The 54,725-nt window shown below is 41.5% G+C and overlaps 2 protein-coding genes across 2 annotated transcripts; one reads left to right on the top strand and one right to left on the bottom strand.

Moving 5' to 3' along the window:
* The first annotated feature begins 647 nt into the window (after positions 1 to 647).
* tmem70 (transmembrane protein 70) lies at positions 648 to 4,556 on the top strand. The gene is made up of 3 exons (XM_084058312.1): positions 648 to 926; positions 2,732 to 2,855; positions 4,003 to 4,556. Exons 1-3 carry the CDS (start codon positions 714 to 716, stop codon positions 4,446 to 4,448), a joined length of 783 nt encoding a protein of 260 aa, XP_083914438.1. The 5' UTR covers positions 648 to 713; the 3' UTR covers positions 4,449 to 4,556.
* Positions 4,557 to 22,976: 18,420 nt separating this feature from the next.
* On the bottom strand, positions 22,977 to 50,226 carry LOC311046151 (junctophilin-1-like). The gene is made up of 7 exons (XM_084058305.1): positions 49,572 to 50,226; positions 40,322 to 41,081; positions 34,982 to 35,100; positions 31,868 to 32,113; positions 31,192 to 31,646; positions 30,397 to 30,493; positions 22,977 to 29,746 (listed from the first exon to the last, which is right to left on the bottom strand). The coding sequence occupies exons 1-6, from the start codon at positions 49,948 to 49,950 to the stop codon at positions 30,413 to 30,415; spliced, it is 2,040 nt and encodes a 679-aa protein (XP_083914431.1). The 5' UTR covers positions 49,951 to 50,226; the 3' UTR covers positions 22,977 to 29,746; positions 30,397 to 30,412.
* Positions 50,227 to 54,725: the final 4,499 nt, after the last annotated feature.

Below are 54,725 nucleotides of genomic sequence, written 5' to 3'. Positions count from 1 at the left end.
GTATAAAATAGGGTTAAAGTGGTTAAACTGATTTTGATACTAAATTAAATGATTTTGCTGGGGACCCACTGGAACCCCCTCAAGGACCCCTGGAGCCTGGAGGGGGTCCCCGGGCGGACCCCACTTTGAGAACCATTGTGTGACTGTGAGCACTACATCTGCCATCCGCTGGAGGGCAGCATAACCGTGGACATGCATCTACTGTGAGAGAAGAACAGGAGGAGGAAGCACAAGATTGAATCGATTCATTTCTCAGCAGTGTTGCCATGTCCGCTTATTATTTTCCCTGTAAAGTTGCTTGAAAATATTACTTTGCACAACGGTTTATTTTTTTCTGAAGTGTAGTTGCTTATTTGGGCTTGTTTACTAATGTTGTTTAAACCTGTGGTTCTCAAACATTTTCATGCCAAGTCCCCCATCTGGAAAAAATATTGTGCCAGGGACCCCCTCCCCCATACAAGATTTATGTTGTTAAAATGTTTTTGTTTTTTTTAATCGAAATTACTAGATTTTTTCTTTTCCTTTGGTTGGAAAATAGCAGGTTCTACAAGCTCACAGAGCTTAGATCGGCTGCTTCTTTTGGGCTTGTTTTCATATACCTGGTTGGTTGCTTAAATTCCTCGCAAAATCTGGCAACACTGGCTACCTACCATCATGTTAGCTATAGTTGCTAACTCTGATGCACTGGTCAGGGTCGTGTTGTTCACTCCATAATGTTTGCGCTCAGCATAGTTGTACGAGGACTGCGTCCAGCTGTTTCTCAGACGCTTTTTAGCCATGTCGTCAATATCAGAGCCGCAAATAATACTAATGTTAGATCCTATGTTGTTGCGTGTTGCAGAGGACTGTCAGAGACACACCAGAGACACTTGTTCTGTCATGCTGCAGCTGTCAGAAGAAGGTCGATCCTCAACGTGACCAACAAGGCATTGTGATTTTATTACTCTTATTGAATTAGCTGCCTGAAGGTTTTCATGAGAGGACTGTGTTCTTATTCTGTATAGGCCACCACTTGGATCAAGACTATCATATATATATTTTATCGATTTTTATATCTGATAGTCTTGGGCTGCACCCCCCAGAGCGTCTTGGACTTTCACCAGTAAATCCCGTATTTATCCGAACATGTACAAATACAAATTATAAGGTGCTTAACCGGTTGCCCCAAATGTTAACTGGGCATTCGGGATCTTCGTGCACTGTATTAGTCCGTATTTTTCATTAGATATGTGTTTTAATTCCTTCTGTGTCTGAACGCCATTTCCCCCTCGTTTACTTCCGGTTTACATTGAGTGTAATACCGGCTTTCGCCAGATGCGCCCCGTCACTGCCGCCCATTGAGGAATACAGGGAACCGAATGCCGACAGAATCCGACACAGACGTGATTAAAACATATCTATTGAACAATACGGGCTAATACAGTGCACACGGGTTCCCAATGTCGAGTTAACATGTGGCGCTACAGGGTCAGAACTTTATATGATTTATTTGTACATGTACGAGAAGTACGGGCTTTCCGCGCGATGTCCAGTGACAATTCGGGGGTAAAGCCCAAGACTATGATAGATACGAAAGTAAAAGTCTCAGATGTATAAAATACATATATGATAGTCTTGATCCAAGGCTTATAGGCTACCCAGCATGAACTATAGCTGCTGCTGGTTTAATTTACGGTTTAATTTAGCTTTAGCTGGCATTAGTTAAGCTGTTATGCGTAGTAGCATGATTTCATGTTTAATTTAAAACGTATCTCCTACTGTTCACCATCAGTTAAGAAACAGCATCATTTCAGACTGACCCCATCCATTTTTGAAACTGTATAGGGAAGCTTCACAATACTTGAATTCGTTGTGAATAGGATTACCACAGCACAATGTCAAGTTGTCAACCCCTCCATTAAACCTACAAATCTGTAGTTTTTCATACAGTAAAGGACCTATGGTGTTACATAATTACCAAGCATGAGAGAAGGACAATAACTTTTTGTTATTCAGTTAAGATTTCTGATAAATCATAGATGTTCCCTCTAATGTATGGTGGTCAATGAATGAAATGGTAATTTTTTAAACATGTATTTATGTTTATATTTGATTTTATATTTACATTTATTGTATAAATGAGGGGCCAAATACATTCAAAAATATATATACATTTAAGGCCCAACAAAAGCTGTGATATCCATTATCCAGTCATTTCGGGATAAACAAGAAATCGGATGACACTACTGTAAACATCTCTGAGACAAAGCTTGAACTGTCTTCATATTGGTTCCTAAATTAAAGTAACATCAGGCCAACTTTGCTAATAGATTAACTTCAATGCAGTTATGGTGAATTGAAGCATCTGTAAGGCAAAATAACACATTAGTTTACATACACAACAAGGCTTTTGGAACAAATTAAGAAGCTCTAAGATAAATGAAACATGGGGTCACAATTATTCCCATATTCTTCTGGAAATGTCCATAGGTGCCTTGCCTAAACTTGCCTTTCCTAGGTGACTCAATACATTTGGTGTCTCGCTGGGGCGCAAATGTATTGAATTAATAACTTGAGCCCTATTTTTTTTTTTAAGGTTTGCATATTTTTAAATAACAGGGGGAACGGGGATATCTACTGACGCATAAAAATGGTTCCATGACTCAAAAATGGTTCCCATTGTTTGGGAAACATTGACCTGCTCCTATTTTGATGCTGATTGTGTTATGTTGTGTCATTTGTGTGTGTATAGGTGGAGGCCAGCTTGGTGCAGCCTGTGTGTGTGTCCCCTGTGCGCTGTCTATCTACTTCCTCCTCGCACTGCTCCAATGAGGGAAGCATACTCTACACAGGCAACCTTGGCAGAGCTGTACGCGGTACGTCTGTTTGAAACCACATTATTATCTCCCCACTGAGCCCCTATCCAGTTTAATATGAAAAAACACCCATTGATAATTCTGGGTCATTTGTTAAATGGAATTACTTTGCTTTTCATTTGAAACGTAGACAAATCCTATCAATCTACACAATCTATACTGGAATTCAGCATCATGGCAGATGCTAAAATAGCTTCAGATTATGGCATTTGTGTGCTATTGTAAAATACAAATTTTGCTCAGTTCTCTTTTATTTGTGTGTGTATGATGAAGTTCAGGGAGTACAGATATTCATATTCTGTTCCTCCATTACCCCAAGGCAGAACTACCTGTATGCAGCACACCTAACCTGTCACATGCAGGAAGAAATATCACACTCCTTTATACATATTTTCCTGTCTGTTACATGACCATCAGCTGTCCTCTATACTTGCTCAAAATGCTCACCAACCACCCTACTACTTCTAAAGTCCAACTCATTCCGTTGGTAGGGGTGCATTTTGATACAACCTCAGCTTCACCTGCCTGTTACAATTTCAATTACAATTTAGGCATGCTCTTATCCAGAGTAACTTACATCAGAGTAAATGGCATGAACGCTAGTCAACAAACGACAGGGTAAATTATAAAGTAATTAGAAGGCAAAGAAAACAATCATGTGCTACAAAGTGACTAGGATACCGAGTAAACATCAGACCAAGCATCTGTCTAAACAGCATGCTATCTAAATGACAAATGTGGCATCTGTGGACAACCTAACATCATGCATCTATCTAAAAATGTCCTCTCTCTCTGTTGTCCTTTGCGTTTTGATTTGATTTAACCACCATTTCATAATTTATTTTGTCATGTGGCAAAATAGCCAATCTACAATCTGTCAATGTGTTGTGACCTGTTGTCAGCTTTAGATCTGCTATTTTCGCTGAAACTGAAAAGTTTGAAACTTTTTTTTAAAAATATTACCTATAATGACATAACCAAGATGGGGATGCCAGGTTGAATATGTTTAAACCAGGGTCAGTGTATACAGTACTTACAGTACCTAGCAATGCCAGTGCAACATGTAATACTACAATGTACAATGAGTTTCCCCATTCCCACCTCCACCTCTATTTTATTCCATTCATCTTTTTTCTCTACCTGTCAGGGGTGAAGATGTTCAGCTATGGCAGCAGCCTGGTCAGCCTGTGTCTGATGCCTCACATCTTAATAAACACAAACCTGGCCCACCAGAGCCTGGCCATGCAGGCGTTCTTTTGTGGTGTTGTCGGCCTCTTCACCTTCATCACGCCCGTCCTTCTCCACGTCATCACCAAGGGCTACGTGGTCCGACTCTACCACGACGCCGAAACCGACACCTACACAGCAGTCACCTATAACGTCTTCCTCTTAGAGAAGAAGACGGTGTTCCACCAGAAGCAGGTGAAGGTGCCAACCGTCACCGGGATGTTCACATCGTTTTATGCCGAGAAGATGGGACTCCTAGTCAACCCGGACCTTTTCCTCCTCCCCCGAGACTACAACCACCTCATGGGCTATGATCAGCCGTTCAGCTTCGATGTGGATGACTTGGATAAGCCCGATAAAAGTTGAATGAAAACTGTGTAGTTGATTAGTTGTAATAAAATAAATGTGGACTTCCAAAGATTACGTTTGTTTTTCAAAAGGTTTTATGCTAATTCACTTAAATATTGTTTTTCCACTATTCAATATTGTTCCTCAGTAAAGAAAAACAAACATTTGATCTGAGAGAATATGATGCACGTTCTTACATGACCTGCAGGGTGCCACCGAAGGTCAAATTTTAAATTTTGTAGACAGTATATGAATACTGAGCCAAAGCTGCAATTGGTTGGCATACTGCATGAACAAAACAATTTATTTATGTACAGTGTTTCTACTGTAATGTTTTATACAAGTGGCAGTTACTACCGGTAGTTTCTGGTAACTAGAATATCAAGTCACTCTGAAACAGTTCATTTTGAAGTTCTAACAATGTTGCTACGATTTTGTAATTTCTTTACAAAATCGTTCATTTTATAGTTGCCCACCAGGGGGTGGCATGACCTCTGGTCTGCTCTGTAATTTACTGTTTCCCACAATTACACAGCATAGCCTACTGTAAATCAGAAAATACTCCCAAAATTAACCAATTAGAGTACTGTACTTAACTACAGATGTCAATGACATTTTAATTGTATTTGCATTGCTCATTTCTCATTCTACCTAGACCTAGTGATACTTTTTTACTAGTCAAAAAGTCGAGCCTTTAATTCCCTCCAGCCAGCCATGATGGTTTGTTTTCCTCTAGTGCAGTGGTTCTCAAACAGTGGGTTCGGGACCCATTTTTATGGATCGCAAGTAAATATTCCTTTTATTTTGTTTCCTACTTTCCTTCAAATTAATTCTTAGATTTTCAAAGATTCCCAAAAATAGGTCAACATTTTTCATACATTAAAAAAGAATGTTTACCCAAAAAAAAGGTTCTATAAAAATAAAACTTTGAAGAAGTCGTGAAAATAGCAGATCTACAAGCTATTTTCACTAGTTTGGGTCCCGGGGAGACATTTCTCTTTTGGGTGTCGAGGTAAAAGGTTTGGGAACCACTGCTCTTGTACTTAGCACTGCACTCACCGTAGACAGACTATAGCACTACAGTGAGGATTTAGCTGAATAACAAAAAACGAATAAATAGATAAATATGAAATTTGGACTCATCATCTGTAACAGTCATACTCAGAAATCAAAAACTGATGCTTTTAGATTGCTTCATTTCCAAAACCCATAGAAGATGTTTTGAAAGTTATCTCATTACTTAATAAAGAGTAAAATACCAGTGCGCATAATCTTGGAGTATGAATGTCAGTTTTCCTTCAAACATATAAACCATCAAGCAATCAACTAGCCTACAAAGTTAACAGATTACACAACCTTTTAGCTAATAGCAAAATGTTGGAAAATTGGCCTCCCAAGTTTTTAGAAATAGTTTACCATAAGAAAGTAAGTTGCAGACCCAGGTCTGGGGTTACACCCAGTTCTCTACATGATTCCATGCTTCTATAAAACAACTACAATAAATCCAGTTCAAGCTTCTTTTGCTACCACATCTTGTGCTCTGTCTCACTGAAAGACAGAAGAGAAATAGACAAATGACGGGCTTTTTAGGGCTCACAGCCATTCAGGCCAAGATACAGGTGAGAGACGCATCCATAAAGCCTATACTGCACCAGCCACCAGTCCTATTAAACCGGGGCTATGCAGCTGACAGATTCCTCACACAGGGAAGCAAGCTGGAGCCCAAGGTTCGAAGGAATGCATCGAAATAAATGGGAGCCGAATGGACAAGCAGCCCATACGGCATCCTGACCTGATCACTGCCTACATGGTATGAGAACTGTACTGACCTCTAAACCTATGCAGAGGGTCATGCAGACAGCTGAGTGGAACAGTGAATGTGAGCTTCCCTCCATCCAAGACATAATATATGATGGATATTGTGCCAGCAGGTTTATCAAAGATTCTAGCTAAACCACAGATTATCATAGATGTTACCAATAAAGTGGCTTCATAGCTAGAGAACTGCAGTGGCAGCAGATTACTACATAGCTTCTTCCCCTGGACAATCAGACCAGAAACAAAACACAAACTTTAGGAAATGCTAATTCCGCCCCACCCAGGGGTTGTATATGTTTACGATGATGATTAGTCTGTCTGTCTGTCTGGAGCTTGTGTCAACAGTAACACACATGCATGCATGCACGCACGCCCGCATGCACACATTCTCTCTCTCAAATGCATACACACAGTTTCAAGTTAACCCACTTCAACATTTTAATGCATAACATTAACCCTGACTTATTCAAAAAGAAGAGTAACATATATGTGGTTACATGAAAACGTCATGAAAATCTCTTGAATAAAGTTTATGTTCTCATCGATTTAGAACATTCAGACCCATTTTCCAGGTTGAAGCATCATCAATCTTTATTACTTTGAATAAAGTTGACACCCTGCATCAACATCAGTTGACAGGGACATAAATCATTTACACACATTTTTGCATTTCAGTGTTCACTTACATACTGGTACGTACTTTTCCATTTGTTTAACTGATTATGTGTGTTTGTTTGTTTGTTTTTGTTTGACTCAGCTGGCCTAATACTCCCAAAGGTCTGCACATGGCTGAAATTGGAATTCTTCCATGTTTTCACCCGCCTAATAAATAGTGAACCATTTTGGAAGTCAATAAGCTAAATAATTAATTTGCTGCTTTACCTCTGTTGTATTAACTACTCATTTCTGTGGCTTTTGGATGTGGGATGTGTGTCTTTTGAACGAAAATGCTTATTAGTTTTAGTCACATTCTATCCTTGATCCTTCTAGTTTTAGTCAATGAAAACTCAAAAGGTTTTTGTCTGGTTATAGCCCATGTGCATTGTGCTGTCCTTTCAGCTGGATTATCTGCAAAGAAAGTATGTCCATATATATAATTTATTATTTTCCTTTAAGTAATACTGATATAGAGTGCCATGGTACAACAGTTCTTAGGAAAAGGCCAGCAGAGGTGTTGCCAAGCCAATCATATGAACCAATCTATCCACCCTGTCACAACTCACAACCTTCAATAGCAGCCACAACACACATGTAGATCCACATCAGTCTTCATTTGGAATTGATGGTTTTGTTATGTCAGAGCCTAAAACCTCTAGCTTGAACTTTAAACCAAATAGAAAACTCACATTGGCCAATTGAAGTGACCAATAGCTAGCTACATACACTTATACTGTAACCTGTTACAACTCACTTGTAGTTTCACATCAGCCTTCAATCCCAGAGCCTGAAACAGTCAATGACTGAAAATAGAGCTACAGCTTGAATCACATTAGTAATGTGATTATACTAATGTGCCAGCCATAACGCAACGCAACGCAACACAACACAACACAACACAAACACAACACACATACTGTAGATCCACATCAGTCTTCAATTCCAAATGGACATTGGAATTGGAATTGATGGCTGTCAAAGCCCAAAACCTCTAGCTTGAACTTAAAAGGAAATAGCTCTCACAGGATAACTGAAGTGACCAAGACATACACATAAAGTGTTCCCTGTTACAACTCACTACCTTCAACGGCAGACACAATCACAACACACAAACTGTAGATTCACATCAGCATTCCAGAGCCAGAAACAGTCATTGAACATGTATCATTATTACCACCCAGTCATTGGGTCCTAAAATGACACCAATAGTACACCAGCTTGAATCACATTACACACAACATACAACACAAGCAGCAGCAACAAGGAAGAAGAAGAAAGAAAAAAAAGTTCTTACCTTGAGCCATCTTTTTCTTGACTTCATCAGTTGTGTAAGTGATGGCCAGGGTCAAACTTTGGACGCCATGGATAGAGAGATAGAGCCTATCTCTATATCAACCTTGGATGAGCCCTCCAGCGGTGTCTCCAGTCATCTTGATCCTCCATACATCTGGCTAGCTCGGCAGTACTTTCCTCCCCTGCTGGGAGCTCCCGGTGTCAATGGCAGTGACCGAACCAGCTGTCCCTGGCCACTGCAGCACAGTGGCCAGGGACTTCTGGAGAGCAGGCTTCAGGGTCCAGCTTTCACTGCTGTATAGGAGAATGGACTCTACAGAGCTGAGAAGAAGCTGAGCTTGATATGTTGGACTTCCCCACACTGGCCATGTCATTCAGAGCGCCTCCATGCAAGCGAGGGTGTCCCCCTGCAACACACCTGTCAGGATGTCAAACCGGAGTAGGTTGGGAGGGACACCATAAGTAAACTTACTTACTTACTTACTTACTTACTTACTTACTTAGTGAGTAAGAAAGACAGAAACAAACAAATGTCACATACTTAGTTGTATAATGTAACCTGTCACAACAACTCACTACCTTCAACATCAGCCACAACACAGTATACATACAATCACTGAGCACGATTCATTGACATCCAGTCAATGGGACTGCGGTAAAGTTATGTTTTATATTGGATAGTTGACAGATATTCAACCACAGCTACTTGTAGGCCTACTCAACTTCATTTGTAATTTGTATTTTCAATTACTTCTAAACCAAATATAGATATAGACGCTCAACAAACTCTACATTGTGCAGGGGGATATACAGCACACCCTTTAGATTTATCATATATATATATATATATATATATATATATATATATATATATATATATATATATATATTGTTTTAATGTTGTATTTTTATTACTGTAAATTGTGTAATAATTACTGCCATAACGGTAGAAAACCTGTACAGATTTAACCACAACTCAAATAAATACATTGCTTTTAGGCTACTATGCCTGTATGTTGCCAGCATTACAATCAAACACAGCTCAAACACATTCACTTTACAGCGCACAACAGTGCTTTATCCTGACTAGTTTTTGTTTTACCAAGTAAAACAATAAAAGTTAACTTTACACTCAGCTCCATTGTGGGGTGCTCCTTCCATTCCAACATCTCGGCACTCTAACTAGTGGCTTCCGCGTGCGGTTAGGGTTAGGTATAGGGTTCGTTAACGTCGGAAAGGCGACATGTCGGAAAGGCGAAATGCACCCCTCTATTGCATGTAAATGCTAATGCTAAGCAGCTAACTGTAGGTATAACTCACCTGGAGAATAAACACAGTTGGAAAGAAAACGACCAATGCAGGACAGGTTGTCATGAAAGTTAATTAACTTCTCTTTCAACTGTGACACATGTGACTCAGCAGTTTTGTGATGACTCTACTCTACTTCCATGGTGTAATATTATGTGTTGTTGATTTCACTATTTTTCCTCCAAATATTAGGAGCTGTCAAACAAACACCTGTTTGTCTGTTTACAGCAGGTGTGGGGGGAGGAGCGGGGAAAACAGAGGATTTTAAAGAGCCTTGCTGCCTGAAGCCTGCTTAGAGAGTGTATACCAATAATCTGCATTCACTGACAAGAACAACTTGTTTTGTGTCTCTTTTTTGCATTAGTTTTGGTTTGAAGACTATATTGCCCTTTTGGATGTTATTACCCCATGTTAAAGGGTAAGACCACTTTGGTAGAGGTTTGGGTTGTGTAGTTACCTTGCCATGATGTAACTCCAAAGGTGGGCAAGAAATCAAAAATAATTGCTCCATTGATTAGAAATTGATAATTCAAAATATGCTCCTCATTGACTTACATTGTACGGTAAAACAGCTCTCAAAGTCACTCTTTTAGCACATAAATGAACCCAAATGTAGCTGATTCAGACAATATAGAACATCACCAAACCCAGTACTGTTTTTTTTTTTTATAAAAATGTCAACTTCCTGTTGATTTTACTATTTGAAGATCTGGATCCGGATCTGCCGATCCAGTCCAGGTTTTCTACTTATTAAAAATGGCAAAATCAACAGGAAGTTGACATTTTTATTTAAAAAAAAAACAGTACTGGGTTTGGTGATGTTCTATATTGTCTGAATCAACTTTGTTTGTATTCGTTTATGTGCTAAAAGAGTGACTTTAAGAGCTGTTTTACCATACAATGTAAGTCAATGAGGAGCATATTTTGAATTATCAATTTCTAATCAATGGAGCAATTATTTTTGATTTCTTGCCCACCTTTGGAGTTACATCATGGCAAGGTAACTACACAACCCAAACCTCTACCAAAGTGGTCTTACCCTTTAAGCAAGCACACTTGAGATTGATAAATAACAACTAAGAGAAAGACTTTGTTTGAATTGTATAAGAACAAATAATTGTATAAGACAAAATAAGCCATCACACTATAGACAGGTTTCCTGTTAGTAAACATGAGAGGATATGACCGTGCAGATCCGGGGGTAGCCTATAGAGGGCGCCATTACCCGCAGCAGCTCTGGTCAAATGTCCATTCATAAAATAAATGATCTTCACCGGGTTTAATGAAAGTAGATTAAATTATGCAGTTTGTAATACCTTGTTTACTCAATAAAAATGATTTGTCGGAAGTTGGATCTGTTTGTATATATTAGCAGCATTATGCCTATTATGCCTATAATAGCAGAATTATGGCTATCTAACTCCCGAACATAACAACAGAGTGAACGGCGCAACAATTCGTTTTCCCCGAGCATGCGCAGATTGCGCATTCTGCTCTGTGATGACGTCGCGCGGAAATCCGTCTATAGTGCGTGCCAACGTCTCGTCACCACGGGGGGCGTGGCATAGTAACTGCAGACATACTTGTGGGGGTCAATGTTAAGTCAACCTGTTTATACCCCACAAAGATGTCCGCCGCTACCAAATGACACTTGCTGACGCCCTATTCAGGATTTTTGGCACGCACTTGGCAAGTCAATGGAACATATACATATATCGCCCAAATATGGAGTGTGTTGTCTAACTAAATACTATTTAGTTAGACAACACACTCCATATTTGGGCATAGCTGCATTTAATGTGTCGTCATGGCATCAGGCACAAACAATCCCTCAGCTCCATATATGGGCAAAAAAGGGGAGTGCCCATATATAGACGGATTTCCGCGCGACGTCATCACAGAGCAGAATGCGCAATCTGCGCATGCTCGGGGGAAACGAATTGTTGCGCCGTTCACTCTGTTGTTATGTTCGGGAGTTAGATAGCCATAATTCTGCTATTATAGGCATAATAGGCATAATGCTGCTATTATATACAAACAGATCCAACTTCCGACAAATCATTTTTATTGAGTAAACAAGGTATTACAAACTGCATAATTTAATCTACTTTCATTAAACCCGGTGAAGATAATTTCTTTTATGAATGGACATTTGACCAGAGCTGCTGCGGGTAATGGCGCCCTCTATAGGCTTCCCCCTCCTCTGCGCGGTCATATCCTCTCATGTTTACTAACAGGAAACCTGTCTATGGGCATACATAATACTTACATCAAAGGGACAAGGACTGACAGATACAGAGATCTCCATATGTGGGCATAAAGGGGACAAGGACTGACAGATAAAGATCCACACACACACACACACACACACACACACACACACACACACACACACACACACACACACACACACACACACACACACACACACACACACACACACACACACACACACAGTATATATGATCTCTTTCTATTTCTAATTATTTTGCTTTGCATCTACACACATTCAGTTTCAATTCAATCTCAGTTTTTCTCCAATTACAATTCACTCTTATTTCTAATAACAGCTCATCATAGAGCGACCAGGGGCGGACTGGCCATTTGGCGTACCGGGCAAATGCCCGGTGGGCCGCTGGGCCAAAAAATATATATATTTTTGCTCCCGTATAAGGTTCATTACGGTAATTTCCGGGTCGCGCGGCCCAATTATTAGTTTCGTTAATGTTTGGGCTGGGATGCTTTCCAGCAGGGGCCTCAGTGCGGCTGCAGAGTTCATGTGCAGGGCTGGGCTGAAACAGTGAAACGCTCCCCCCCCCCATTGACAAAACGGCCCGGGGGGTGGTGGGCCGGTTCGGACCAAAATGCCAGTGCTGAATTTTGGTCCCAGTCCGGCCCTGAGAGCGACTGTCTGCTTCATGACCGTATAAACTGATAGCAATATTTTCTTAACACCACAGAGTTCTCAAATTGTGTGTCCTGTGATTCCCTGTCAGAATATGAGAACTATTTGCATCTCCAGCCTTCAAAAGGTGGTACAGTACATTGCATGTGTGGACAGCAGATCACACAGACAAGAGGACTTCACAGGTCAAGGTCTGAGTTTTATCTAACATTATGTGTGAGTTAGGGCTGGGCAATATATTGATATTATATAAATATTGTGACTAGATATTGTTTGGGATTTTGGATATCGTATCATCATGATATAGCATAAGTGTTGTCTTTTCCTGGTTTTAATCACTTAAGAATCGCGATGCATTGTGAGCTTGTAGATATTTTATTATCACAATTTTTGAAAATATTTCCAAAATGAAAAATAAGATGTATATTATTATTTCAACCTGTTTTCCACCTCTTTCCCTTTGCTCACACTTTTCCTCTATCCTCTCTCTTCTCATGGAATACTTCAAAACGATGGAGCGCGCACAAGAACTGCTTACACTTGTAAAACTGTGATCTGACAAATAAAACAGATTCTGATTCGTCACAATACAATATTATTGTCACAATAACAATGTTGAGGTATTTGTTGAAAAATACTGTGATATTAGATTTTGCCCATATCGCCCAGCCCTAGTGTGTGTAATGGTGTTTTAATTCAGTATTATGGTGTAGTGGAGTTTTGATTTCTCTGTTTTTTCTCTGTCTTTGTCTCTGACTCTCTGTCATTTAGGCCTACTCACCTCTGTCTGTTCATTTCTCCATCTCACCCAAAAGACAATTGTGAAACTAGAGAGTGGACTCAGTTCAAAGCTTCCAGGAAAATGAACGTGTCACATGAGTATTCCCACTATAACAGAAGCTTGACCATCTTACACATCGCCAGCACAACAGTCAACCTGGTCCTGGCAGTCCCCTTCAATGGCTGCATTCTGTGGCTGGTGTTTACCGGAGCGGCTGGCACAATGGCCTCAGAGTTCTTCGCACTCAATCTGAGTGTATGCGAGATCCTCTTCAGCTTGAGTTTTCTTCTGCTTTGGATCAAAGAATTAAACAGGTGCCCCTTGTACTGCTTGCTCGATGGCTTTCTGTACACTGGCCGACCCATCTTCCAGAGCTGTATCTGTGTAGAGCGATTTATGGCAGTGGTGCACCCAGTAAAATTCCTCAAGTACAAACCCCTCAGGTACAGGGTGGCTTGCTCTGTGTTGGCCTGGTTGGTCATCATTGGAGCTTCGCTGTTATACATGCTGTTGGGTGATGATAACGAGATATATGTATATGTTCATTTGGCTGAGTGCCTATTTTTCATCTCAGTGATGCTGTTCTGCAGCCTTGCCGTTCTCAGGGCTCTGAAACAGCCTGTGCCAGGGGAGACGGGGATCGAGAAGGACAACAGCATGAAGAGGAGAGCGTTCACCATCATCGGCGTGATCATGGTGACATTTTTGGGAACTTATTTTATGTACTGCATTGCCACAGTAATTTTTGCCAGTCAAGGCCGCTTGTTATCAGACGAAATGGATTTTGTTACGCATATATATATGTTCATTGCTGAGATCACTGGGTTAGTCCAGCCACTGTTGCACCTCTACCAAAAGAAGGACAAACTGCCCTGTGTTAAACCTGTACAAGGTACTGTACTAGGTACATAGATAACAACAAAGCAGCACACCATGGAGCGCATATCTCCTCCAGGCCAGGTGGGCTACCCAGTACTACTGTGTAAGAGGCAGAATGTGACATTTTGGGATGATGTTTGGCATTGCATTAACTGTTCTAGGCATGGGTGTATATATCTTAGTAACAGGTTTTTAGTTTACGTATACGGGTGTTACAGTAAGTTATGCGATTAGGGGGTTGACCATATACCCAACTTGACGTAGGTCAACCTGTAGGACCCGTGGGTTGTTTGTCGACCCGCGCATTACAAGTAGGTGTTGTAATATTGGAGCGCAAAGCTATCAGCCTATGATAGAAGCATTGTTTGAATAAAGAGCTACATAGTGGTGGAATAAAAGCAACTATTTGTTGTTAGATGGCAGAAATTATATTATTGTATGTAAAAATGTTGTTGTAATAATACTTGCACTGATGCAGTAACATCAAACTGTGTCTCTCTCCCTCTCTGTCTCTCTGTGGCCAGTGTCACGTGACTCCCAAGAGCATGTGTACCTAATTTGGTAAAGATTGATACGAAAAAAGAGGCCTCTCAATATATGATTCAAGTGGTCGGTGTACAAGCATTCTTTTAAGTATGAGTGAGAAGCTTGTCTGTGAGAGGGGCATCTACAGTACACTGCTTTTGTAATATGATAAAACTTTCACCCACACATATTTCTTGGCAAGTAAATAGTATTGTTACCGTGTTTGCATATATGTCACTTATGGTGACACACTGCTCTCCCTTGCTACATTCTTTTGAATTATTGAATTGAGACTATTATGAACTATGTGTTTTAATAACTACTAGATTAGCATGGTCTACACTGTCCAGGTACAGTACAGGTCCATTTGATTACATTTGTACACTCAGTGGTAAATTATATACACACATATGCTGTTGGCGCTGGCCTGATGTTTTAAAATGCTTTATGCTTATGGAATAAACTGAAGTCCTTTCCAGCTTGTGCGTGTGGTCTGGTTGGTGTCCTTCATGTTACATCTTCAACTGGTAATTCCATGTTGTAGTGAAATTGGAAGTGATGTAACAAACAAATAAATGAATCTGGAACACTATAATATTGAAGCAATTGAATGAAATTGGTGTACCACCTGAAAATGTATTTCCTGTTTAGTGTTTACTAAAGAGCTGGAGAGACCCCATGTTACTGAACAAACACTCTATAATCAATGATGTGAAAATACAGAGCTTTAACTTTTTAACAAAGACACTTTGGTTTAACCAAACGATATCACTTACAGCACCTTTAAATTAGCCTGGAATCCAGACAAGGCGCTCGTTCACATTCGCTTCTCAAGTGCAAACCCCCCCCCCAAAAAAACCCTGAACGAGTGCCTCAGTCTGGATTGCACCTACCTTTAACTATGATTAACTATCAATCATTTAGCTGTGGATCCGCTGCCAGCTAAATCGTTGTTTATCTTCAACAGTATGTAGTAAATACAATTAAAGAACATACAACTAGAGAACGTCTGTTTCCCCAATTTAAGCTACTAGCTTTTCAGGCTGCTGCATGGCCTGAAAATCTAGTCCTATCAGAGCCTATGAAGAGGACTATCAAGTTATCACTGATCATCAGAGCAATGGTCACCGAGCTATGGTAATTTGAAGTGTTAGACACTACTGTAACACTGCTGTTGTGTCCCATATGAGTGCAATTTATTTATTTATTTTCTATATTTTGTATGCGTCTATTCTCATGTCAGACCCCTGAACAGTGTTTGTGTCAAGTTTGGTACAAATTGGAGAGTCCACTTGGTTCGATCATTTTGCTGAGAATTCCCTCCTGGATAATAAACAAATACATTGAAAACAAAACATTGGTTTAGCTTGCCTCTGTCATGTACTCTGGTTGGCGTGCAACACGTGGACATTATTTCCAGATTGGTGGGATCTGCCAAGGGAGCAACGTGTGTGACACACACACACACACACACACACACACACACACACACACACCTGTGCCATGGGGGTCCCCGTTGCTGTTTTGGGTGACTGACTCATGGTAATGGATGGATAGATGGATGGATGGGTGGCTGGATGGATGGATGGGGATGGATGGAAGGATGAATAGTCGTGTAATGTATTTTTGGACAGCACTGTGTGGCGTCTGCTTGAAAAGAGCCATATATAAGGCAGGGGTTATTATTAAGGATGTGAGAATGGACGTCTTCAGCTGCTCAGTGTTGTCATTCATTAAGCGACCTATGAGCAGTAGATCTGATTACTACTCATCCTCAACCGGACGGGGATGCATGCGTGCAAAGGAAGCGTACTGTATGTACATGCTCACATTATATCTATCTCTCTCTAATATATATATATATTATATTTATGTATATATAGACTCTCACACTGTATATACTCTCTCACACGTGTGTGTGGGGGTGTGTGTGTGTGTGTGTGTGTGTGTGTGTGTGTGTGTGTGTGTGTGTGTGTGTGTGTGTGTGTGTGTGTGTGTGGGGGGGGGGCTTGCTCAAAGGCACTTAAACCATAATTGTCAAAGCATTGGGTTGTGTTACTCATTCTTTACCCCATGCTGATCTTTGTTCAGCTGGTCTGGCCCACTAGATTACAAGACAGAGTGTATTTCCGTATTGCCAAATGTTCATGTCAACAAATGTCATTAACTGGTATATAGCATCAACATTAGCTGGCATCTAATATCATCATATTTAGCTATCAAGTACTGTACTGAGTCAAGTGAAAAGTGAGTGTCTTGTATGTACCAGTAAGCATATTCCAGCAAGATAAAGTTAATTTTGTGTAAACAAAAATGATCAATGTGGTTAAATGGACAGCCGGTATACTTTTGAACATTGATGACATATAAACTAAATATTGTGTGCTAGTTAACAGTGTGTGGATTAATTAAGATGTTTCAGTTTCAAGTGGTGAAAAGTCACAGTTTTTAGACATGTGTCACTTCTAAAGAAAAGTCTGTGGAATTCAACATGTAATGAATAGAGTCAACCTTTGTTGGCCTTCTAATTTTGATCCCTGTAATACAGTGTACAGTCTATGATTCACCACACTATATTTGGAGTGCACCTCTGTGCGTGCGTGCGTACGTGATTGCGTGCGTGCGTGCGTGTGTGTGTGCATGTGCGTGTGTACAGTATGCAGAAGTCGCGTGCTGAAAATAGACGATCTACAAGCACTGGGTAGTGAGCTTGTAGATCTGCTATTTTCGGCACTCTGTAAATTATCTGGTGCAGTGTTGCCGTCAGTGACGCAGGGCAGCAGGTGCCCCGGGTCGCACTGACCTCAGAGTCCTGACCCAGAACAGCTATCCATCTTCATCTAATGACACATAGAGTGTGTGCATGCGCGCATGTGTCTACCAGTATCTGTGCTGGCGCGTGCACATGTTGGTGTCGTGTGTGCATCATGTACTGTACAGTATGTGTTACTGTATGATCCTGTTGGAGAAGAAGGAGAGGCGGGAGCCATTCAGAAAGACAAACACATGTGAGGGAGGAGAACTAAGAGAGAGGAGGGGGGCATTGAAAGAAAGACTGGAAGACACAGAGATCTGCTATTTTCAAGCAAATCAGAAAAACATTTAGATATTTTGAATATTTTTTTAACACAAATGTTGCATGGGGTCCCTGGCACAAAATATTGTGTCCAAAAACATTTGGAGGTCCTTGACTTGAAAATGTTTGAGAACCGCTGTCTTTATAAAAGCTGCTTCACTGTTTTTTGTCGGGGAATATGGGAAACAAATAGAACAGAAAGGCACTCAAGAGCACTGCAGCATCATGCATGCCCAGCAACATCCTTATAGGTCCATGGCATGTCTTTATTTGCTTTTTTGGTTTGTTTGGTGCCTCTATTTTGAACAATTGTGAAAATACCTTTGCTGACAATCCAAGCAATCCACTTTAACCAAACTCGTGAACTCTGCAATCTCTATGTTATCTAGCTGGCATTCTAATTAAACAAATCTGTGTTACAAGTCAGGTTACGTGGTTTTGGGGGGAAAAAAGAAAATAGCTATTCACCACTACACATCAGCCACTACTACTACAGCCAGGCTGGTGAAGGTGCATGTACAGGCCTGAGTTCCACACGTCCATCGTTAGACCTACAGTAACAGCATAATCAATTGTTTTTTATTTATTTATTTAGATTATTTTTTGGAACTCTAGAAGCTGAGGGGAAAGAGAGGGCATGACAAGCAATATACTGTAGGTCTCCGGACCAAATCGAATCATGGACATTGTAATTACAGCACAGTATAGTCGACTCACTATCTGGTCAGTGCTAACATGCCCAAACAGTGCCCCAAAAAATCATTCTAACATAGTTTCTCAACAGTATCCCGCAATAAAGCGTTGTCATCATTTCACATTATTCAGCACTTCATAAACCTGTCCTCCAGCTACTGCAACATCAGAGATAATACATTAATTTATTCTCAATAACTACTGGTATTAAACCAAATTATAAATGACTGTACATTTTAGTCAATGTGAAAAAAATACACAAAATAAATGTGCCCCAACTTATTTTTCAAAGTACCCCTTTAATTCAATTGGAATAAATCTTATGGCCTACAAATTCATCACCTGCTGAGGACTTTGTTCTGCTGACCACCCTATATATCCTATATATATATACTATACAAAAAATATACATATACCTAAATGTTTTGTCCCAATTCAGTCGTTATACCAGTACCCAATTTTCACCCACATCCCTGTCCACTACAGTTGGACTTGAGAGGGTGTAGACAACCACAGATCTCCTCCAATACACATGGAGTCACCAGCCGGTTCTTTTCAGTTGACAGTGAGCAGTTTCACTGGAAGGGCGTAACAAATGCAGAGGAAAACACCATCCTTCCTAGTTCTTCTCACAGGCACCCTCGACCAGCCTGTAGGAGTCACTAGTGCAGCAACAGAGACCCCCCCGCCCCCAATGTGTTTGTTTAGAATGCCCGGCCGAGCTGCGGGCGCTGTGGAGTATTCGAACCCCAGTCTCCACGGTCTTGGGCAGGAACCCGGATGCCCTGACCGCACACACTTCTCTGACCATAAAAAATAAGTCCAGCTTGGCCGCATTTTGCTCTGTGAAAAGCAAATGAAAAGCAAATGCGTATGGTATGAAGTAGTGATGGTTGAAGAAGTGATGACTTGTGAAATAGGAGAGGGTGTGCGCATCAGGAGATGTTTGAGGTTTGACACTGTCTCTCGTTCACATGCCGACCGTAGCCTGAAACCAACGCCTGTTTGACCTTGGCGATTCTCACACTGAAATACCTCCCAAACTGTATAGTGTGGACTAAGTTTACCCTAATCCTCTCTTGACATGACAGACTGACTGGCAGAATGACACTGTGAGTGGCTGGGGGGTTACTGTAGTATCCCAAACTGTGTTCAGAAATGTGCTGGTTGCCTACCATGGAACCTGCTGGAGCTTTTCAATGGCCAACCAAGTACTGTAGGTGTACTTGGTAGGTGTGAATGAGGGCTGAGAGATGCATGTTAGTTTGCTATTACAGTAACATATCTTGTGCTGGAGAATCTGCCACAACGCAGTAGTGGGAAGCATATTGGTATGGAAGGGGGTGAGCAGATTTTCAAGAGCAAGTGTTTCAACAAATCTGTCAGGAGCTTGAGGAGAGGAACCAAAAGTGGTGAGGTTTGATTTGATGTTTTAGACCTACATACTGTACGATTCCTGGTATGAGGAAGGTACCCTTTGTAGAATGGATAAATCACCTTTTTCTGAAAACACATTTTAACTTAAACTTCAGTTTACAAAATTATAGTCTTGGCCACATTTCTCCGGCACCATTGGACCGACCGGCGTGAAGCTGTGCACACACACTCCCTGGAGGCCAGAGCAGAACCTCTGGCCCAAATTTTTCACATCGTCTGTTATAGCGCCAGCAGGAGGACGAATTTTGCATATATTTTTATATTACTCCTACAGATTTTGTCCAAACATCACATCGCAAATCGGTACACATTATCTCATTATCTACAGTCATGTCATCAAGACGGACCTGTCCAATTTTTCATATTTCATCCTGATTGGCTAAGATTGACTTCTACAACCTGGCCTGGCGGAGACCTGTGCTAGTTTCAGCTCAGTTCAATTCTGTTAACTCTGTTTAATTTAATTTGAGTTAAGCTGTAAATAGACAGAGAGCGCCCTCTACAGTTGGCATGTCATCTCTGATACTGAATGATTTAGCACAGATAACAATAGCAGTGGAAAGCGAAACATACAGCATTATTATTCTCATTCTATCACTATGTTATCTCATCATGGAGCAGATGGCTGCTGCTAACCTGGTAGTGCCTGATGGTAGATGGCTGCTGCTGGCTTGGTGAAGCCTGGTGGTAGATGGCTGCTGGCCTGGTGAAGCCTAGTGGTAGATGGCTGCTGGCCTGGTGAAGCCTGGTGGTAGATGCCTGCTGGCTTGGTGAAGCCTGGTGGTAGATGGCTGCTGGCTTGGTGAAGCCTGATGGTAGATGGCTGCTGGCATGGTGAAGCCTGGTGGTAGATGGCTGCTGGCTTGGTGAAGCCTGATGGTAGATGGCTGCTGGCTTGGTGAAGCCTGGTGGTAGATGGCTGCTGGCTTGGTGAAGCCTGGTGGTAGATGGCTGCTGGCTTGGTGAAGCCTGTTGGTAGATGGCTGCTGGCTTGGTGAAGCCTAGTGGTAGATGGCTGCTGGCTTGGTGAAGCCTGATGGTAGATGGCTGCTGGCATGGTGAAGCCTGGTGGTAGATGGCTGCTGGCTTGGTGAAGCCTGATGGTAGATGGCTGCTGGCTTGGTGAAGCCTAGTGGTAGATGGCTGCTGGCCTGGTGAAGCCTGGTGGTAGATGGCTGCTGGCATGGTGAAGCCTGTTGGTAGATGGCTGCTGGCTTGGTGAAGCCTGGTGCTAGATGGCTGCTGGCATGGTGAAGCCTGGTGGTAGATGGCTGCTGCTGGCTTGGTGAAGCCTGGTGCTAGATGGCTGCTGCTGGCTTGGTGAAGCCTGGTGCTAGATGGCTGCTGCTGGCTTGGTGAAGCCTGGTGGTAGATGGCTGCTGGCTTGGTGAAGCCTGGTGCTAGATAGCTGCTGATGGCCTGGGAAGCCTGGTGGTACATGGCTGCTGTTGGCCTGGTGGAGCCTGGTGGTACATGGCTGCTGCTGACCTGGTGGAGCCTGGAACCTGAGTATATGTGGTGGAGCCTGGGGCAGCAGGCTTGCTGGGGGCCTGGGCCTCACCCAGAATAGTTGGAGCTTGGGCTCAATCCTCATTTCCCTTTGTAGAATGGATAAATCACCTTTTTCTGAAAACCTGCAAACTTTAGATAGGCCTGTTACAGCGCTACCTTGAGGTTGATTTGAAAATCAAGTGGCATTTCTTCCTCGGTCTAGTGGGAATGTGTGTGCAAAATGTCACGGAAATCGCACATTGTGTTCATGATTTGAGGCATTTTGTTCAAAACGGAGCACTCCTGCAAACTTTGGAGGCCAATTTTAGTCAATCAGGATGGAATATAAAAAATCTGACAGACGTGTTTTGTTTAATGACTGTAGAGATACTGTGTACCGATTTGCGTGATGTTTGGACAAAAGACTGTACTGTAAAAAAAAATGTTTTGCAAAAATCTGCCTCCTGGTGGCGGTATAACAGGCGCATGTGAAATATTTGGGGCAAAGGTTCAGCTCTGGCATCCAGGGAGTGTGCGCGCACAGTTTAGCTGCGATCAAGCCAACGGTGCCGGAGATTAGCTGTTCACAGACGGACACACGGACGGACGGACGGACGGACAGGGTGTAAAACATAGTCTCGGCCATGCCTTTCGGCCTGGCGGTGACAATAAAAATACAAGAGTAATACTACTGGATGTAACTAATTATTATATATTTTTTAGATAAGACAGAAATAGTTAAAGTACAGGTAGAATGGCAGGTAATGATAAACCACAAGACAGGTGCGATATCTTGTCACAGAGGTGATTTATCAAGTTTGGCTAAATTATGGATGGTGTGCGACTAATACTACTGTATAAGAGCCTGGCATTGAAAATTGTATATTGTTGCTGTTGGGTAGAATCCTCGCGTCTCCATATTTCATTGCAGGTTCCTTTCACCAATTTCTAACAGTTTTGACCAAAGCATCCCAACACATTTTGAATTCCCTTTCCAGAGGGCAGTTGGCCTTCTTCACCCTGTAGTACACAGAGTGCTCTCCTTGAATACATTCCTAGAAACACAGAGCTACTGTATCATGTTCACATAACTTCACATCAAGACAAGACAAGACAGGATGCCCTTTGAAGACAGAGCTAAGACCAACCCCACTTGAACAATCGCACTCTGTCCCCGGTCTAAAATAATCTGAGGTGCACTTTTTGCGCACGCGTCTGTGTGACCCTCCCAACCCCAAATGTCTGTGCACAGTCCTACGCAGCAGTCTCCAAGCAAGCGGGACAGCTGTCGGCCCGCGGCACTATTTTGGTCGCAGGATAACTGCAGCTATCCCAGAGGGCAGAGCCAACTTTCACACTTCAGACTTAGTGAGTCTCTAATGGAACAGTACGCCCGCCACTGTGAGCAAGATCAACTTAAGCAAGGGGGGATTCCTCACTTTTTCACACTTCTTCTCCACCATTGGGTCACTGTGCACCTACGGGAATGTGTTTAAGACTATGATCTCAATGGATTTCAGGTGGTTTCCAGTGGAGGTGATACTATGTGTGTAGGTGGAAATTACCTTTAACCCTAACCCTAATTCGTCTGTGGATGATGATTATGAATTGGCTTTTGTGTCATTTGTGTTATTTGGGGGGGGGGGGCAATGCTGAACAAACAAGACAAAAGACAGGAGACATAAAATGTAAACCAACTTTTTAATGATCACCATGGAAACAACAGCGGAAAAAAACAGAACATTTACAACAAGCATTGTGGTCTGGTCTTAAAATAAATACACTGAGTGTTAATTGTCTTTACCTTAAACTTTTCCTAATTCTAACAGCTACCAAATCAAATGATAAAGCTGTGTTTGGCACCAAGCAAACTGTCCAAAATACAGATTAGGGAACTTTTATTTTATTTTAGAAAAATAGGCTATCCAAAGATTTTTGACTGTGTTCTGTAAAAAGGACTTAAAAACCATACACATTGTTCGACAAAAAAATAAATACAAAACAATACTACATGGGGCGGAGGGGAGGTTACCATTCTCTCAGCAGTAGTCATAACAGCTTGTCATTTTAGCACAAAACCAGATGATGGCACAATTTGATACCAGTAGAAAATAGCCATATACACAGCTGCACACATGCAGTTTGGACAATAAAAATGAACTCTATGAGAGCCAGTTCCTAAGGTATACAGTAGCTTGAATCTTCTAGCTTGACTGTAAAAAAATATATGTAATAATAGAAATAATAAATTAATAGGCCTACCGGTTGCACAGACATGGATTAACCACTTAAGCCCTATACACTTCGTTGCAAGACATATAGCAACAATAGCTGATGGACAAGCTCATGTAATGTGTGGGCTTGTAGATATGCAATTGTCTCTATTTTTGAAACATGTTATAAAGAAATTCACAATTGTGAAAATACAAAAACAATTGCCTAAAATAGGGAAGCCAGGGTTAATGGGGTGTATCCTGATCCTATTCTGAAAACTATCCTTCAGGGAAGTCTGCCCTCAACACCAGCTTTTAAGTAAAAAGCTACTGTAAGCCTCACCTGCATCTCTTCAACATTTATTCCTTTCAACTCGTTATTTTCCACCTGCAGAGGATTTAAACGAGTGACTGCAGAATGAGTCCTGTATCGTAACTTACGTCTTACCAAGCGTTTATCATTACCCCAATCTCTTCTCAAAGCATTTCAAGATACAATCATAAAAAAATAAAATAGTCAACATTCATTTGAAATCAAATCTCCATTGCCGTTTTCTCCCTAACATACTGTACCTAACCTTAATGTATGTCTTCCTCATGCTTCCTCACATCCTGCTATTTTCCTGACTAAACATCTTCAGGTTACCTGTCTAAGATTAGACATTTCTAAGAATAGCTTTCCAAAAGTTCATCTTTGCTGTATTGGCTAGAGTCAACCAAGACGATCTTATCCAATACAGGCCCTTTGGCTCTGATACAGTACATCTGTCAGAGTGCAAATAATTGTCTGACATATCCACAGATAAGCATTTTAATTTGTAACTCTGTGAATGACATGTAACCGAAAAGAAAGCCCTCAAATCCAACTACGCTAAGAAACACTAAATTGTGTTACTACTTAAACTTAAATAAAAATGTGGTATCTTTTATGAAGGAAAACATTCTCACCAGTGTACAGAATCTGATATTTTAAAATGCTGAATGTGATCCTAAAGATATTCAGACGTCACTACATAAACCCTGTTCATATTTCACTTCAGGCAATGTGTGTAATTGAATGGATTTTAATCAATAAGGTCTTTGCAAACACCCATTGTTCACATCTAAATCCTATCTCAATACTCTTATACTTCCAAGCATTATCCCGAACAAAAATACTGCTGTTTCTTCTTTCACTCAAGAGCTCTAAACTCTTTCCCACTCCTTAGCTTTTGCTGTGCTTTATGCCATCAATCGGAAGTTCACTTACAGTACTTGACAGCTTTACCATAAGTGGTAACTTCTAGTGTTGTGCTCATACTGTAGAATGACCAATGCACTCAGACTGAGCAAAAAAAGGCAACATAATTGCAGGTATAACAGCTACGATTAATACAACTAGATCAAGCAAGTCTGTACTGTACTGTACTGTAGATGTTGCCATTTTTAAGAGGACACATGGGGTAACTAAAGGAATTACAGTATGTGTACTGTAGTAGTTACCAGTCGTTATGTGTCATCATGAATAAAGAGGGAGATGATGTTCCCAAGGTTACCATTTTCCGTATCACTAATGTAAACTGTACGCACTGTATGGAATGACATTTAACAGTTAGTAATCCTACTATTTTGTCCAACAGAGTACAGTGAATCCCAGTTCTAGCTCATAGTTCCCTGCCAAATATCAAAAGGATTCATTGAAAAGCATTGGGAAACGATCTCCAGGCAGAAAAGCAAGTTCTCAATGATGGAATGAAGAGGATGTCTGCTGATAGGGTTGGAACTAGGAATGGAACTTTGATAGTGGTTAACTCTAATCATTTGCTGCATACTTTGAACAGCCTAGGTCAGTCTGAAGCAATGGACGAATTATAGAAATGAGCCAAGACGTAAATAAGATGAAAAAGATTAAACACTAGCATTTTCCTCCCACTACTAAACTGCCAATATAAATAAGGTGGTTGATTACACAATCTCTATACAGTTCATAATTTAATCTGACAACCTAAATACAAGTTGACACAAAAACTTCAACCAATACGCATGCAAAACAAGACACTAAAAAGATAATACCCAAAAGATAAATAAACTATATGCTAGATCCAGCAAATAGGGTTAAAACGCATTTAAGACAATGACTTTTTCTTCCTCTTAAGTAAACTATAATCTTCATTAAGTCTTCACATATTTCTAAAAACATTCAGCCCAAATACCTAAATATATTTATGTTAGTAGTGGTCAATTTCAAAGGCCAATTCCTCATTTACGTCACTGGCTACCAACACTGGCTAGTAAGAACATTTTAACAATTTCTCAAATTAAAATCATTATTTTTGCACTGCAGTCACTCTAGCAGGCACAAAATAAAATGTCTGGTGTCACAGGTCCTCAAACTCCTCAATGTTTGCTTTGCTTTGATTTGCGATAGCATACTGTACTTGAGTCGTTAGTTTCTTGCCTAATCTGCATTTTAGCATGCAGTCAGCATGAAATACTTAATTCAGAGTGAGAGTTGGCGAAGGCATTTGTAAATACATTCATAATAGCAGAAATATTAAATTATGTTCGACCAGTGAAGAGGATAAATGGACAGTCTATTGATAATTAGCATGCATAATGTACAAAAAAATGCTTTGTAGTTTTTTAGTATTCCTTAGCTTAGAGGATAAAAACTTGTTTCTTTCCAGGCATAAGAGTGTAAAATAACTGAACAAAGAAAAGTCACAAAAATGACGCCCGAATCAACTCATGCACAACTAAAATATCTTAAGTCAGAGAAAAACATCTAACACAATGAAAGAAAAATGAAAATGAAAACCCTGTATTCTTTGCTTCAGACGTTAACAATATGTGAACGTAATAATCACGAAGGCACCAATTTATTCACATTGTAATGGAGGCATTTGCTCATTAATGACTATGAATTAAAATATGAACAGTATATCTCAAAATAAATAAATAGAAGTTTTGGCATCTTGTTAACAATAATGGGAAATTAACCATTAGACCATTGTTATACAGAACTGCTATTGTGCCATCATGTTTAAACTATTAAAACTTTCATGTCTTGAATGACAAGAGCTTTAAATAATAACTCTACTGCCTTCAATATTAAATAGCATTCATACATAAATATCCCAGTTAAACTTTTTAGCACAGCAAAATCTAACAATATAGCAAAACATTATAAATCAAGTATTGTGATTAGAACAAAAGATTGTTAATGCAACAAAATATGCGTTGATGTCTTTATGGTGGCGAAAGTCATGTGTGATATATGATTGGATCTACTTTGGCTTCTGTCAACAGGTGCCTGCAGTAGTTCGGAAAGCTGCACTGTCAACCCGGCTTTGTTAAACAGAGGCTGCAACATAAATTATCTGCAAGCTGTATCCACATTGAGACTGTAACAGTAACCGATAGCTACAGTAGATAAAGATGGAAAGATTTCCTTGATGTGGCTGTTAATTCACAGCTTTCCAGAATATACTAAGCAAAGTGATTCAATCGTAATGGCCCTTGCGTTGTGTTTCTGAATAGTCCCTCATGTCCTTTCCTAAGATGGCTAGCAAGGCTTAAAGTATGATTTACTGTTGGGACGTGTAGGACTTGGGTCAAATTACTACTTGAAATCTATTCAAAGTACTCTTCTGTGATTGACTGAGTCTGATGGCACCAAGTGAATTGTCCTTCCAACAAAAACAGATACACATGTCAGTCAAATCCAGGCAAAACAGAGCAATTGCTAAACACTAATGAGAAGGTTCACTCTGGGTGGTGTTCACTTTGGGTGGCGTTTCCGAGCTAGTTTACCAAACGTTGCATATTTTGGTGCAAACATCTGAGCAACAGCTATTTCATATCACACGTTATTGCACAAAATATATGTCAAGCTAAGTACCAAAGATAGGCGTTGTGCTGTACTTATTGAATCACATCAGATTGCATAGAATCACATCATATTCTACAAACAGAGGGAGAGTGCCTCTATCCTTGTACTGTACAGTACAAACCGCTAACTTGAAAGGACAGTGGGTATTACCACACTTGAATGGTCTTTGGAGGTTACATTTAAGATGGCTACCATATGGTTTATAATGTTACTCGGTCAGAGAAAAGATCATCCTCAAAAAGGTATTACAAAGTTAGTGTTGCTTTTACACAAAGTTTAACAAGTGTAAATAGAGTATACTGTATATCTCTAAACAATGGAGACAATGCTGTAGCTCCTTTGTTACCAGACACGTTGTTACTATATGAGCCATTACATATACAGCTACTGTATTACTTGGCTGGGACATGTGCAGTAGTTGAACAGTTACTTCCTGAAACTACTCATTGTAGTGTCTTAAGCTAAAATTATACTGCATCGCACAACACCGTTGCTTACTGAAAATAACAGATGTTTTCGTCAAACGAATATAAATTAGGCATTATAGATGGCCTACCTAAACGGGTATGTGGTTATTTTGATAAACATTTTAGCATATAAATGTCCTCTGTGTGTGTGTGTGTGTGTGTGTGTGTGTTCCACTTTAGCCTATCAAAGGAAAGCACTATGATACACCTGTAACTGTCCAGCTCATGAACGCTCTTTCTAAAAGTGCCAGTTATGATGTTAACTATCTCAACTTTGAAATATTTAGCTTTTGCCATTATCATATTAACATTAACATTGAGCTAGTGGCATACAGTACTGCAAAAACCAACAATTAAACCAGATAAGGTGTATAATGCTTTCATAATCCTGGGATGAAAGTTTATCCGACCGGTTGTTAACAGGATACATAAACCAACACAGGAAAAACAAACAGAATAATTAAGTGTGCCAAATAAAAACATGCTCCTGCTGTGCGTGCTAATGCACTGAATGTGGAACCAGTAAGCAAACTGAGCTGACAGATACAAAAATAAACTGTAATCGAGCATTAAAGATCAAATTCATGCAAGCAGGGTCAAGTCAAAAAGATTCTTCCATTCATTCATTACAACAAATGAGTTTGGTTCCAAAATGACATGTGTGCCATTTGAAGAATTTGATACTACTCTTACAAAAGTTGTCATTGCTGTCATTAGCGTAATACTGACTATGGAATTTGCTTGCATTAGCAGCAATATAATGAGCTATACACTACTGACACAATGTTGAGCACGTAATAATCTGTCATTTCAAAAATAATGAGCAACTAACGTCAATTAATGTTTTAGAATCAAACAAAAAATAAAAGATAAACTAGAGATTGTCTGAACTGCAACTGGCATTGTCTAAATCTGCAACTGACAAGTGCTATGACCCACAGAGACAGGTAGATAAAAACAGATATTGATAAACCGAGATAGAGGCACTCTCCCAGGCCCAATACAGAGAAAGAGAGAGACCACCCATCACCTCGCATTCCTTCCTAGGCAGCCCCCCCCCCATTGGCCCTTCTGCCCGGGTACTACGTCAGTCGGTAAAATAGTAAGGCAGCTGTCGGCTTCCATCAGCTAAAAGTGCATCTCCGAACATATCCAATCCACCACCAGTACCACAGACAGACAGACACGCACACACACACACCCACACACACACACACACACACACACACACACACACACACACACACACACACACACACACACACACACACACACACACACACACACACACACACACACACACACACACACACACACACAGGCACACACACTGACGTGTAGACGCAGACTAATGTGCACCTTACAGGTTGACGTAGATGCCACATTGGCACACATACACAAACACTATGTACTTTCCATCCCTTTTTTCCCCCTTCCAGCCTCCCTCCTTCCTACCCACCAAACTCAACACACACACCTATGCTTTTTTTTTCTTTTTGTCTTTCCTTTTTTTTTTTTTTTTTTTTTAAGCTTGCCTCTTCCCGACCAACGACTTGCTTGCTTCAGCTTTCACAGCCCTCTGGAGTGGAGTCACAAATCATGGCCCGTCCAATCAGACTCGACCTCAGGCACCGAAAGTCAATCAGTCAGTCCATGCGCGGGGGAGCTCTGGTCTCATCTTTCTCTCTCTCTCTCTCTCTCTGCTTTCCTTTTCCTCTGTCACCCACCCCCCGTATGTGTTTTCCTCCTCTTCTTACCCCTCGTCCTCCTCCTCCTGTCTATTTTCAGTCCTCCATTTTTTGCCTGTGTCTGCCATTCTGACCGGCGCCATATTTAAAGGCCCCCTTGGTTGACATAACTGCTGAGAGTTCGGGGCCTAGGCTGCTAGCTTGGATGAGTCCACTGCAGAGATAAGAGACAGGGGGACAGGATCACAATTAGATTTTGCAAATGTTAGGGAAGGTCCAAAGATGGAGAATCTGCATGGGAATTAAAGGGAATGTTATGGGAATATATGGGAACGTGAATAAAACGGAAATATAAGAGTTTATTTTAAGAGAATATTGGGACCATCATATTTACCTATAATGCTCTATGCCTAAGCTCAAATATTTCTAATTGTAAAACATATCTAATCATGAAACATTGAAATAGAAGTATAGTCTGAGATGATTATGGCTGGCACATCCTATTATTTTAACTTTCAAACTACAAGAACATTAAGTTAGCATATGGCATCATTACTCATTATTACTGGGTCAACGTTTGGTCCAGTAATCAGTGAAGAGCAATGTATAAGTATAAGAAATCACTACTGTATATGTAAAAGTTGTAATTTTATTTAAAGAATGTAAAGATCACAACGTATCATTTAAAGACATCATGGATGTCCCTTATTATTATCATTAGTATTTTCTCCAGTCCTGAATACAAATACATCTGTCTGCTTTTCAGGGCTGAAGAAAAAAAAACGATTTTAAGCAGAGACATTTTCATACATTTGTGAGCACTTGTATTAGATTAGTTTTTGTATAAGAGAAAATGACCCTTACCTTCATTCAGATTAGGTCAGGTGAGAAAATGGACGAAAATGATTGCTAGTCCAACGTTCAACAGCATGACAAGAGCCACCAGGATAGAGTTAGGGCCCTGGAAGTAAGAGAATAGTTTAGCATGATTAGGATGTATAATGCATACACTATGTCATGGTCTCCCCAAGAAGCTTTCCAACTTGGGGCACAAGACATTCTCCCCACCCGCACGCACGCACGCACGCACGCACACACACACACACACACACACACACACACACACACACACACACACACACACACACACACACACACACACACACACACACACACACACACACACACACACACACACACACACACACACACACACACACACACACACACACACACACACACACACTCATTATATGGATGAACTGGTCTTGTTTATGTTGGCATATGGCAATTTCAATTTACAGGCTCAATGTTTGTAGTATAATTACTTAGTTTATGAGTTGTGTTGACATCGAGTCATTCTGTACTTAGCACATAGCATTCTGGACGGATTCGAACCCAGGCCGGCAGCTCAATGACTGAGCCTTAATGGTATGTGGTCTACATGTACCTGGTGAGCCACCAGTACTAAGCACCTTCAATAAAAAAGGCATTTGGATAGTCCGAGCTGCTGCGAGTGCAAAACATGACCTACAGTATAAGGGCCTATTTTAGTTCAGGTAAACACTGAGGATTTCGCTGTGCAGGCACTTGGTCAACATATAACACCGGTAATGTTCCCACATTGACTATATCAAAATATGGATGATGGACACTCACTGACTCCTCCACTACAATATCGTTGGTGGTCATTTCCATGCTGGCTTTCTTGGTTTCCGCAAGGCTCTTTGGTTTGTGTGAATCTTGTTTTTTCAATTTGGCAGGCTCTGGTGCTTTGACGCTCTCTTTAGCCGGGGCCGGTGAAGGTGCACGCGCACGGCGCGGTGCAGGCGATGCGCTCGGCGGTGCCATCTTTCCTGGCGGCGGTAAGCGAGCGAGGCACGATGGGTGCAAGTCCTCCTCCACGCCGGATGGTTCATCCGGTGGTGGTATCTTGACAGCAGTATTGACATAGTAGCTGTGGAACTGGGAGTGTATTTGCCCATTGCTGGGGACACTAGCAATGGGCACACTGGTTGATGTGGTGGCAGGGGCAGCTGGTTTGGATGCTGGAGGAGGCTCTGGTCTTCGCCCTTCCTGTTTGAGAGACAGCTTTGATGGCGCCTTGGTTAAACCTGCAACATAGAGCAAACAAAAATAATGTAACAGCAAGGACAGAGGATGAGGAGAGAAGGATAAATAGATGTCAATAAAACATAACAGAATTGCAAATATTACCCAACTGATTTGTCAGGCTGTGTAACGAAAGATAAAGTGGGGGTTTTGAGGGTTTAACTTTTGTTCTTCATTCCCCTCAGCAGATCAGCTGACATTAGACATCCCTGTTGAAGCCTACCTGCACTGTGGCTCTGAGCAGCAGGGGCCACAGTGGGCTTTGGTGCCACAACAGCAGGAGGTGCCTCAACGATGATTTCCTTCTTGGCAGCGAGAGGTGATGAAGAGGGGCTCTGAGTTGGAGACGGGTCGGGTGTTGTGCCCTTACGATAGAAATGGGGGCTCCCCGACGGAGATTTCTCCTTCTCCTCGGGAACCTCCTGCACCTCCAACGGCTCATTGTATTTCTGTCGGATGTAGTCGGGGCCTGGAATAACATGGAAGCACAGGCTTTCTCAAAGAAAATGTTTTGCTGATGGCATTGTCACATTGTCAAGCACTGATGCTGTGTCAATCAGCATACACAACTTTGTGTGTGTGCGTGCGTGCGTGTGTTATGTATGCTGGAGGCAGTGAGAATGAATGATTTTGTGGAATGCTAACACCAATAAGTCTCTATATCGGAAGCACTGGAAGCAAAGATTTTGTTGTTTCTCAGTTCAGTTCAGTTCTGTCTTTTCTGTCTTCCGTGTTTTCTTATGCTATGCTCTCCTCCCAATCACAGTTTTTTTTTAGTTTTGACTATGTGTGCTTGTATTATGAATTACTATGGCAATTTTAGCTTCAGATAAGCCCTATTGTGCACTAGCGAGATTGTGGTAAATGTTTAGGGTATCAGTCTGCTAGAATGTCAACCCCAATAGCTATAATGATAGTCACACAACATGTGTTCCACGAGTTTTTTCCATTCTAAAAACTCTTTTGGCAGCTACATGTAAGACATTATAGGGGCTACAGAGATTCTGAGACCAGCTGGCCAAAAGTAAGTTTATTACCCTGATAGTACATGCTCAGCATACCTCCATTTTTAGGTCATACTGGTCATTTAAGGCTAACTTTAACTGTAAGTGTGATTAAACCTAACCCAAATACCTGATATCATGTTTGTCTACCTGTCACTTTTAGCCTGAACCATAATTCAAGGTTTTATCCACTGTCAGTTAGTTCATGGTTAGGATGCCGGTATCGGCCTCCACAGTGGAGGCATTTGCCCGACCTCACTGAGCTTTCAAAGTGGCCTCTCGGCCCTCGCTCAGTTTATGAAACCTGTTAAAGGCTTCCAGGCATTCCCTGCATGCTCTGGGTCACTGATGAGGCCCCGCAGCAGTGCTGTCCTACCACCAGACACCAGCCCTAAGACCCCGCCAACGTCACTGATACCCCTCCACAGAGAGAACAGCCAACATCACTGATACCCCCTCCACAGAGAGAACAGCCAACATCACTGATATCCCCTCCACAGAGAGAACAGCCAACATCACTGATATCCCCCTCCACAGAGAGAACAGCCAACATCACTGATATACCCCTCCACAGAGAGAACAGCCAACATCACTGATATCCCCCTCCACAGAGAGAACAGCCAACATCATTGATACCCCCTCCACAGAGAGAAGAGCCTCACTGTTTATATGAAATTTGGCTCTCCACAATGCAGAGTTTGTCCACAGACTCATAGAATTATCCAATAATTGGCGTTATTGTTGATGGTGTTTACAAGGTTCACAAGGTAATTGATTTTGAGGAAATTTGTTTCCGAGATAACTTGCCAATACCGTGGAAAAATCATTTGCAAAAATAATAATAACATTTTTGTCCCATGGTACGTCAATTTGATCAATAAAATCTCAATTGCAATCGTAAAAACTAATTTCAAAACTTTATTTAAAAATGCTGATTTAGGACACATTTGTTCATGATAAAAAAATAAACATTATACTGATAGCATCCTTAGGATTACCAACAATTCTGTGGATTTTTTTTCTGAAGGATTTGTCCCCATAGACTCAAACCCTATATACGCGCTCGGGTGGCACAGTGGTAAAGTCCCTGCCCACCACCACCACGGAGGTTGTGGGTTCAAATCCACCGTGGTGCATCTGGCTTTGTCTGGCGTTTCACAATTGGCCCGTGTTCAGGTGAGGGAAGCCGGGCAGGGAGGGTGATATTGGCCATTGTACGAACTCCTACGGGCTGGGGCGGAACCTGTCAGCAGGGAGTGTTGGGCGGGAGGAGTAGGATGAAGGCTCTACGTCCTCCTGGTGGGGGCTCCTCACTGGCAGGTGAGTCAGTAGGATACAACAGCAGTGACAACACAGGAATGTGTGTGGGGAGTAATTAATTGGCATAACGACTATATTGGGGAGAAAAAGGGGGTCAAACATAATTGGCTACTCTAAATTAAAAAAATGTAAAAACCTCTATACGTTAGCCGGAGTCCCCCAAGGGTCTATACCAGGCCCCTCCTTTTTTCCCTCTGCAACAATCAAAAATCAACCACCTGACCTACAATCTACAACAACTGACCTAAAAGCTCACAACACATCACATTGCAACGCGTTGTGAGGTTGTAGATGCCATTTTCAACATTTGCCCCAGAATAGGGACACTAGGGTTCCATGTGAGTAACTGTCATGTATTTGCCCAGAGCAAAGCTATAGCCCACCTCTTCCAACCTGGTTTATGTGGAGGAACCAGGCAACTTGCCAGGACTTTCATTGGAGCTCACACAGATCTGGTTGCAGTGGCTCTTGCTGAGATATCTATTTTGTATTACAGTGAAGCATGACCTTTGATATCTCAGCCTCTTGTTTTGGTAATATTCTATTACACTGTATATTTTGCCTGTGGCTGTTTTTGTGCACATGTATTCTATATGCATGCGTGTATGTATGTGCAGCATGCATGCATGTACAGTAAGTGTACAGCAGAGATGTGCAGATGGGCTCTGATGTCACCCTAATCTGCATGAACAAATAAAAAAAGCTAGCTAAACAGGATAGCAGAAGAAAAAGGGATTTACAGCAGCGGTTCTCAACCAGTGGTCCTTGAGGGGGTTCCAGGTGGTCCCCAGCTAAATGATGGGGAGTTGGTAACCAAATGGACCATTGTAGGTCTTTAACTCTTGAGAGCGTAAAATGAAACCAAATGGACCCTTAATATTCTAAGTGGGTCTGAGAGTCTGAGTAAATCTCATCAAATGGCAGTCCGTGGCTCAAATGCAGATTAAATAATAGTCCTTGATATGAAAAGGGTTGAAAAACACTGATTTACAGGAAGGCGCTAGCGTGCGTACCTGGCTGGTGGAAGCTTGGGGAGAGCTCCCTGGCCACGGCTCTGGCGATGTCTGAGTCCTGACTAGCAGACCCGGCTGCCTGGTCTGCAGCATCCCCTTTGACACGAGCATGGGCTGTCCTGTGAAAAACAAACACACACACACACACACACACACACACACACACACACACACACACACACACACACACACACACACACACACACACACACACACACACACACACACACACACACACACACACATCAAGTTCAACACTGGCTGCCATTTGACTGCAGATGTTAATATAGACACGACACAACCATGGAAAAAGTAGGACATTTTGTTTGGAAATGTAGCAGAGTGGAAGCAGAAACTAAAAGGTTTATGTACAATTTACGCTGACATTAACCTGAGACTCCAGTCCAGTCCAATGTATTTGTACCTTTTATCTCCTCTCCCGACAGAGAGAAGAAGTAAGTGCAACTGTAACACCTGGGGTTCAAACCCAGATCTCCTATGGGAATTAAACCAAACGTCTGCCGCTCATTCAGAAGGGAATCCTCCCTTGGCCAGGGGAGATTTTGGGCTTATTTGCTTCAGGCAGGGCTACTTGTCAACCAGTAGGTGTCCTACCCAACACCAGGGTTAAAAATTCTCAATGGAAAAGTAGGGAGTCCACCTCCATTCAACCACTGCAGTCGTATTAACATACTGTGTGAACGAGAGATTAAAAAAAACTGTGGGATACAGTGTGATGTAGACAGAGACACTAAAGCAGAAAGAGATGCAGTGAGGAAAAGACTGGGATAGACAGACAGACAGACAGACAGACAGACAGATTGACTGCTGAGAGAGAAATGTAACTTAACAACAGAAGCTGGATGAGCTGTGTGTGGGCCACAGACAGGCAATGGACCTTTTTGTTCACTAATCAATGACAGTGGTGAAAGGAGTTGAAGATGGCAATGAGATGCCGGAACTACATTGTCCTCTATTGAACAGGCCACCTTCCACAGAAACACCTCCAACAGATGGACTGAATAGTTGAATAAAGCAGTGGGCTTGTGTCACAGTGCTGCTTTACACTGAATTTAGTCATACTGAGAATGAAATTGTGTTATCAGTGTTTCCCCTACAGAATATGCATTTAGCCATGGTGCACCACCACAGCTTAAATTTGATCGCCACAGTGAAACATTTCTGTAAATTATTTTTGTTATTATTATTATAATTATTTGTTTACAATGGAAGATGGTTCCATCTTATATGTCTATATTTGTGATTTGATATATACATACATAAATCTTGAGACAATTCATAATTAAACTAGATTTATGAAAATAATTATGTTTTTGTGTATTATAAAATTATGTCACAAATATTAAAGACATATAAGTATGGAACCATCCTCCATTGTAAAAAATACATTAAAATAATATGTATTTTTGTAATCCATTTTTTTGCGCGTGCGCACGGCTGTTCACCACCACTGCTACAACTTCATCCTAGTATAGGGGAAACACTGGTGTTCTTAATTTACAAATTTTCATTAGTCAAAGGCTTTGACTCTGACGAAGATGCGGTGCATCGAAACATTAGTACTTACTTTGTTTGCACCTTTATGAAAGCATTGAAGTGGCCCGTAGAACTGTTATTAGTATTACAGGATTTCAGAGAGCACTACCTCCGTTTGGGCAGTGACTGAAGCGCAAGAGACTAAATGTTTGTTTGTCAAACCCGCTCTATGATGATAAAAATAATAAATAGCCTACTTTAATTGTTCCTAAATTAAAGACCAGACAAGTTCACATTAACTTGTGTGTGTGTGTGTGTGTGTGTGTGTGTGCGTGCGTGCGTGCGTGCGTGCGTGCGTGCGTGCGTGCGTGCGTGCGTGCGTGCGTGCGTGCGTGCGTGCGTGCGTGCGTGCGTGCGTGCGTGCGTGTGTGCGTGCGTGTGTGTGTGTGTCCACTTGCAAACTACTGGACCAATCAGCGCCAATGTGTTTGTGCACACTGACAGTAGGTCAAGGATAACACTCCCCAAATATTGATATGTTCAGACAACTATGTTATTTAATATTTTTGTGAATGCATTACCTCAGACCTACCGTCTCGCTACGGGACATAATGTCTGCGAGGCTATTGAGTGGAACAAGCCCACACACTCAGTGACCAATAACACACGCACAGACAAAAACACAGACACAGAGACTGCTGTTATGATGTGCACATGCACGCCTGTGATGCACCCCTTCATGCACCCCTTCACGCGGCCCGCAATGTGTGGACATGTGCATGGGCCAGACACCCTTCAGTTAAAGGCCATGTAATGGGACATGTTAACATGACAACGTATTGCATGTGCATGCACACCAGACACAAAGAGAGAGACAGAGGGACAAAGACACATTTTCCCTAGTGAGTTTCAGCGTGCAACACAGTAATTAAGCATTCACCCTGCTAGCTCTTTGTGGCTGCAAATAGAACTTTTGTACCCAATTAAAGCAATCCACAGACAGAAGATATTTATGAGGCTATTGTATGCTTAAATCAATACGCTTTTCATGAAGGTCAGTCAATTCGTCCTGGTCTGGTGGAATTAAAACTCAATCTCTAAGAACCGGCAGGCGGCAGCCATGCATCTTTACTAGTCAGCCTACATTTACAGCTTGTAGATTGTCTATTTCCAATAGAGCTTTAAATACAACTGAAGTGGATAACATATGTTTTGTAATAATAATTCAAATCTACAAAGTAACAAGTAACTAAAGTTTTCAAATAATTATAGTGGATTAAAAAGTACAATATTTGCCTCTAAGATGTAGTACAGTAGAAGTAAAAGTACCTCACAATTGTACTTAAGTACAGTGCTTGAGTAAATGTACTTAGTTACTTTCCACCAGTGCTGAACAGGACACCAACCTGTAGGAGTTGCTGATGCAGCGACAGAGAACCCCTTTGCTTGCCAAGCCAGCTTCCCTCCCACAGACACAGTCAGTTAGATAGATAGCCATTTATCGATCCCACAGGGGAAATTCAGTTGCTGTGTGTTCATTTGTGCTAGTTGGGAGCGCCCAGCCAAGCCGGAGGCACGGGGGAATCAAATCCCAGTCTCCATGGTGGTGGGCATGTACGTTACTCTTGCGACACCTGGATGGCTCATCTCACAACTGAATCTGTATTTATTTATTTTCGTATCCTGGAGATAATATGTTTGTGGTTCATTTGTTGTCGTTTAGGAGTAGCGTGATTATCGCATTTTTGGATAGTAGCCTGTCACAGACTCTGGCGACAAACAAACACTGCCATTTATATCTCTTAAGTGATAATCCAAACATGATGTAGCCTACTGTATCTGTGGTTGTACTCCAGTGATTCCCAAATGGTGTGCAGAGGCACACTGGTATGCCGTGAGACAAGTCCAGGTTTGCCTTGGGATATTGTGTCAACCACACATTATTACTGCAATATACAGTATACTATACAAATACTCATAAAAATACATATTCATATATGTATTTTTATTTACTATATGAGTATTTGTGCGCTGCAGTGCGCACTCATTTCCGAATTTATTTTTAAAACTTTCAACTGGTGTAACTATTTTGGCAAGTATTGCCTATGTCATTATAGGCAATTTTGCATTATTATTATTATTATACAGGTATATGTATGTATGTATGTATGTATGTATGTATGTGTTTTTATATACATATATAAATATATATATATATATATATATATATGTGTAAAAAACAAACAAAAAAAACAAGCTCACACAATACATTGCGATGAGGTGTATTGTTGTAAGCTTGTAGATCGGCTATTGCTATGAATATTACTGGTGTTCCTTGGACACAAATAGTTTGAAACCTACAGGCTTAAATGAGCAACTAACAGCAGCAACAATACCAAAAGACTTGAGACTGGACTGGCTTCTATGACTTAAACTCAGGCCAAACAGAAACAGAAGAAGCACCCAGCTGAGGCAGTGTGTGTGTGTGTGTGTGTGTGTGTGTGTGTGTGTGTGTGTGTGTGTGTGTGTGTGTGTGTGTGTGTGTGTGCGCGCGCACGCACGTGCGTGCACACTCGCGCATGTGTGTGACAGTATTCCTGACAGCTGTTGATAAGCATAAGCCTCCTTCTGCCTGGCCTTATTTAGGCAGACCCTACTTCTCAAACACACACACACACACACACACTACGCATGCAGGCACACTCACATACAGTAGAAACACACACTCATGCATGCACAAACGTGTGCCTGACCTGCACAAAGTCATACACATACGTAAACATACACACCTCCACGCATGCACACGCACGCACGCATGCACAAACACACACACACACACACACACACACACACACACACACACACACACACACACACACACACACACACACACACACACACACACACACACACACACACACACACACACACACACACACACACACATGCTCAGACAAACATGCTGGTGTGGCAAGCCAACATAGACACACACATGCATTCACAGACAGAGGGACATTCACACACATGTACTCTGGCCTATAGGACCTGCACACTCTCTCTCTCTCTCTCTCTCTCTCTCTACCCCTCCCCTCCCTTCCCAGATGATGGGGAAAGTGACGCAAGCTGAAACCCTTCCACACGTTCCTAAGCTCTTACCAACACTCGTCAACTATGGACACACCGCAACCTTCAAAGACGCGTCCGACTCTGGGATGGATTAGTGTGCCTGTGTGCGCGTGTGCATGTGTGTGCGTGCGCGCATTATGCCTGTTAAAGATAACTGTTGAGAGACTACTTACACAGTAAAATCCACAGTGTTCATTTAACTCTGAGTGCACAAAATGGACAGGTCTATTTGGTTCCATCTCTCAGTAACAAATAACAAATGGATAAATGAATACTGAGGATTTTACTTCACTCATAGACTGTTCATATATTGTACATGTGTATTCATTCCGATACCAACTGTTGAAGGTTTGTTGACAGATCATATTCCTTCTCATATTTACTGTAGTCGGCCATGTCAGCCCTGACCAAAAAGGATAGTCATGTTGTAAAACAAAATGCCAGACGCCTGACAGAGGGTTAATAAACTGTGCATTCAGTAAATTCACCTGTATACTCATCGTTGATAGACAACTGATATTTAATGATAGACTGTATGTTCACTCGTTCAGAGATCCAGTGCAGTGCACATACAGTAACCAGGGCCAGCAGCTCAGTTATTTTAATCTACCACTTCAACGCAGTACAACCCACATGATGTAAGCTGACCCAAGTTTCATACATATCCCCACAGCGTACATCATCAGATCATACAGGTCATAGATGGATGTATTTTACCTTGAAGTGGCAATCTCCACTTTGGTTTTGGCGATGGCTGCGGCCCTGATGGCTCCCTCCACGGCGCGGTCCACCTTCTGCTTGGTCTTGGTGTTCCTCAGCGGAATGAGATGCTTCTTGATGCCGCGGGCCAGCACGTTGTTCTTGTACTTCCCTTCCTCCTTGGTGCCGTCGGGGAAGACGGTGCAGCCGTAGCCGTGACGCTTGTTGTTCAGCCACTCCCCCTCATATTTCATGCCGTTGGAGCGCTCCGAGACGCCGAAGCCGCAGCGCTTGTCGTTCTTCCACTCGCCCATGTAGGACTCGGTGGTGGTGGCATCCACGTTGTCCTCCAGGGGCAGGAAGTCGTCGCCCCCGTCACCGTCGCCGAAGCTGATGGTGGAGTTGGCGTCGCTGCTGCTGATGCGGCTCATGGCGTCACTGCGCACCGAGCTGCGCTTGCTCGAGATGGACGAGCGCGAGTCGGACTTGCGCAGCCGCTGGAGGCTGCCGAAGAGCGAGCCGCGGCGGAAGAGCCCCTTCTTCCGCTCGCCGCCCTCGCCTTCCGAGTGAAAGTTCAGCACGAAGCCGCCACGTGTGCCAGCCGGGGTGTCGGACAGGGAGTCGTGGAGCTGTGCGGTGCTGTTGCTTTGCTCGCTGCGTAGGGAGGCCAGTGAGGTGCGAAGGGGGGAGCGGATGACGGTCGCCATGCCGTATGGGACACTCTGACGTACACCATAACCATGACGCATCCCGCCTGTCCACTGACCCTGATATGTACCTGCAGGAGGAGACAAGTTATGTAATGAGTTGAATGGAGGAATATGTGTAAGAATACATCAAGTACCAGCCCTATGGTGGAGCAGAGAGGGACCAGAGAGGGCCAGGGCAGGGCCTATGGTCAACAGGCCATGTCATGCAGTATGGTTTACTGCATGACATCTTCACCAATAGCCTAAAATGCATATCCTCACATCTGAATGATATGAAATATGTAGAGTTGGTTTGTCACAGGCACTACTGTACTGTGACACAATGAAAGGTCACACAACAGTTCCTCTATAACAATAGACTTCCCTCTGTTTCATTATAAACTGAAATTGTCTTCAACAGTATTGTTGAAAAAACTCAGAAAATGTAATAATCATACCTTAGATTTGGGTTTAACCAGATATGATGGGGTGGTGGTATATGCATGACACTTTCAAGAAATATATCACACACACACACACACACACACACACACACACACACACACACACACACCCCACGCACACACTTGCGCTGATGTCTGACATGTCTCTACTTGACATCAGTATTAAGACGTAAGGCATGGCCATATATGGGTTGTGCGCCATATGGGCATATTTGTCCTAAAAGTAGCAGTTTTCCTCAACATTCATTCATGGTGATCTGTTCCCTTGAGCCAAGACAATGGAAAATCAAAGAAAATACATCTGGTTATATTTTGCAACTGAAACTGGAGCTACCCCTGTGCTATATAACTATAATATTACTTAACTCTGTGACAGTCATATTGTCTGTGATTGATGATACACAATCCTCTCTCAAACCTGATAAAATCATGAGCACATGCAGGCACACGCTTGGAAAAAGGCCTTACTTATTCAGAGGCTAGTATACTGCTAGAGCAATTACAACAGTTTAGAAAATATATACCCATCATGGCAAAGCATTTTACTGAGCAACCAAATGCTAAAAGTCACTGTGGCAGTGGTGGAAATAATACTCAATTTATTTACTTGAGTAAAAGTATCAATACTGCTATGTAAAAACACTCATCACAAGTCTGGTAATCAAAATTTACTTACAAACGTATTGGCATCAAAATATATTTAAAGTGACAAAAGTAAAAGTACTCATTATGCAGATTGTCCCGTTTCACAAGGTATCATTTGTATAAAATGCATTAAAATCTTTTGAAAATAGAAGATCTACAAGCTCTCAACATGTCACATCGCGACGCATTGTGAACTTGTAGATCTGCCATTTTCAAATAGCCAAAGTTTAAATAGGGCTGAAGTGGTTAATGTATGTTTTGTAATAATAATTCAAATCTACAAAGTAACTTAAGTTTTCAATAATCAATGATAATAATAATAATAATAATAATAATAATAATTGTCCCCTTTAGTTGCTGTTGGGGTATTTGCTACAGTAGCCTACATTTGCACATACATACAATTTATCCTCTGCCTTTTACCCATGCATCCTAACTATTAGGAGCAGTGTCTACCATTAATACAGCACGCCAGGGATCAGTTAGGGGTTAAGTGCCTTAATGAAACAAGGGAAAATGATTAAAACCAGCAAAATGATCAGCCAATGCAGTAAGCTCATTTGAGTTGGCTACAATATTCTTGTATTATTGAACTGAACGCAAGAAATAAACACTTACATCCTTTCAGCGAGTTCTATTTTAACACCATCTATGTGGAATTAAAGATCCAGCTCATGATGTCAGTATAAGGGCAATATTTTACTATCATATTACCTCATTACATTTAAAATCTATCTATCATCCAAGAGGTGAATGGTGCATTACTATAGTTCATTCATCCAAAACACTTATCAACGTGCATTACATTTACACACACATTCACACTAACGGCTAAGTTAAGTCTACCATGCATTCAAGCCACCAACCTGCTCATCAGGAGCAGTTAGCAGATAGCAGTCAGCAAATATACAAGCTCATAGCGTGGCGCTCATGAGCTTGCAGATCTGCTATTTTTTGAAAAAGTAATGAAAATGCGTTCAAATCGTTGAATATATATATTTTAAAGCGAACATTTTGTTACTCAAATGTCAGGATGTCCCTGGAACTAAATATTTTGAGATGGGGGTCCGCGGCCAACTACATTTTGGGGGTCCTTGACATTGATATAGCAACATGAGTTTTTTTTTTTTCAAGTGGTTAGGATTTATTTAGAAGACATTTGTAGAATATGTATTCAAAGATTTGCACAAAATTTGCATGATTTAAAAAGAAATAGCAGATCTACAAGCTCATAGCGCGGCACTCGATGCCGCACTATGAGCTTGTATATCTGCTATTTTTGCATAGCCAAAGAAATCTAAAATGACAGAGATGCGTTCCTGGATTCAATGGGTTAAGGCAGGGGTCTTCAACGTTTTCAGGCCAAGGACCCCCTAGCTGAGAGAGAGATGAGGCAGGGACCCCCTATATATCGTATACAATTGTGTTTCAGATTCAACATTTTTTGTTTACGTGGTCTGCTCTTTTTTCCCCTCACACACCTATGCCTCTTTGCCAAAAATAGCCGATCTACAAGCTCACAACGCCTCGCAGCGCGAGGCGTTGTGAGCTTGTAGATCTGCTATTTTTGGCTAAAGTTCTCCTCAGAAAAGGGATGCTAGTGTTCAAGTGGTTAAGGTAAAAAAATAAAATAAATCATGTCACACAAAGATTTGGCGGACCCCCTGTAGTAACTCTGAGGACCCCCTAGGGGTCCCGGACCCCTTGTTGAAGACCTCTGGGTTAAGGGTTCAGTCAGTGTCTTGCTCACAGGCACCTTGACATGCAGCCAGGAGGAGTATGGGATCCAATCAGGAACCTTAGGATTCCAAGACAGCCACTCTTAAATATGTTTTATTGATCCCATTTCTGAGCACAAAGTGAGCAGATGAGTGAAACGTTTGGATCTTTAAGCCCCGGTTGGTTGAGAATATCAAGTTCCATCTTCTACTGAGCCTAGGAGCTTGATTCAAAATTAGCACTCATCAAAGCTGGTGAATTTTGTCTGTAAGTCAATTGTTTAATTCAGTGGTTCTCAAACTTTTTCATGCCAAGGACCCCCCAAAATGATATGTATTTGGCTGCAGACCCCCATCTTGTGCTATGAGCTTGTATATCTGCTATATTTTAACAGCCAACGTATAGGTTAAAGTGGTTAAAATTATTATGACGCTATATTTACTAATTTTGCCGGGGACCCCCTGGTACACCCCCAAGGACCCCTGGGGGTCCCCGGACCCCACTTTGAGAACCAATGGTCTAATTCTACTAGCCACCTATGGCAGTATGGCAGGCTGCAGTCAAACGTGATCAAAGATCAATAAATGCCTTTCATTCTTATTTTTGGCAACTAAGAAATAAAACTGTTGTGATTTTATGTTTATATCTACCCGGCCGGTATGACCGGTTGAGGTAAACGTTAAGAGAGTCCTGGCAGAGGGCTTGTGCCTCTCAGTGTGGCCCCGATGCCTTCAGTTGGAGGGAGAGTGTGCTATTTTAAAAGATGGAAGTAACTTGAGATGCTGGGAAGCCTGCCGGCACAGCCAAACATAACTCCAACAACTATCTTGCTATGTCAAAGAAGTCTTCTGCCTATGACTGTGGAGAGGACCCTGGATGAATCCCTGGAAAAAGAAATGTAGGAGAAGAAAAAGGGGAAATGGAACACCCCTGAAATAGCTTACTGTACTAAGCCTTACTCTATTGTCTCAATGACTAAAAAGAAGAAATCAATACAGAGTCATACTGGAAAACTTTACCCAGTATTTAGTCCCAAAAGAGTCTTGATGTCTTTTTTATACAGCATTTTACAACTTGAATTCATTAGCCGACATTCCAAATCTATCATGCAACGTCTGGTTTCACAGTGAAACCAAATCAACAGATTTAACTAAAAGGACATTTTGCCCATGGATCTGCATATTATAGACTATGATATTTATAGGACTGAGCAGTTCTTCAAACTGCATAGTTTTTCTTCTGTCTATGCAGTGTACCGGCAGTAGAAACCTATCCACACAGAGAAATTTGTCAAAAATTGGCAAGTAAACAAAAATACACAATCAAATCAAATACCAAAAGACACAGTGACACCACAACAGAACAGTCCTTTGAATTAGCTCCATTAAGAACCTCTCACTCCGCTATACAGCTCATCTCGGAGCTGTATAGCGGAGTGAGAGGTTCTTAATGGGGCTACTTTTGAATCTGCGTACAAATCCCCAACATATACAGTGCACAATTACACTATAACTAGAAAAGTGCACTCTTCAGAGCGCAGATCACCCGTTATAGTGCCACCATGGGGCGGTTCTTCCTCGGCCTACTGAGAGTGTGCATATTCTGCGTAATATTGGAATATTTAAAATCTGACAGATACGTCTTAATCACATGATGGCACTGTGGCATATATAATGTGTACCAATTTGTGTGTGGTTTGGTGAAAATCTGAAGGAGTAGCTCTAGCCAGAAAGTGTGTCTTGCTAAAATCGCCTGTTATATCACCACCATGAGGCAAATTTGAAAAAGGTTCTACCATGGTCTACTGGGAGTGTGTCCATGCAAAGTTTCACACCAATTGGTCCAGCGGTGCCCAAGATTAGCTGCTCACTGACGGACAGATAGACGGTGATAATTAGTACTCTGCTTGGCTAAAATGCATCTCGTTAATGAACTTAAGCTACACAATAGGCTCTGTGCACGACTGTAGTTTCCTTTTCCAGAAAGTGCCATGCAGGAATGCCACATTCTGGAAAAGGGAACTACAAGCATGCACAGAGCCTGTCAAAGCTTTTTCTAAATACATGCATACACATAAGATAGATTATACATACTACTTGTTCACATGATGCCCTACACACAAATCTATGCCTGACTGTGCCCTTACACAACTGTTGCTTATAATATCAATCTTTACTTTTGGACTAGCAACTCTCCTTGTATTCCTTCGTGTCACCTTTTTCCCCGATAGATGCTAGTTTACTATGCAGATTTTTAATTAGATTTGTTTTTCCTTGACCACAAGCATAACAGATGCTAGGATCATGGTTAACCTGCTATCTTAGTTTCTTTGAGGCACTTCATTGTTCTCTCTGCATTCTACTTATGTTATACTATTTTGCACCTTGTTTTTTTAGCAGAGTTTATGCATAATTATTCATCAGCTTCTATTGCATTAAAGGAGTAGTTCACCCAAAAAATTACGTATTTCCTATCAATTACACACCCCATGAAGCATTGAATTAATGGAGATTTATTTGTTTGTGTCACATTCCTAAGCCAATCATTTGATGATAATAACAAAGACCCTAATGTATCTGGTAGGAGACACAAAGAGTCTCCTTCGTGTCGATGTGAAACATCTGGGGCAGAGGTTTTTACTTGGCCTCCAGGGAGTGTTCATGCAAAGTTGCACGCTGAGTGGTCCAACAGTGTCGCATATTAGCTACTCACAGACGGAATGACACGGACACACGGACGGACAGGGGCGAAAACATAGTCTTGGCCACGCCTTCGGCCTGGCGAGACAATAATACTACATATTCTCTGACCTCATGATTCCCACTAGGCATGGTCCTTCATGGGGATAAGCTTTCTGACAGATCTCTTACACCTGTCCTTTCCTTCTAGAAGTATCTACAGGAGGTGGGACAGACCTACTGGCAAAATATGGACTGGAAACTATGAAGACATTAGTTCCAAAATGAGGTATCCACAATTTAAAAACAAAAAAGTGACACCTGCTTTCAAATTCTATGGCAGGCTTATAGCCTGAAATTCAAACAAATGTAATGTTATGTTAAAAGTAACCCTTTTACAGACTGGATCCACTTCATATTTTAGAATTATTCAATGATCAATGTCGGGTAAGGAATAACTTTTACTAAGTGCTGCTGACGTCCTCAGAAACTTGAGATAAACCTGTCACTATGAGAGAAAACCATAGTGTGTCAAGGAAATGTTATACAATTGTTTCAGTTTTTCCACTGACATTATTATTTTTTTAATATGCAACTGGCTTTGAATGTGTTTCCAAGGTCTCATTGATGGAACGGTTTTCTGAAAAACGTGTGTATTTGTGTATTTGGCCACCGACCCCCAATCTCAAAATATTTTGTTCCAGGGAACCCCAGAAGCAAGGATTTGAGTTAAAAATGTTCACTTTAATAAATATATATATATATATATATATATATATATATATATATATATATATATATATATATTCAAAGATTTTCATGAGCACAGCACAAAGTGACGCGCTATGAGCTAAGCTTTTAAATATCTGCTATTTTTTGAATAGTCAACCAATGTGTTATATATATATATATATAGAGCTAAAATCTAAAATGACACTGATGCTTTCCCCGTTGTAATGGGTTAAAGAGGCAAAAACATTCAAACCCGGTTCATGAGGTTTCCACAGCTGTTGAAGCGATAATATGGCAATGCATCATGCCACATCAACTAGAAGTAATAAAGGGGATACTCATTGGAGGTAGGTGTGAGTGACAGGGACAGAAATGACGTGTGACAGAGAGACCCCCCCCCACCCCCCCATGGTGAGAAAGCTCTGGCAGGCTGTGTTGGGAAACATCAACTTTCATCTAGCTACATAGTCAATTATCAACACAAATTGTTTCCTTAAAGGAGCAGTTCACCCAAAAAAAATACTTATTCTCTTTCAATTACACACCCCATGAAGCCTTGAATTCATGGAGATGATTTCATTTTCGTTGCATTCCTAAGCCAATAATTTGATGACAGGGTCATCGGTCAATAGGAGACTCTTTGGGTCGACTCCGCCCGTCATCAAATTATTGGATTATAGGAATGCGACAAAAAAGAATAAAGCTCCATGAATTCAAGGCTTCATGGGGTGTGTAATTGATAGAAAATGTGTATTTTTTTGGGTGAACTACTCCTTTAAAGGGCTATATACTGGTGTCTTGCATGTTTAGCTCTTGACTTAATTGTCTTCAATTGCTGGATTGTTATCAATGTTATTCATGCATGCACACACTTTCTTTAACCACTTGAACCCATATCATCCCTAAGCTGGGGGCAAATATTCAGCTGGGTATATGTAGGAGATTTTCTTTGAAATGCATTGGAGTAGACATATCCTATATTGTATGTTTTTAATTCACGCTTCTCCTAAGGAGATGTGTGGGAATGGCTGTTTGCATTGATTAGATTGATGCACACAGGTGTGTAGTCAGTCACACCCAGGCCAGAGTCTAATTAGTTTGACAGTCAGACTACATTTAGAGTTTAGTGCCATGGTTGAATACCTCCCACTTTAATGTGCATTTCATTCACTTAGGTTCTGTCACATCTGATTTTAATTGAAAACACGCACTAAGGCGTAATATTTGATAACTATCTGGCCTTCAATCAGCTCAACTCATCCAGTTTTCCTTGTAGGAGCTTATCCACTAGTACCAACATAATAACTGGCTATAATAGTTTGATACAGAGAACTCCCTAATGCTACTAAGCAATTTACTTACATTTTCATGGTTTTGCAATACAATTAAAATTTACAGTAGGATTTGGAAAACACTACATTGTTTCATTAATTACAGCACAGTACCCTAATTAGATTTTTTTTTAATGCAGCTGTCCTACTTTGTTATTGTTAGGCTACTGTATAGAATACCAATCATGGTTTTGCAATACAATTAGAATTTACAGTAGGATTTGGAAAACACTACATTGTTTCATTAATTACAGCACAGTACCCTAATTAGATTTTTTTTTAATGCAGCTGTCCTACTTTGTTATTGTTAGGCTACTGTATAGAATACCAATAATTCAAACAAATGATTCTCCTGCTATACCTGATCAATGCTAATCAGTGTAAAATCCCACAAAATAATTTTGACTTTTTTTTTTTAACAGCCAACATGTTCGGGTGAGGTCTTCTATTTTTAGCCATGACCTCTGTGCACTCAACCAGTTCAGTTACAATCCTGCATGGAAACAAACTTAGCCTATAGGTTATAACTATCTGGTGCAATCTGTCTCAGTATAGTGCAGGTTCTAACTATCAATCTGTCTCAGTATAGTGCATTCTGCAAAAGAAATGAAACCCATGTGAAACAAATGACATAACTAATGTGAAATGACACCCTAAAACTGCACACTTGGCAAGTATATATATATATATATATATATATATATATATATATATATATATATATATATATATATATATATATATATATATATATATATATATATAAATAAATGTGCAGTTGGCTATCTCATTGGCTATTCAAAATTAGCAGATCTACGAGATCATAGTAAATCTGCTATTTTAGAAAAATCGTGAATAAGTCTTAGATTTTTTTTAAGCGAACATTTTAAACTCAAATCTTTGCTTCTGGGGGTCCCTGGAACAAAATATGTTCAAATGATGCAGCTGAGCCTGTGGGCGGTAGGTATAACAGCTGAGATGTTGGACAACACTGTCTGTCTGTCTCTCACCTCCATCCCCGTACGTCTCCACACCGTATCCATCCTGCAGACCGTTACTCCACGTCCCCTCGTATCTGGCCGGCGTGTTCAGGCTCTGTCGGACCCCGTAGCGTCCCTTAAATCCGTGCGTCCACTCTCCCCGGTAAATCCACCTCCCTTTGGTCTCCACGCCGAGCCCGTGGCGCTTCCCCTGCGCCCAGTAGCCCTGGTACACGTTCCCGCTGGGCCAGGTGTACACACCGACCACCTCGAAGCCGTTGGACCACGAGCCCGCGTACTCGCCCTGACCCTGGGGCCCGGTGCACAGGCCGTGTCCGTGGGCTTTGCCGTCCTCCCAGCCTCCACAGTATGTGCCACCATCGTCGAAATCGAACCGGCCGCCCGTCATTCAGAAAGCGGTGATGTCGAGGGGAGCACTAGTTGCTGCGGGCGCCCGGGAGGGGGGGGGGATTCTACAGAATATTACTTCCCGTGGTCCTTAAATCGAAGTCCGAAGGTGGGAAAGAAGTGCGGCGAGCGCGACGAAAGTGGGCGTCCGAGTGAGAGAGCGACCTCCTCGGCGGGGGTTTGAGGCACCGACAGGCGATGAGTGATGGTCGCTGGGAGCATTGGTGGTTGGTTGTGTTGGTGCGGGACGTGGGAGGGTGAGAGGCGGCCGCCACGGCTGCCAGAATCGCTCCACTGACGTGTGTTTTATGACTTCCCCACACCCCCCTCTATCTATGTCTGTCTGACAGCAGGAGGGAGGAGAGAGAGAAAGAATGATGATGATGATGATGATGATGATGATGATGATGATGATGATGGTGGTGGTGGTGGTGGAGAATACAAGAACCGTTCTTGTTACCGTGGTGAAGCCTAGCCTTAGTGATGATGATGGTGAAGCAAGCTATGTGTGAGCTATATGTGGCTCACACTCACATTATTCACAAAATATGATGATGATGATAGATAATTAGGCCTATGTATGTACAGCAGTATATCTACTGACAGCTTGCTTTATGAAACCCACAACCGCCCACAACCCATTGAATATTGTAGCCTACCAATCAGCATACTACAGTGGTTTAAGACATGGATATTAAAAAAAAAAAAACACACACACACATATAGGCCTGGAAATAGGAAAATGAAGCTAAACATATTGGGAGAGAGGCGGGGGGTGGGGGTGTTAAAGGCAATGCTTAACCCGCTGAGATACACAAGTTAGAAATTATTTACAAAAGTGTAACAAAATACTGTAATAACATGCAGTCAGTTCAACACTTGTATTGGATCAAACAGGTGTGCTGACTGCTGGAGACTGAATAGAATATATTGCATAATAGCGACATCCTCTGGTGCTGGGTGGGACTGCTTAGTCTCATTTCTAATTGGCATGGTCAGGTTAGGAAACTTGAGACATACACAAACTGAGTACTGCTTTTACTCACCTTGGACACCATCTCGATGAATGCATGCCAATGTCTTAGTCCAGATACTCTGGCCACTGTGGCCAGATACACCAGATGGAGCCTGTAGTAGGGCCTACATTATCATATTCTTGATAACCTGTCTTCTTTCTTTTGTGATGTTGAATTTAAAAACCAAGAAGCCAAAATGTAATTTGTATAAATCCTGTTTGAATTAATTAATACATCAATACATACATTAATTAATTAATAAGAGGAAGAAGAACAAGCAATGAACAGTGGTAAGGAACATAGAATAAAGGTGTTAGAATGGAAACATATAGAAAAACAATAAAGCATAAAACAAACAATGCAATTTCATTCAAAATTAACCTGGATGAAAGACCCGACCTAATGAACTCAGACTGGAGAGGGCTCATAAAGGATGGTTTAGGCACTTTAGGGGGTTATTGCCTTCATACCACTGTGAGGTCAGTTTGTTTGGCCTTTCACACCCAGGAGCTGCTGCTGTGCTTTCTTCTACTGAGCTGCTCCAGTGCAGTAAGTGGAGAGTTGTGGGCCTGTGCTCACACACCATGGTCAGTATATTCTTACCTTGTTGAATGAGATACTTTCTTGTTCAATAGCCCATCCAGATTGTCCTAGCTGGTCCTGGAGGTTTGAATCTTTCAGTCAAATGCCTAAATTCCTAGGTTACAGCATCATCACCCTAGGTCACCTGGTTCAAACTTCTTTTCAAACACACAGTTGAAACAGTTTTACAATATTGTAGACTTTGCTGCTGCGGCAGTGCCCACATTCTGCACAAGGATGAGCAGGAGGATCTTTCTAAATGGCCTCACGTATGAACTTATGTGGAAATCACATCAGATCTGCTGCAGGATTTTTACCACTGAAATCATTTACAAACTTAATCGATGAAGTGCTGAAACGTTCTGTGGTTGCAGGGCTTAACCAGGATGTGCTAATCGTCATTGAGTGGGCTAAGCCAAGAACAGAGGTGCCAAGAGTACAAATTTATAGCTCTATAAATATATTTTTAGTGTAGAAAAATGTAACACCACAAGGCGTCTCTACATGGACTGTATTGGATTACTGTACTAAATCAAATGTAAAACTGTGTGTGTGTGTGTGTGTGTGTGTGTGTGTGTGTGTGTGTGTGTGTGTGTGTGTGTGTGTGTGTGTGTGCGTGCGTGCGTGCGTGCGTGCGTGCGTGCGTGCGTGCGTGCGTGCGTGCGTGCGTGCGTGCGTGCGAGTGTTGACTAGCTGCCACTGCTGCCAGCGAGATTATACTGTGTCATGGCAGAGTGATTTGGTGTTTCAAAAGATGCACTATGCATGCACCTACTCCTGGCTTAAATAAGACATTGAATGTATATCATAAGCAGTTATTGTTTCTGTTCATTTATTTTCCTCACATGGATTAAGTCTGTCCATCCATCCTCCTACAAGGTTAGGCCAATAACGGAATGGGTAGAGAGGCTGTCTGGGCAGCAGAAATTACACCAAGCAGAAGTTACCTGGTTTGCACCCCGGCCCCAGTCTATGTGTCAAGGTGTCCTCAAGCAAGACATATAACCCCTAACTGCTCCATTAGCACTGCCCCCGTGATGCCCACTGCTCCTAGATAGCTAGGATGAGTTAAATGCAGAGGACGAATTTCACGTATGTGCAAATGGACGGCGACAAAATAGATACTCCCCCATAAATACAGCTGCTCCATGGGATTCATAACAGTTACCCTTTAAAAGAAAGGCAACACATTTACATTTTGACATTGTAGGTATTACACTGACATTCTTATATAGAGCCTGTATCAGAGTTACTGACAGGTGCAAGAATAGATTAACCTTCAGTTATTAGTAGGAGTCCACTTCAAAATGCCATGGTATGGATTCATGGCATAGGTTCATGGGCTGTAAGTAGCATTCATTCACACAGAAGCACATCTTGATACAGTGTAGGTATAGCTGACATGGCCATGTTTATTCATTTGACCTCATCCATTCAATTACCACTCATGTCCTGCAGGTGGAGCCATTATAATGTTGGGAGACACAATTTCCATGAAGACAGAAATGCCTTGCCTCACTGTGTAGGATGAAACTCATCAGTCAGAATATTTTAATTAGTGTGGTTGCCTAACAGGGCAACCAGACAATTGTTATCCTCCGAGGCCCAGCCTAACAGTTTATTTTGCCGCACTATTTCTCCCACAGTTTATTTTTCCCACACTCGTGCCATAAGTCAAATTGACCGGCTTCACCGGGAATCGTGTGCTTGTATTTTGCTAAGAGATTGGTTACATAGTTTAATTGATATTGATTTATGAGTGCATTAAATTTCCCCATCGACTTTAATGGGAAAATGAAAAAAAACCCATTCAAGTATTTTTGTCTCGGAAATCATAAGGGCTAGAGTTACAAGACTTTGAATTACACCATTCGGCCACATGGTGGCGCTATATAAGCCCACTTTACCTTTTGGCCTATAATTCTTGAACCGGTAGGTCGTAGAATACTTTTTTTTTGACGCAACTCCCCATATAGGCCACGCCCATTTGTGTCTGGATACATTTTCCTCCATTTTGAATTTTCTTCAAAACACCCTTTTAGCTCGTCCTCTCACATTTTTTGTCCAAATTTCACAAAAATCGGTACACGTGATCTCTGGACCCATGCGATAAACATATTCAAACGTTTTGATAGTCCTTACCGTTCATCCGTAATTGGCTTCCAAAGTTAGTGGGAGGGGAGGTTTTACAAAAAATGCCAAAAATCACGACCGAAACGTCCAGTCAATCCCAAATTTGAATCACATGTCAAGGGTGCAAGGTTCACTCAACAAATCCCCAAAAGCATTTCCACTTTGATCCATAGGGGGGGGATCAATCCTCTCCAAATTAAATACAAGTGATCTCAGGAGTGACGCGACTATATAATTGTGCCGTTACATTTGTGGGAGGGGCCTATTTATTTACTGGGAGGGGCTTATTTCTTAAAATCGGCGCAACCACACTTTGCAATTTCCCAGAATTGCGAATATTCTAGTTGTCATTTACTTTCCAAGACAAAGTGGACATAAAAAATGGCAGGAAGATTTATTCCATAATTTTACAGAGCCACAGAACTCAATTCTACGGAAGGTCATACAGTATAGTGCTGTATATGTTAGCCTACTAAGGCATTTCCCTATTGCCAGCAATCTGTAAATCAGCTTTTACCAATTGATATTGATATTGGCATTGACATGTGTGCAGAATGTGCGCTTTAAAAAACCTATACTGAATATATACTGGAGATTAGTAAAATTGCTTTCAGTAGGGATTATGGTTGACAAAGTAAGTGTAACATCATTAGACATTAGGAACAAAGTTATAACTACAGTAATATACAATTTCTTTGTAAAATATATTTTCTTTGTGTTCAAAGTAGAAAGCCCCTGCGGTGCCAAAATGTAGAAGTGGTTGTAATACAGTGTGTGTCTTCTGAAGACGACTTTCTCCATAAACAGTCTTGTATTTATAATGCAACACCAACCTGTGGATGGTGGCATTGGTGGGTGATCCCCAAAGTTAACCATAACTCCCATAGTGTCAACACTATCAAAATAATTGATAACCAACATGACACAACACATAAATGTCCCTCCCAACACATTCCTATGGTAAGTAACAATGAAAATAACTAGCAATAAACAAACAACCACAATTTGTGTGTGGCCTGAGGCATGCTAGGGAATCCCCATCTGC

Source organism: Gymnoscopelus microlampas (assembly GCF_963454915.1).
Source record: "Gymnoscopelus microlampas genome assembly, chromosome: 5".
In the NCBI taxonomy this organism is placed as follows: Eukaryota; Metazoa; Chordata; class Actinopteri; order Myctophiformes; family Myctophidae; genus Gymnoscopelus; species Gymnoscopelus microlampas.
Note: the sequence above shows the minus strand (reverse complement) of the source record. Positions and strands in the feature narration are given on the sequence as shown.

Excerpts from the sequence above, each read along its gene's own strand:
- LOC311046151 (XM_084058305.1), bottom strand. The coding sequence starts at position 49,950 with ATGACGGGCGGCCGGTTCGATTTCGACGATGGTGGCACATACTGTGGA. Across the intron at positions 35,101-40,321 it reads GTGGAGATTGCCACTTCAAG|GACAGCCCATGCTCGTGTCA; the intron begins GTAAAATACATC and ends TGTTTTTCACAG. Across the intron at positions 30,494-31,191 it reads ATATTGTAGTGGAGGAGTCA|GGCCCTAACTCTATCCTGGT; the intron begins GTGAGTGTCCAT and ends TCTTACTTCCAG.
- tmem70 (XM_084058312.1), top strand. The coding sequence starts at position 714 with ATGTTTGCGCTCAGCATAGTTGTACGAGGACTGCGTCCAGCTGTTTCT. Across the intron at positions 927-2,731 it reads TCCTCAACGTGACCAACAAG|GTGGAGGCCAGCTTGGTGCA; the intron begins GCATTGTGATTT and ends GTGTGTGTATAG. Across the intron at positions 2,856-4,002 it reads CCTTGGCAGAGCTGTACGCG|GGGTGAAGATGTTCAGCTAT; the intron begins GTACGTCTGTTT and ends TCTACCTGTCAG.